Source organism: Manduca sexta, chromosome 7, assembly GCF_014839805.1.
Source record: "Manduca sexta isolate Smith_Timp_Sample1 chromosome 7, JHU_Msex_v1.0, whole genome shotgun sequence".
Classification (NCBI taxonomy): Eukaryota; Metazoa; Arthropoda; class Insecta; order Lepidoptera; family Sphingidae; genus Manduca; species Manduca sexta.
Genome location: NC_051121.1, coordinates 5903907 through 5975995, shown reverse-complemented (window position 1 = coordinate 5975995; position 72089 = coordinate 5903907). Strand labels below are relative to the sequence as shown.

Below are 72089 nucleotides of genomic sequence, written 5' to 3'. Positions count from 1 at the left end.
ATGAAGATGGAAATCTCAGGCAAACACGATTTGTAAACAAAGATTGCAATTAGCGACGAAATTGCCGCGCAACTAGGGCACACATTAATCAACCAATCGTTAAACAATTCAAACTCAATCAAGAGGTTCGTAATGTTCATTAGCTAATCGAATACAGGATTTAATATGGCATTAGGAATGTTGGTGAATACATTTATTTATTTATTGCATAATACATTTGTTTATTGTTAGATGTTTTTCGCAGATTTGTCAAGGTAATAACGAAACGAATTTTTAAAGTAAAATTTTCTTCAGAATAAAAAAATCATAATGATTATGTTAAACCCATATATGGCTTATTTGTGTAAAAACTCCAGCCACGAACATATATTTAACTTAATCCAACTTACTTAAGTTAATAACACAAAGAAATTCGAATTAAGTTTTAAAATGTATCTGTAGTCACTCGTAATTGGCTAATTGGATTTAGTATTTTATTTTTATTAACACCTTAGAGCCAACCAAATAAAATAAAGATGAAAGTTCTGCATTTCTTCTAGCAACGTCATGAGAAGGTTTATTGAGATATTGCTATGGTAATTACATTTATTACAAAATATATACTTACTCAGTTATAATAAAATTTACTGACCAATGTATTATGATTTATGTATAACTAACATTTGCCCGCGGCTCCACCCGCATGTTTTTTTATAAGTATTTTCACAATTAAAAAAAGCTTAGAACACTTAGATTTATGTAGCTTCCTATTAGTAAAAGACTTTTTAAAATGAGTTCAATAGCTCCAAATATTGTCCCCTACAAACTTACAAAATTTATAACATTGGAAGATATGTAAAATACCTAATGCCATGTGACTGCGTTCCATAATTCTGTTCAAACAATTCAAATTCAGCTAAGCACCTCTCGTCCAATAATCTCGGAGGATTAAAATACTACCGGGCTTGGTCCTCTGGTTGTGTTTGCTCAGCTTAATTGGACGGGACGAATCTTTGTTCAAACCGTATCTTGTGGAGAAATAATTCAGCTTTTAGGCCAGGAAATTGGTATGAATGCAGGTCGAGAAATCATTGGTGGGAGATTTTTAATCGAAAACACAGAATTTACTCTACATTCAGTGAAAGACCAGATAGCTAGACAGTTAGATCACAGGAGGTCCCAGGGGAAAGGAAAAGAAAAATGAAGCGAGGCCTCTAGCAGAGCAAAAAACAGTTCCCTGATTTTAACAGTTTTGTCGGTAAGATCGTAAACAAGGTCCTCTAAGACAACACGCGAGGCCCCTGTAAGTGCGAGCCCCGGGCGGTTACTCGATACGCCTCTCCCTAAGGCCTCCTCTTGCTACGATTGTAAGATTTATAATAAAAAGACAAATGTTAAATTAGACTTGGCACAGGAGGTTACTGGCATGTGGGATGTGGACTCTTCAATTATTGTCCCGATTGTCGTTTGTGTCCATGATTGACGATACCAAAGAGTCTCGACCAACATCTCTAGAAGCTCTCGATTGGCCGTTAGGTCAGAGGCCGGATACAGAAGGTAGGGAAGGTAAGTAAGGTAGTGAGGAGATTCCACTTTGAATCCATAACCACCGGTAGCTTGGGTCTTAGTTTTGCCATCAGTGGTGATTCATTTTTGATATTTTTATATGCACTGATATTTTTAAGAAATAAACAAATGCAAACAAGTAACGTTCAAAATAAAGAGTATAGTGCGTTCAATAACAGCAATCTCGATCAATCCGATCGAACAATCAAATCCGACCGAAAAACAATTCGCCTCTATAAACTCACACAAAAAGTTGGATTGACATGTAACGATATACACACGTGTATCACCGGGTTTGATTGCGGTAGTCGCCGGTAAAGCCCGAGCTACGGGAATAAACCTTTACATGCTCAACATACATCGTGATTTTAGTTAAAAAGCGTTGAATATGGTTTGAATTCTTTAAAACAGACAGAAAGTGACCCTACTGCATCTGGTGGTAAGTGGAGTGGAGTCTAATAAAATAATAAAAAAAATGACGATTAACGAAAGATGATTACCCCTTGATAGTTGACACAATTATGCCGGCCTGTTGGAACCGGATATACACAGGCTGATCCCGGATCGCGACACACTTACGTGGACCACTATAGCGGATTTAAAACCTCGTGTACGGTGATCGTTATCCGGGCGGATGTAAAATATATCTTACCACGTAAGGTATAAGGACGTCTTAAAGCGACATCTAACAGCAAGCGGGATGGATGCGAGCAGGTGGGAAAGTAGCGCACGTGTGTGGCCTAAATGGAGAAGAACTATCCAAGTCAGTACAGATGCTTTCGAGTCTGCCCGGTTGGCAGAACTTGACTACAAGCGCGAACATCGCAACCCACCCTAAGTTCTCCTACAACTACACTTATAACCTCTCACGACACTCTCACAACTAGAATATGCTGTACCGATCTGGAATCCTATCTACGACAAGTATAATGATAGATTAGAAATAGTCCAGAAAAAAATTATGCGCGCTATTAATTATAAATGCTATCGATCAAATGTCCCGTATGAGCAGGTATTAATTCAACGCAAGATGCTTACACTACAATCCAGACGTTTGCTTATTACTGCAATGATGCTACATGGTATATGCAATAACAGATTTGACTGTATAGATTTAACAAATAAGTTATGTTATATAGTACCTAGGACTGTTATGCGACGGGAGGTGCGCGTGCCGAGGCTGTTCCACATGGACGCATGCAGGACCAATGCCGGGGTTCGTGCGCCTACTCGTCGAATCGTCGAAATTTATAATACGCATTTCCACAGTGTTGATATTATCTCATTTACAAAGCAAAAATTTAAAACATCTATTTATAACTTACTTTGTACTAATGTATTTTAAACTGAATATCGCAGGCTTGAGATTTTCTCATACTTATGACTTATAGACGTCTGTTGCTTCTTTGTAAAGTTTTCTGTTAAACTGTGAACAGCGTTGTTGGTTACATGTTTATTAATGCAGTACATGTGTAATTTTACCCTTTACTTATTTAATGTGTAACTGTTTTTTGTTCCTTTTGAATAAAATAAAATAAAAAAATAAAAATAATATAAATTCTCCAGCCCTTTCCGATCTCATCTAAGAAGACAGTAAGAGTCGCCGTCGACGGTTACGTCGTGGAGGACATCAACATCATCATCATCATCATAATGTATAATAGAATAGTATTTGAGAATATAGATCTTACCTTCACAATTAAGTTTACTAAGTTTCATCAAGCAAATAGGTTTATATTGAGTAAAGCGTTTAGTGTCAACGTTTGAATTAGTAATTTCAACATTCGCTAGTCGGATTTGTAATTGACAATAAATAATTTATATAGAGATATGTGTAGAAATTAAAGTATCAATATTTTAGTAAGTTAAAATATGGCACACGATTTATTATCTAATTCACAGTCAGTAACAAAAATAGGTGATCAAATCCAAAATTTTAAATAGCCCATGTACTTTTGTACATAAATTCAGAAATTTTATTTCTTTACTAAAAAGGGTTTATTTTATATAAAAATATTATTGTAATTAAATGTGTATGACTATCTTATTACTCTTCTAAAACACTAATTTAAATTTCAAAAAACCAATTAGGGAATTAAATTTGGGTTCAAATGCCTTCCTCAATTTATGTATACTGCGGCTAGATAGCACAGTATAAAAAAGCTTTTTGAACCCTTAAAAATCATACTACACATTTTATGTTTGTAGTTTAGACAATAGGTTATACATCCAGAGACTTAAAAGTAAAAAAAAATATGAAAACCTGTTCAGTTTTATTATTTTTATATTAACACTTATAGATTCAAAATAATTAAACAACTCATTATCCACATTATACACAGATTAATATATATTTTCATAATACAATACCTGTTGGATAGATTTTGATAAATCAAATCAAAAATATAAAAAGTTCAGAAAAAGTACATAATGGGACTTTTATACGGAGAAGGACTATTCGCGGGCAGAATCTTAAGCAAAAATTAGTTCTAAGATATATTTCGCTCTAAGCATCCATATTTACATTTTTGATTAATAACTATAACATTTAATTTGGTTATAAATAGCATCATTTAAAATTTAGATATGGCGCTTGATACAACGTCTTAAGTTTTAAGTTTACCTATTTATTTCTTAATGTTCCCTCTGGATTGTTAATGGCTGGGAAGGTATGTTTCCCTAAGGAAATTTTGGTGCTTTAAGTACCTTAATATTTGGATAATGTCTTAAAAACATTTTAAAATTCTTAAGGAAGGCTGTTTGCACTAATTTATTTAGAATAAGATTATTTCTATTGTTATTGCGTTGTTTTTTGAATATAATTTGAATTCCTAAGTATCTACAGCGTAAAGAAGTCGGTTTTACCGTTTAGCCTTTGAGAAAACCAAAGTAAAGCTTGATCGGCGGTTATGGCGGCTGAGGTTTCCAGCGATCAACATTTTTTTTATTACTGTTTGAATGACGAGACGAACTGATCGTTCGCCTGGTTTTATATGACCGTCCATAAAAAGTAGAAACACCATCCAATACCTTAAATTACAAAGTATTGTTGGTATTCCACTGCGCTCGCCATCCTGTGACATGAGATGTTAAGTCTCATTATGTCCAGTAGTTACACTGGCTACAATTCTTCAAGAAATATGGGTGCTCATGTAGCCGTCATAAAAATAATTTTCCCAGTACAACTAGCATGAGCATTGGCTTTTACATGTTACTACTTACCACCTTCTTCTTTCTTCTACTTGCATACAGCATGTAATTGTAGTCGAGGGACCTATAACACTCGCAATAGTTTCCGCTAGTATGGATCTAATAAAAATATATGCAATAAATAATTATATTAAATGATAGAGTGAAGTTCAAAAAATATTCGGAAAATACTCACAACGTGTCGATACCCTTGTACTTATCTAGTTTGATCTATCTTATCAGTTATTACGTATGAATATGACTTTTAAGTATCCGTTTTCCCTTCATTCTTTAATCTGGCTTAGGAATGCAAAAATACTCAAGTGCTCTAATACCGGTATAAAAATAAGGTTACATATTAGATATATATTAAGGATCAAAATCGAATACTGAATACCCTCATTAAACATCTCCATTGACTAAACTTATATAATAATAATATCAGCCCTGTATTATATACTTGCCCACTGCTGAGCACGGGCCTCCTCTACTACTGAGAGGGATTAGGCCTTAGTCCACCACGCTGGCCTAGTGCGGATTGGTAGACTTCACACACCTTCGAAATTCCTATAGAGAACTCCTCAGATGTACAGGTTTCCTCACGATGTTTTCCTTCACCGTTAAAGCGAACGATAAATTCACAAAGAATACACACATGATTTTAGAAAAGTCAGAGGTGTGTGCCCTTGGGATTTGAACCTGCGGACATTCGTCTCGGCAGTCCGTTCCACACCAAACTAGGCTATCGCCGCTAAACTTATATATACTTACTAGCTTTTGCTCGCGGCTTCGCCCGCGTGAAGGTGTTTTCCAGGATAAAATTCCACTGTTTGATAAAAGTCTTGCTACATATTTTCCCGGTACTTATAGGTTCAAACTAACTTTATCCCCAATCTATAATTTCAGTTCAATCAGTCGAAAATCTAAGAACATTTATACAAACTTTCATCCCCTATTTTATCCCCTTAAGGGTAGAATTTATCAAAATCCTTTCTTAGGGGATGCCTACGTCATAGTAGCTTTATGCATGTAAAGTCTTAGCCCGATCCGTCCAATGGTTTGGGCTGTTCCTTGATATATCACTGTCAGTCACCTTTGAGTTATATATTATATTAACAACTGAAGTTAGCTAAAATTAAGTTTCTCGAAGCCGACCACTATTTATGTACTATGTATTTTGAGACTATGCAATTTTGTCGCGTTCGCGATTCACTTTCACTTTTGTTGAGTTTCAGAACGCGATATTAGATCCTCCAACGCGCACGCGAATTTGAACTTTATGCAGCGGTAATAAATTACAAATTGACTCTCCATTTTATTTAGAAAACGTTTGTATGGGAAATAGAAAAATGCTGTTTCGAGGATTTTCCCGGCAATTATTCGAATTTTTCTCACCTTTTAAACCTTCCCTAGACCTTCACGAATAATTCAAGACCAAGATAAGATAAATCCGTTCAGCCGTTCTCAAGTTTTAGCGAGACTAACGAACAGCAATTCATTTTTATATATATAGATATATGAAACTTATATATTTCATCCTATTTTGTTGTATAATTAGGCATGTTTTCGTATGAAAATATTTCCGCAAATACAATAAATATTAAAACCACTTCGGAACTAATGACAGTCGAACATTAATTACTGTTTCGCTAAATACTAACGAGTGTAACAGGCTGGATTGGGAGGTTTTTGGGGGCATTACCCTTGCACGTTTTCTGTGAACTCTGCTACTTAATACAATGTTTATATTATTTAACGATTTCAAATTTTGTTTTATTTTTTTCTCTAATTTTATTGTAATTTAAGCGTAACATTAAGAAGATCCATATTATTGTAATGAAAGATACCAAAGAAAAATAGATTTGTGGTAAAAAAAAATAGCAATATTATAGCGACCATTTGATTTAGACTTTACTTGAGTTTGTCTGACGTCAACCCCTTAGCTAATTTCTAGCAAATAATGTTAAGAATACCCACAAACAAAAAAATTACACCGTTTGCGAGTGGAACCCAAAAAGCTCAGTCTATGCACGTTACCTCGTTTACCAAGCAATAACTGAGACAGGTTTACAATATTCACGTCTTGTTATACTTTCGTGCCAAAAAGCCGAGTAGCCAGAGCTGAAACAAATTATATCATTTGCAAATATGTATTTTGGGTACGAACATTATATGACTGAAAGTTGTGTGCAGTTTTGACAACAGCAAAAAATACCGTATTTTTTTAAGTTTAGAATTTCTTATTCTATGATGTATTTATTCTTACTTCAACGCATTTTTCTTGTCATAATATAATTGTAATTTAATACCAACCCTCGTGCCTAAATAACAAAGCTTTTGTATTATCTGTTCACATTCTTCTCGTCCCATAATTTCGAATTCGTTTTCGCGGCAACCCAGGGGCCTTATTCTCTATCCTGCTCGTTATTTTAACCGTGCGTAACAAGCACATAACACAACGCATCATGTTTAGTACTATAGAAATTTGGCTTACAGAATACCATTCCACGCACATTTCTCGAAGATAACATGACACGGCCGCGTTACGCGTTTACACTATCATACAGAATAAGGGCCCTGATCTTTGAGAGGATCATTACATGTACCCGTTCAGATGTATGGAAGCAATGAGCATGGATCAACGCTTACGCAATAAGGTTGTTTATTGCCTGCCATTATTTACTAATGTTAGATGTATTGTTCCTTATGTTTTGTAGCAGATTTTTCATTGGACACAAGTTATTCATAAAATATACTAGCTGTGCCTGCGGCTTCGTTCGCGTGGAAATCAGTGGGTCACAAAGGTTTTGCCGCGTAAATCCCAACCCACGAGATTTTTTACAAACACGCGATCTCTTCAATAGTAATCGTTATAATCAATCAATTGAGATAAAACCGTAAGTACTATTAACCTAAACCTTAAGGCAAGAAACGGTTCTAACGAAAATATTAGGAACTGTAAACAAAAACGTTTTAAGTGCGGTCGATTCGACGCCGAGCGCCTTCTTGAAGGTTAAAAATTGCTCTATCTTTTAGTAAAAACCATACAAAATCCCTCCAGTAGCTTTTGATAAAATAGATTACATACAGACACACAACTTTGTTTTATAATATGTATATATTAACCTGCCTGAATATAGAAGTAAAATGATTAACCTGTTTTATTCATATTTATTATTCTGTGGCGTATCTTGGGCAAGGTCTATGTCAAACAGTGGACTGCTACGATCTGATGATAATGATGATGATTTATTGACTTAATTCTTACAATGACAGTTGTAATTTTTGTTGTCTTAACACTATGATCAACTTTTACCAATTGATTAAACATTTCTGAAATTATATGTGAATGAATACTGAATTATTTGTATGTTTCAATTATATATCTATATATATAAAAGAAAGTTGTGTTAGTTACACTATTTATAACTCAAGAACGGCTGAACCGATTTGGCTGAAAATTGGTAGGGAGGTATCTTAAAACCAGGAGACGGACATAGGATACTTTTTATCCCGTTCCCACGGGAATGTGATGTGATATAAAACGTGGTATAAGAAAACGAAATTTGATATGGAGATAGTTTAAGACCCGACAATCCTGGCGACTATCCTGGGAAAATATATAGTTGAAGTATAATCTCGGAAAACTCTATCACGCGGGTGAAGCCGCGAGCAAAAGCTAGTTTAATATAAAGTGTCATTACTTTCATTTCTTTTTTCTTTCATTTCATTTCGTTCATTGTCTCGTCTTTTGTTATTATAATGCAATTTAAAACATCGTTTTATGATTCATTTATTCTTTTTTCATACAATATTACGCTCGTTCATATTCCTTTACAGTAAGCCGAATATCGCGGCTTTATTTGGGAGAAATCATAAAAAATTGCGGTCAGACTCGTAACCTAGTTGATGCGTGGTTGATTCGTGTAGCTTTGTTTTAAGGCTTCTAAGTGTTGTAATATGTTTTGTGTGTCAAGGATATGTTTTATTTTAAAGGTCTTCTGTTTGCGATTCTTTCACTAGATGGTGATCGTTTTGATGTATATTTCTGCCGCTCATCAGTTTTTTTTTAAACAGTATTTGAGAGCCTCGGTGGCGTAGTTTTATTGCGCATGCGAAACGAACATGACTATTACACCGAGGTCTTGGATTTGATTGTCCGGTCGGCCCTAAAAATATTGAGTCTATTATATTCATTCGCAGCTCTGACACACGAAGTTTGCTTCGAAAAGTATGTAGTCGTTAGTCCTGCGCATCTCTCTTCGGATTTGTCGTATTGTCGTCTCACCGTAACATGAGAATGAAGGAATAGAGAGTGCACCCGCCTACTGCACCTACTTACTCCATGAGGAAAATTGACGTTTCCACATACATTTATGTTCGATTTTTTTTACTAATCACGAATATGTATTTAAAACAAATTTGAAATAATATAACAGGTACGTCTTCTTTCCTTATGACGGCAGTATAGCATACATAACTTTTTTGATATTGTAGGCTCTATAAAAGATATTTTCATAGTTTCCTTTACAGATAAGTAAATATTATTCAGATATTCAGCAATGTTTGCGATAGTTGTTAATGTTTTCGGGTCTGTAAGTCCGTCAAAACAACCCAAACAAGAGGATGGCGGAAACTTTTCGTATTGACACCAAACTTGGCACTGTCTTCAAGTTTGGTGACGAAATTAGGGATGAAGTATTATTAGAACATTATTTCGTTTATAGGAGACGGAAATGGAGAGTGTAATGTTATTTATGGAATACTTCATGTGGAAGGTATTTTACCAATAGAAATGCAATAGTTTATTCTTTTTATGTTAGAAATACAAGTGGAAACTCCTGAATGGTTTTGGGTGAAATTTGACGCACATGACAATCATTCTGGTTCATAAAATGGAGTACTATTGACATCAGAAAGGGACATGTGCTATTTTATAATTCAGATCATACATAATGGCATTATAATTATAAAGAGGTATCTACAGAAGATGCGAATATCGAAATATCAAGTCATGCGCTTGCTCATTTGCTGACCTATTGTTATAAAAAATGTTACAGAGAAAAGGATAGTTCTTACGAGAAAACAGTAGGTCAGAAAATGATTTTTTATACAACGCAATGACAAATACATTTGGTTGATGACGGAAACCACAATTGCTTAGTGCTTGTCATTGTTTTATTATTATTTTGTCTTAACAGAAAATAAGTCAAAACAATTGAATTTGATGCATTTAGTTGACGCAAGATAATTTGTACGTGTACCCATAAATTATCTGGTATCGATTACAATGCAGAGGTCTTGAGTTCGATCTCCGGGTTTGGCAAATAAATGGCAAAATTTATAACGAAAAATCGAAAACGCTCGCACTGTTATCATATTCGGCGGAACGTGGGAACAGAGACCCGTTCCATACCATTTAACCCTGATCAGCGGCGGGCGAGCCGTGTCAGCTGAAGGCTAAATGCGACCCGGCGTGGGACAATATTGGCGTCCATTAGGATCAGAATCGCATTTACGGTTATGTGTATAGGATTTGAGAACACGAAATAAAAGGGTTGCAAAAGTGCGAGCGATTTTTGGAGTATTTGCATAATGTTTTCTATATTTTTCGTTCGCTCGCCGATTGTTGCACGTATCGTGTTATTCCGCTTTGGAGTTTAACCCTGATATTTGGTTTTAGGTGGTAATTCGAGTACCCATTGTAAGTTGGAAACTGTGAATTTTTTATTTATATAAATGCGGTTAATTATAGGTATAAGAATTACTAGTTTGTAAGAAAGTTAAATCCACTACAAGTACGCAGACTTTCTACGTACTTGGAGTGCGTACTGCGTGCGTCCACTCAAATATTACAATATCAAATTTTACAATATATTTGCTGGTAGGATATATTTTATATCCGCCGAGATAGCGCCCACCATACAAAACGTTTTAAACTTTACCACAGTGGCCACGTATGTGTGTCGCGTTCCGGGAGTAGCCTGTGTAAATGCGGTTCTAACAAACCGGCATAATTGTGTCAACTGTCGAGGAGTAATCATCGCTCGTCAGTCAACATTCTCTTGAACCTCACTTCACTAACTATCGGGGGCAGTGGGGCCACTTTGCTGTACACGTCTAAAAAATCTAGGGCATATTTTATAAATTAGTTCGTGTGAATATTTTTAACAAAAAGCCATACTGCACCTAATGTAAAGCAGTCTTTTCACCTGACGAGAAAAGACCGCTGCGGAATCATATTTATCAAAACGGAGCCACGAACAAAACCTAGTCATTTATAATCGTGTAAATACAGAAGCGAAGTATCTTAAGCCTTTTAAAAAACATTTTCCACACCCAATTTCAAAAGTGTGAAACCATTAAAAAATAACGACTTGCAGGTCAGTAGCTCTGAGGAGCGGGAAAGTATGTTAAGGGCCATTCCACTGCTGAGTATAATGCTTGTTAAGACTACGGGTCTGGCCCAAAATTTGACTTCGCATTATGGGTGGGTATTTACGTCAATCAGATTCGGTTAAGTGGCTTTGGATGCCTTTGTTAAATATATGGTTATATTTTATTTTAAAAACTGTTGTATTTAAAGATAATAAAGGTTAGGCAGAGGTTAGTGCACCAACTTTTCGCCATGTGTTGCCGTCACATGATATGATAGGATGCGAGCTAGTCGCTGTATCACAAATACCATCGAATACCGTCGTATTTGTCTCTTCTATTTTAATTATTAACTTTTGTTGCAAGCCTAAGTCAAATATAATTTTGAAATAAATAGGCAAAGTTATCGAAGTGTCCAACACTGGTATCATTATCTAACTTCTACGTTTGTTACTTTATAGATTTTTTCCCAAAGATGCAAACAAATTTTAGTAGTCATTAATACCTTGACTGGGTTAGTGTAAATTAGCTTCAATCTTGGGTTCTAAATACCATAAGTACAGAAAATACTATTTTTATAAACTTTTAGACATTCATGATACTGGTTTTGAATGTTGTCAATCATTTATGAAGTCTTATTATGTTGAAACATCTTTATACAATTAGATATTAGAAGCAATTTTTCCTCTAAGCGTTATTAAGCCATTATGACATGCCATTAGTCAATGCAGTTTTTTCTGATTCTAAACGTTATTGAAGTTATAAATATAATATAATAATAATAATACCTAATAATCTTTATTGCCATAATTATATTATGAATGTACATTTTATTTTGAACTAGCTGACCCGACAGACGTCCAGTCTTAACTATGAATTTGCAGCGCGCATTCTGTCAATCGCTGAAAGTTATTTTAAACAATTGACAGTTATACACAATTAATATTTTCGTTAAGTTTTCCAAAATTTTCTAATTTTCCGCGCAATTTTTTTATTTTTTCTTCCATAAGAACCTTCTCTCGAGAGTAATAAATACAACAGAAAAAAAATTAGTGAAATCGGTCCAGCCGTTCACGCGTGATGGCGTGACCAAGGGAACTGGGGATTCATTTTTATATATGTAGATAGATAGATACCATGACTCTCGAACTAGTGTTGACTGTATCTCGGGAGTCAGAGTTTTCTCAAAAACGTTTAAAAAAAATAAAATACTTTATTTATCACGTAGGCGAACAAAGTTGCACTTATGATACGTCAAAACAAAGAATAAGAATAATTATTATTTCTAAACAACTATTAAAATTACTTATATAACTATGGACATTTTAAATTAGGGATAGTAGATCGTTATTCATAGTTAATTGCCACAAAAAGAAGGAATAACCTACATATTCATCATATTAGGTAGACAATGTAAATCACAAACAAGCAAGAATAAATGACCACTTTTATACAAACTAATGCAAGAGAATATATTTCGATTAAACCTTTCATGCCTTCAAAAAAAGGAATCTTAGCATTTAATATCATTTCTATAAGAAAAGAAATTCCCTAATTTGTATTCTTAAGACGTCTCATGAAATACCAGTTCCAACTCCCATTGTTACATAACAAAATGACGATATCCTTTGTAAGTTCCCAACTTCAAAACTCGAAAGTGGTCGCGGACAATATATTTTCTATAATAGAAAACTTCTTAGTGCCATACTTTTCTGTAAATTGTTAATGTTATAAGAAAAGGCGGGCTTTGTAATGAAACTTGGTAAGTTAGAATTTGGCCAATAAAATGGTTTAGGAGTTGTATTAAACAGCCAAAACTGGTCACATTCAAGATGTTTTATTTATAACAACTGTTGAAAGTAAAGTATTTGAATGATTAATCTATGAGAAACATAGATTTGGATATTAAATGTATTGTAATATTTAAAAATAATGCATCAGTTAGGTTTTGTAGAATAAACATTCTACCATACCATAGTGATATCGCTATGGTAAAAGGACAATAAAAGATAATAATTGGTTTGTAAAATTACTCTAGAGAGGTCAGGGAGGGAGGCTATTCCGTCTCTGGGGGCAAATCCGTCTTTTTTCAATTACAGATTTTCTAATAAAATGCCAGCTTTTAAAACCGTACAGGTAAGACGGTCAAAAAATCAACTATTTACCTATACGGCTATCAAAGCTATCTTTCGTATAGAGCGCCCGTAAATGCAAAAACACAGATATGCCGCCGTAGATGGAATAGGCTGCTCTGACCTTATCACTATTCAACACAAACAATTGCAATAGATACTCAGTATTAAAAATGCATAAAGTTAGCGACGCTAATTTTATCTTTTTTCGAAAAATAAAAAATTCCTACACTGAACTTAACAAGAAAAGTTGTGTTTAATTATAATTTCATATTGTAGAAACGAGAAAAGTTCTTCAAAGTGTTGCAGAAACTAATTTCATAGTTCAATTTGAATACATTATCTTATCTGTTTGAAACTAAGGTTTTGCAGTTTTCAGGATTATCAAGAATGAGTCGGGGAATGTTATTGCGTGGGGTTTCATATGAGGACTCATGCAACGTTGCACGGCTTAAGTCTCATTTACATCAACTTTAGTATCTTGAGTCTGCAGTTTTACTGCCGCTACGGATTTTCGACTAGTGTGGTGTAAGTAAAATATTTATTGAAAAGAATATGGCGATAGGTGCAACTGTCACATTATGAGGTGGATCATATTTGGAGAAAATGGGTGCTCTGGTTGCACTGGTTGACACTCTGAAGGGTCGACAGAGTGAGCAGAGTCGGAGGAGAGCCAGGGGTAGATGAGAGACGCTGGCTATGTAATGGGCTCGTTTTGCACTTGAGAAAAATAGATTTATATAGTACTAGCTTTTGCTCGCGGCTCCGTCCTCTTCGTACTTTCTTTCAAAATAAAACGTGTTGTTTGTTGGCTTTGTTTTCCTGATTAATTTTATTCCTAATTTAAAATGTCTGTAGTTATACATACCTATATAAGTGATCTTATGTTATTTAGAAATAATAATTATTCTTATAAATTGTTTTGACGTATCACAAGTGCAATGTTCGCCTACGTGATAAATATTAAATTTTATTAATTTTTAAAATCCTGAGCTAGTCCTCAGTGTCATCCTTAGAGTTTCCAGTACACACTGCCACCAAATCAACTATAAACAGTATTATCATTACATATGTCTATCAAGATATGTAACACGTGTAATTTAGTGCTTCGAACTCATTCATTTCATCCATCAGGGGACGGCACGCCCCTCGCGAGTAACGCTCGCTCTTCAATCTCTGCCATCTCTGTATATCTACAGATCATTATTTACATAATGAAGCATTTCGTTGTGCGATTAATCAATTTAGCCGGGAATCGAATGCTGGAGCCCAGAAGATACTTCCCTTTTTTGTAATAGAAGTGTGAATGAGATGGTTACGTAGTGGGGTAAATGAATAAAAAATGGGTTGTTGATGCAAAGGTTACACCACAGAGGTACATGCGTATATTAAGTTATATACCTTTTGCATAAATAGAACATGATTATTAGTCTTTTTCAGTAAAAAAATCCATGACCCCGAAAGATAAATAAAGGTAGCACCATAAATTACTGTTTTTTCAAATTACCAACACAAAATTTTAAATCTAATTTTTCCAATATCAATAAAAAATAACATAGGGCCTTATTATAGTGAGCCAGCGAACTCATTTCGTTTTTATTATATTCAAACAGCCTTTTTCTTTTTTTAATGAACCAGCCAGTAAATCCTGTTAAAATACATTCAATTAGTTGGTACTAACTAGGAAATAATTATCTGTAGCTGTTTATTCACTGTGTAGATCCTTATAAACCAAAAACAAAGCTTTGTAGCATAAGACACTCTCTGGCTAGATGGCGGGACGACTTATACAAGAGAGTCGGCAGCGACTGGATGCATAAAGCAGCAGACCGGGCTCTGTGGCGTACCTTAGGAGAGGCTTATGTCCAGAAATGGACTGCAATGGGCTGATGATGATTATAATGATGATGATAATGATAATGATGATGATGATGATGAAAGATGTATGTAATCACAGCAAGCCTCCAAATTTATTTATGAAGACTAAGTGATTCATAGCAAAGCTCTTTTCAAAGTTACGAAGCGACAAATAAGTCTTGTTTAACTACAGCTCTGTCCTAAACATGCATGCGACCCATATCTGCAATCTCATAGTAAAGGTTGGACTTGAGTAAGATCTCGAAGTAAAATAGCCGCGGGTGTGGCGAAATTATCTACGCTTTAATTGTTCCTGAGTACATTTCCTGTTTCCATTTTAATGGAGGATCTCATGGTTCGTGGATTGTGGATGTGGATGTGGATGTTATAGTGGAATGATCATTGATGTAGATTGAAATCCTGGTTAGAAATATTCAGACAATAAAACCTGGATTTTTATAGAACTTTAGTTTTCTCTCGAACATTCTGAATGAAATTTGAGAAACGATTATTATTTAATAATACGATAGCTACATCATAATATGGGGTAAATAGAAGTGGAACTAAGAACATCTATTTCGTATTAGCATTCATGGTGTGTTGTCTCAAGATGTTTTAATGCACAGTTCACAATCCCAAAGAATACACACATTTTAGAAAAGTTAGAGGTGCGTGTCCTCGAATTTTGAATCCGCGAACATGCGGCGCGGCAGTCTCTTCCACTTTAAAATATACTATCGCCGCTGTCATACTAGTTTCACGTAAAAATATCCAATAGAAGACACAATAACAGTACGCCATTACTGAAATGAAATATTTTTAACCTTTGTAAGCTTTGATATTCCATCACCTGAACAACGTAAAGGTCATTTTATACTGAACAATGCACAAAGAAAATTCACCCACGGGTTTCTGGTACAATTTCAATCACAAAGGGGTGAAATGTTATTTTCCAATACTTCACATAATATGCGAAAAGGCTTTTAAAAGGATTCTCTTTTACTGCAGTGCTATTGTAATGTAATTGTAATGTTTTTGATTTTGTTTTCAAGAGCTTACTATCTAGTGTTTGCATTATAACGACTAGGTATTGGGAAATGTTTTTATAGGTAATATATACCCACCGGTCTTCCTGCTAATTCAAATATGTTTGTGTTAATTATTTACAATTTAATTCAAGATGATATATTTGCATCTGACTGAGGACTTTCTACTATAGAATCTTAGATAGATTTACTTCAATAATACTCTTTATAGTCAGGAGTTGGGAATCATTTAACAATGGCTTTTAATAATTAGTAAGAAATTAATATGTTCTTAATGAATTATTGCTTGCTTAACGGCGAGGAAAACATCTAGAGGAAACCTGTATACCTTAGAAGTTATCCATAGGAATTATGAAGGTATGTGAAATCTGCCAATACGCACGAGGCCAGTGTGATGAAGTTATGTCTAAACTTTCAATAGTAGAGGAGGCCTCCTTCATAAGATTTTCAAAGTTATGTGAAGTATGCCAACTCGCACTAGGCCAACGTGATGGACTAAGGCCAAACCCTCTCAGTAATAGACGAGGTCCCATTCCAGCAGTGGGATACTATATATTACAGGGCTGACATTATTTATTTTAATAAAATGTAGATTCGAAGTGTAGAAATGAAACAGTTCTGTTTAATGATTTCTTATATTTACGCGAATGTTAGACATTAAAACAAAACTATCTTACCGGATTTTACCGTGGATTTATATTATAATTTTTTCTGACGTTTCAAAAACTTTGTTGCCTTCGTGGTCAGTCCACCCCAAGAGAAAATAATACAGAAACCGCAATATAATCCACAAAATAGTTTTATTTCAAGAACTGTTTTGTTGCCAATCTGTGTCGATCATGTCACGTCAATGATCCGTACAATATATTATGCGCCATGACGTGAAAGAAGCGATTGAACTGTAAAATCGCAAACAAAGCGGCAGGATTCGCAGGAATGAACATAAAATATTGTGACACAAGTTTCATGCTAAAGTTAAGTAAAACTAAAATACATTTTGAGATGGACGCTGCAGTGTATTTCGTAATTTTTAAAATGCTTTTCGAATCGAAGCACAAGCGTTAGTCTGTTTTGAAATGTAGATGGTTTTACTTAAAACATCTGTTATTTTAGAAAATAATTTAAGTTTTCTCAGTAAATAAAATGTATATTTTTTTCTAAAATAATTTTTAACATTTATGTTTTCAGAATTTAGAAATAAAAACTTTTATTATTTCTTATGTTTACGTGAATGTTGGACGATAAAATAAAACCATTTTACGGATTTTATTTTATATTATAATTTTTTCCTGACTTTTCAGTCTCAATGGACAATATCCTCGTGACTGAACAAAACGCGAAACAATCAGTAAAATACTCTTATTTCAATATAAACACTTTACTTACTTAATTCAATAATCATTTTTAATAGTCTTCCGAAATACATTAATACAATTTTATTGTCATTTTGAAAATCCCCAAGAACTATTAATCTTCAATACTATTTTCCTTGTTAAAATATATATTCGCTTCGTCGTCTTGCCAAGGCAAAACCAGCCATGTGTTCATGATACGGGGTGATAACGATTGGGCATTTCCCGACGTGCCTTTTGTACTTGGAAGCCCCAAATGAAAACTGTTTTTCGTCCTTTCAACCTCGTATCGGAATATTTGCTCTTTTATTGTATCTGAAGGTTATTGACCTTTGGGTTTCCTGATAAGAATTCTTCAATGGGAAGGTGAATGAGTAATAAAATATTGGAGTAAAATATAACGTAAAAAAATAATTTGGCTATTTTGTTAATTTACAAAACTGGTAGGCTTGATCGAATTAGATTTGTATATGCTATTATTATTAGGCTGCAAAATTTACTATACAATATATAAGTTTAGAATGTATATGTTTATTTGTGTTACTTTAAAAACAGCCGTGTTCCGAATAAATGGTACCAGCACGATAAAAGAATTTAAAATACCCGCAGTATATTATTGTATTTTCATCCTGGCTCAGTAAAGTGCGCTAACTTGTAAGCATAGTGTTGTCTAAAAATAGTATCCATAAACTAGAGACGTTGCATGATGTATCCCTCGACAATCGCTAGAATTATGCCGGCCCATCTACTGGATATATAGCGGCTGACCCCGAAACGCGACCCGAGGGAACGGGCTGCTGTCATGGCCTGACATAGCGAATATTTTATCATGTAACATTGGGTGTTATTGACTGCTTCGGTGGCGTTGTTGTACTGTATGTGTAGTACGGCAGCGCTCTGAGATATTGGGTTCGAATCCCGGGTCGGACAAAGTGATATTTGCGTTTTTATATGATGGCCGATATGGCGATATCGGCCTATCACATCATGCGACGGAACATATCTGGCGAAAAGTGGGTGCCCTGGTTGCGCCTCTGCATAACCCTTCGGGGATAAATGCGTGATGTGTGCATGTGTATATTCTAACGCTTTACATTAAGTTACTTTTTACTTTAAATCTTATTCGACATTATGAATGCGAAAGTTTCTGAAGATATTTGACTAAAAGCAGAACTTGCTAAACAGTTTTAAATGGAATTTCGCGCAGATATAGACCATATCTTGGTTTAACATATAGACTACTTTTTATCCCGTAAAAGTACAAGGTCTATTTTGATAAAGAAGTGTAATAACGCGCAGGGCCGCAAGCTATCCATCAGCATGTTTAAAATAAAATATTTATTTAAATTTCCGATGCACCTGGAGATAAATGGACAAGCAAAATGTATTTAAACAGCACGTCAAGCCTAATGCAGTTGCCGCACATCAGCTTCAAGTTGGCTTGACGATTCATTATGACAGCTCCCGGTGCCCCGGTGAAGAAATTTTCTTTGCGAATTAATTGTATGTTTGTATATAAAGTGCGTAAAATAAATAACTTTCATAAATTATACTGGAAAATATTTTAATTCACAGAAGTATTAGATACAATTTAAGGAATGTCTACATATTTAATGTCACGAATATTGTATTAAGGTTTCCTAATTAAGTCAGCAAAGTTAGTAAAAGTTCATATTAGGCGCTAACTAACTAAGGAAACAAGTTTTACGGCTCCCGAAAGGTGTCAACCTTTTAGTCAAGTTTTTATACTAAAACAGTTTGTCACAATTGCTTTAATGGCTTAGAAAAATACCTAGAAATAAATATTTAAAGACATCCGCTATTATATTCATCATCATCATCTCAGCCACAGGAAGTCCACTTCTGAACATAGGCCTCCCCCAAGGATCTCCACGTCGAATTATATTCATAGCATTATTATTTTTTCTTTCCAGTTTTTAGTTTTCTGCCATTTTTAACGGATAAATTTATTGGCTTTTTGTCATGTAATATTATATAATTCAATATATTATTAGCTTTAGTTCCCTACTCCGCTCGCATGAAAAAGTTTTTCCGTGATAAAAGTTCCACTTTTTATTTCCCCGGGATGTAAAGTAGCCTATAGTACTCATGAGTAATGAAGCTTCCTATTAATGAAAACATAATCAAAATCGGTTTAGTAGTTTCTGAGATTAGCACGTTCAAATTAAAATTTAAAGTTTATTGCACTCCACAAACATCTTATTCAAAAGGTGTAACATTTTAATACGTGACATAATCGTGGACTCTCTAAGGCAAAATATCGATAGAGGAAGAAAATATAAATTTAACAACTTATATTAAGTATGTTGTTCAAATTCTTCCGCTTTGTATATTAGTATCTATGGATATAAATTCTGCTCAACAGTTTGGTTATGTAATTCATTTAAGTAAGAAATTATACTCATATTATATTGATCTTAACAGAAAATAGCAAATTCGTGCTGTTTTATTTTATTAGTTAATTATTTATAGAGATTTCTGCTGTTATCGTTATTATTTGTAACATTGAGACTTCGAACTAGTCTGACAAATTTAATTAATGTAACAGTTCTAAACTTAGTACGCTTCCTAACTCATTTGTAATAACCTATTTTATGTAAGAGCTATGATTTGTAAATAAATAAGTAAAAAATAAATAAATAAAATTGACATCTTCACAATGGCACAGCAATACATATACCATTCCTTTACTGCATACGTTTTACCCACGCGGTACAAGTATTTTCAAAACACAACCTTTTTGAATATGTTTTCAAAGAGACGACGACAAAGGAACGTAGTCGGGTTGTATGAATGATATGTTTTGATCTGCTTTGTAGGTGAGCAGTACGTCATATGGTATTTTTAGTACACCCACCAAGTGTTTGACAGAACTGCATGGGTGTTTCATGATGAAAGGCGTACGCTCTTTTAGCGGTTTTGCCTTTTCAAATTCCAAGCGCAAAATCATAAAAATAAATAAAATGTAAGTTGAGGAATAGAATGTGCCCGCGAATCCGAGAACTTAATAATATATCAGCCATGTATTATATACTGTCGAACTACTGGGCAAAGGCCTTCTTTACTATTGACAGGGATTAAGCTTTAGTCCATTACGCTGGCCTGGTGCGGATTGGTAGACTTCACACAACCTCGAAATTCTTATAGACAACTTCTCAGATATGCAGGTTTTCTCACAATGTTTACCTTCACCGTTAAAGCAAGCGATAACTCACAATGAACATACATAATTTTATAATAGTCAGAGGTGTGTGCCCTTGAGATTTAAATCTGCAGACATTCGTCTCAGCAGTCTGTTTATTGAACAGCAAAGCCATAGACGTCTTTACACTCAAGTGCCCTATTTCCGCATACATCCTTATTTGTTAAAAAGGTGAAGAAAAACAAGAGTAATAAAAAACAAATAGTACATAATCTAAAAAGCAATAGTACAAAAAAAAACGAAACAAAACAATTTTATTAATTTCATCGCGATTTTTATAATATTATTTTGACACGACGTTTCGAATACTGCAGCCTTCTTAGTCACGGGGCGCACTGAGGCGTTAGTCATCCGAAAAGTCAATTACAATATCTACCCACATTCTATAGTTACACAATTTTCTTTTGAAGACTGCAGTCTTCAAAACGTCGGGAGTAAATTGTAATATGAAAACCGCCTCAAAATCCGTAAAATAGATCTTTTTTAATGTCTGAAATTTTTATGAATATACATAATTCATAAAAAGAGATCATCAAACAAAAACAATGTTCAATCTAAACTATTCCTATATAAGCAAACGTTAGTAAGTGGATTAAGACAAGCCGGGAAGCTGCAAAAACTCAAACATTGAACAGTTGGCGTGAGCGAAATTATTCCCACACGAACAGCCAATGGGTAATTCATAAGGCGAGATGCAGTGCTTTTTAAGACTTACGAACTATGTGGACCGCTTTTGTAGTCAATCGATAGATTATGTAGATATTTTTATATAATATTTGTAAAGGTTGTGCTGAAGAGTTTTATGCGTTTGACATATTATTTTATTGCTATGTTTCCAGTTATATCAAAGACATTTACGGTAAAAAAATATTTAAACGTATTAAGATACTTATAATATACAAGGTACTTATAGTATATATTTAATTCAAAAGTCATTAAAAATACAATGTAATCAAAACAAATACAAATTTCGGAATTTAATTCCAAAGGAATTTAGTAACAAGAGGGAACTAAATTATATTTATGACGCACGACAGTATTTTATTTCTGTTAGGTTCGTCATACATTATTTAATTACGAAGAACTTTTTGCGTTATGAAGTTAAGAGAGAAATATAGATATTCCGAACTGCACTCTTCAAATATAGATTTTTTTTATTTTTATTGCTTTGAATGACGAGACGAGCTTGCCGTTGATGTTAAGCGATACGACTGCCAATAAACAGTAGAAACATTATCCAACACCTTGAATCACAAAGTGTTGTTTAGTATTCCACTGCGCTCGCCATCCTGAGACATGAGATGTTAAGTCTTATTATGTCCAGTAGTTACACTGGCTACAATGTCCTTCAAACCGGAACACAACAGTGACTACACACTGCCATGTTTTAAAGCCTTATGTCGTATATGTAAGTATTAATAATAGAGATCAATGTAAAATGAACCTATATTCTTTCACATAGAATTTATTCTTTACTGGATGTGATAATCATTAATAGTGCTACAAAGTTACATATCCCGTAGTTTTGTTCGTTGCTTAGGGTACTGTCCGGACTTTCCATATTTTACGCATTAATTCGACAAGATTTAGTGCTGGTATATTTTACTATGTCCTATTTCTTGATGCATAAGGTACTTATATTGTACAGGAATACAGCACGTGTTTGGTAAGATGGTTGTTAATGGAATGGAAATTATCTTCGCAGGTTTTACAAAATTTTTAGTAAGTTTTGCTGGTGATGGGATATATTTTATATCCGCACGAATAGCGTCCGTCGTACACAAGGAGTTAAGACCCGTCATAGTAGCCGACATGTAAGTATATCCGGGCCTAACAGGCCGGCATAATAGGGGACCGGCCTATGCTTGATTTTGTACATTATTCTATATGTAATGGTTAATAATACGAAAAAGAAGCACTCCTGCGAAAACTGCATAAAAATTTGTCAAAAAATGAGCGAGTAATTCATATTTAAAATATTGTAACATGCAGAAGTGGGCGCGATGTGGGGATATCGCTTCATCTCTTTCTTTCGCACGCGTCGTAATTCCCGATGACGTCACATGTAGGTTTTTCGTCTCTTTTCTGTTTCTTGCTAATTACCCCTTCCAACGAAATTCAAAGACTTATAACTTGTTGATTTTTTACCGGATTTTAATAATTCCTTCTGTGTTATAATTTGTATTATATAAATATTTGATAATAGTAAAGAACAAAAATGAGTCCGGTACCCTATTGTATCGACAGCCGAAGGGTAATCATCTCTCACTTCGCCATGCACGTATAAAATAACCATATCTGTAATTTATAGGATGAAATAACTATTTTTGGCATTTAAAAAATACACACCAATTACAAACCCCGTTTTGTTGAAGTCGGTTAAGAAGAAATTGTCACGAGATTACCTACCATGCTCACATGCATGCTTGCCAATCTGGGTAATGTTGACACCATTAATGCATGCTATAATACTATCAGACCACATATGTACCTGCCTATGTCATCATTCAGTTGTTTAAAAAACCCAGAAAGAATTTCGAATATGAACCTTATTAACCTAATATAAGGCACCACAAACCAGCCTAAATTTACAAGACAAGCCAACTACATCAAGACATAAAATAAAATTTTGACGCTATTTATTCAGTATTACGTGCAAGCAAATATTTCAGATATTCTTTTCAGAAACTCTTCGGTGTAATAGCCCACTAGAATATCTTTAAAATTGGAACTCTTGTGCCGCGTTACTGAAATTTCAATGCACGGTGTGAGGTGAAAGTAACAAAGGCAACGTGGGTATATTTTGATAGGGCTGCCACTTGCTTGATTAGCGTAGATTTATTATTATTTATTTTTATTATTATTATACGGTTTCATTGTAAAAAGTACAGATGACAATCACCTTCACGGATAAATATTATTGCTATGCGTTAACTATACGAATGATAATTAAGAAGTGTATTTATTTTGCATTCAAAAATCTCACTGACTCTTTAAAATGCAACAGCAAAAAATAGGTCTTCTCGAAGATACTTAAATTAACGCTGTAAAGATGTATCTATTATAAAAAAAAGTATTGAAATTCAACTTCAACAATTAAGTAAGTATTATTTGTAAAACCCATACTGAAACCGTATCGGATGTGTGTTTAACTGTCATGAGCGGGATTTATCCACGAAAAACCCAGAAGATAAATAGCATCTGAAAGTAAATGAAAAATATCTAGATTCAAAAATATTCTTAAGTGAAAAAATAAACACATGCCAACCCTACCGTATATTATAGAATACAAAAGTGTGACAATATTTTGATAATGACATAACGCTGTCAAATGCCACCCCTGCGTTCGTCGATTTTATCAAGAGCCCCGCGTACAATGCGCCATTATGTCACAGCGGACTTTCATGTCAGCTTCTGGTTTTAAAATGTCACCGCCAGTGTATGCCGTTATCGTAAATATTTTTCGTGAAGATTTAAGATATAGCTTAATGAGTAGGTTAAAAATATTGGTAACCTCTGTATCCGACTAATATTATAAATGCGAAAGTTTGTGAAAATGGACATATGTTGGTTCCGCTTTTACGAAAATACTACTAAACGGATTTGAATGAAATTTTTCAGTAATAAAACATCAGAATAACACATTGGCTACAATTTATAATGATTTTGTGTAATTTTGTCGTAATATAACGGAAAATAATATTATCCCAGAAAACTCTTTCACGCGGGCGAAGCCGCGAGCAAAAGCAAGTATATTATAAGCGTATAAGTTATTTATTAATGTATTGGATTTTAGGCGACTCCGTCTATGTAAAAATATTTCTCGGAATAAAAGGCCTTCTAAAGAATAAAATTATAAACAAACAAATAAAAAAACACGGTAACGCTTTGTTCTCTGAAGGGGTAGGCAAAAATGCAACCAGGACATTCACTTTTCATAACGTGAGTTCCGATCCATGTTGTCATAGGAGAGCCCATCTCCATATTTGTCACAAATTCCAGATTTCGGGTAAATACTAAGAAGAAAAACCTAATATAAATTTTCCCGGGATTCAAACCCGAGAATCCAGGTGTCATACAACGCACGCAATACGACATCGCCATACATGTCAGTGTAATAGTATAGATTTAAATTAGGGCAGTTGTTAAAAAGGCAATTAATAAATTGGCTCCCTATTTTCCAATAAAAAGATATTACACGGATATATTATAACTATTTCAACACAGTTCAATTACGAAGATTGCGTTGACCTACTTACATAGCACTGATAATTTAATTGAACAAAGAACGAAAATTTAAGGCACCTACTTACTAAATTTAAATTTCATCTAATGTATATAAAGCTGAAGAGTTTGTTTGAATGCCCTAATCTCAGGAAGTACTAAACCGATTTTTAAAAATGTAGTAACTTATAGGAAGTTACATTACTCTTGAGTATAGCCTTTTTATCCGGGAAAATTCTTTTATGTCCACAAAACTGCAGGAAAAAGCTAGATACTTTATAATTTTTAGGCTTGTATAAATTTGGATTTGTTGTTTTAAAATTTTTCGCCAATGAAGAAACGAACGTACAATTCACAAATTTTATCACTGGAGATTTTTTTACAATCTGATTTAGAAAAATGTACTAAGGTTAGGGGCCCTATTCCGTCTTTAAGGGCGAATCCGTCTTTTTACAATTACGGACGTTCTATTCGAAGGACAGCTTAGCCGTATAGTAAAAAAATCAACTTTTTACCGATAAGGCCATTAAGGCTGTCTTTTGATTATCGCCCGCAATTGCTAAAAGACGGATTTGCCCCTACAGATGGCATAGGGGTCCCTAACCTTACCTATAATGTCGGATTACAGCAGTATATTATAAGAATAATAATAAATAACTTATGTTTTCATCTCAACTATAAATGTACACTTCAGAAAACAAAGAATGTAATTTTCATTACAAACAACACTGGTAAATAATTATTCGAACAATATTCAGTAGGTGAGTTGTCTGTAGATTTGAATTTCTTTTTGTTCGAACAAATGAAAGCTTTCGACCTTGGCTCTGTTGTTTGAGCCCAATTGTTTGAGCCTGTCTGTCCTCTGAACGATTTAATTTCAACACAAATAAGGCGGCCCTTACGTATATAAATATTTGAATGACTGGCCAACAAGAGAGAATTTATGTTTTTAATTTTGAAGTTGAAAATAAACTTAGATTTTAGGTCCCCTAGTATATGAATACTGTTTTGAATTCTTAATTTGACTAGAATTAGATTTGTGTCCGATGTAGCAAAATATTGTTTTCACACACATACACACAGTATACATACACACACAGACACACTCAACACCTTTATCCCCAAAGCGGTAGGCAGAGGCGCAACTGGTGCACTTACTTTTCGCTGTATGTATTCCGCCCCATGACGTTACAGGGAGCCTATCACCATGTGAAGAAAAAAATCCAGAGTTCCACCTGATACTGAGTAGAAAAATCCAATATCACTAAGTTCGACCCGGGGATTGACACCGAGATCTCACCATTGCAGTTGTACCGTTGTAAAATATGCCACCGAGGCAGGCAAATTGAGGTAAATATGTAAACTTGAAATTTTACTCAACGTTCGATGAATTTCTGTCTACCCATCCACTGATTAAGCTTTACTAATTCAAATAGTCTAAGGTATTGTACAGACTGTCAACTGTTACCAAGAAACATTATCTTACTATTAAACTGACAGTTTCTTCAAAATCATTAGCAAATATAAGTTTCATAGTGGCATAGTATTTCACAAAAACAGTTGACAGCGTCTGTTCGGAGCCTAGGAAGTTTTGAACAATGAAATATTTCAAAAATAATTGTCTGAAAAGATGGCTGGTCTATAATTCACTTGGGTGAAATTAAAGCGACGTTTTCGCTGCACTTACAACCCTCTAAGAGCCTCTTAACATATTTCCGCTAAGTAACGTCTCCACAACTTGTCCCAACATTAGTCTCTTGATAGTTCGACTTAAGGTCCATTTTACTCCAAAATAAACTAGATTTATGCCTATGGATTTTTATATAAGTTTATTGACCTCTTTTCCCCCTAAGAGGAGCGTGAGGGACGCATTTATAGGCTGATAGTAATAATCATAAAATAAATAAAACCTTTTTATTTTTTTTGGAGCTTTATATTGCAAAACATCAATTCGTTGAATGACTATTGGGAGAAAGGCATGAGATGTCTGTATTGATCGGGATTTTGTAGTCTTACTTCTATATTTTAGGCTAAATGTCGTCGTGCAGCTATTATTAAGGCGCGGAAGATATTATATATTTCGAAAATATTGGAGATTTAATGCCCCACATTATTTATCAAGGCTTGAATTATGAAATTTGGTCATTATGAAGACTATCTTATAAATTTTAATAACAGTGCTTGTCTAATAGCCTTAAAGTTATTTCAAAAATCTTAAATCATAGAAAGCTCAAACAGATCAATAGTGTCTCGCTCTGTCTTCTTCGGACTTCTACCCGAAAACGAGAAGAACTTCACAGAATGTAAATTCTAAATTTTATGGATACAAGAAGAATACTTTCATTTTCTTAAAAATAAAAGAAATTCCACAAAAGACATGACCTCTTAAACGATAAGCGTACTGGCAAAGTCAAGAGAAGTTATTTTGCAACAGAACTGGTGCAGTGGAGATAAGATGTTGTGTACGCAAGCCGTGTTACATAATGCAACGAGTATAAATTCAGAGTGTTACGCGAAAACTGAATATCAGAAGTGTTTGGGCGAGTCCAAACAAAACTATTTGCTGTCTTCGAATGAATTATTTTGTTTTGCTAGTTTTTATAAACTATCTTTTGTTTGTAGCTTTGCTCGCGTTAAAAAGGTTTCCGGGTATACTTTTCTGGTAGTATAAATGAATTTTATCCCGGAAAAACTTTTTAATGTGAGCATTCCTGAGATAAAAGTAGACTATAATACTTCTGAGTATTATAGGCTACTCTTCTGGGATAAAAATAAGTATTATAGACTTTTATTCCAGGAATGCTCACGTTAAAAGTTTTTCTGGGATAAACATTTATTTATACTACTAAAGCCGTACTAGAAAACCATTTTACTTGTTATTTTTCTTATATTCAGCATGTCATATGGAACATTTCGCTGGATTAGGTACTATTACAAGGTTATATGCATATTTTTATTTATGTTACATAAATTAGATTTAAAGTTGTCATGTTGGTAAAAATTAGAAAAGACAATTTATGGTTCACTCTTTATTTAACTATGGGATTGTTTGAAATTTTTAACATAGAACCTTGTAATAGTGAGCAAGCGATGTATCTTTTCCATTATACAAAAAATAGTATTAGTAATTGTATGTACTAATTTATTCTTTCCATATCCCATTGGTGGTTATTTTTTATTATATGTTATGTCGTATGCAGATAATATCGAATATTAACCAAAAATATATTTAATTCAATAAAAATTATAACTTCAACGCATTCAAGCCGAAACTTTCCGAAGTAGGTACATTGTTAAGGCAATTTAACAAAATTCGAACAGATCTGGGAAAACAAAAAACTCTTGACTTTTGATTCTTCCAAGTATTTTACATTATTAACCTTCGCAAAGTTGTACTGCGGGTCGGAATACACAAGTTAATTTGGCAGACGGCGCCGCACGTAGGAAACTGTTGCTAACTTAGCGAATTTAGTTTCACTTCGCCTGGCAAACTGATTGAGGAAAACGAGCACTTTGCGTGGAATAATTGTTTGAATAGAAAATTTATGATTTTAGAAACATTTACAGTTGTCTATGACCAAATTGTTATAATAGTATAAGGATACTAATGGTGGTTCTCTCATATGTGACAGTCCGCCTCGGTAGTAAAAAGTGAGTAGAAATTGTGTCCGATATTGCAATAGACAGAACCCCTAAATCATGGACGGAATACACACGGTGACAATTAGATGTTCTTGTGGCATTGCATATGTAAAATAATCTCACGCTATATTATTTCCGATTTAGAACCTTAGACTTCAGAGTTTACGGATCATGTCTACATTAACCTAAAAAAACAAATCTTTAAAACTGTTGACAAAAAGGGTTTCATACTTTATCTGTTCGAGCCAAGGATTTTTTGTTTATTTTTCTTCTAAAACAAGTCTTGGAAGTTTATGTAAAACAGACTTTAATAATCCTTTAATTTTATTCCGAACCAACTTTATCCATATTAATAGACTAAATCTGGCATGTTTATTATGGTCACGCCGTTATAATTTTTAGTTGTAATCAGACATTAAACAGTATAGTAAATTTTTGTGCTCCAAAATTTTTCCAATTGGTAATAAGTCTTTGTCTTATTAGAAATGCCTGTGTGACAAGATGTCACAGCGTCCTTAGATATTTTAATAAAAAATAACATATCTGATTACAGAAAATATGCTAATATGCGCATTAAAAAACTTGTAAATCACGATATTGAGAAAAAATATAAAGTATTTTATTGGTGTTTTGTTATTTCACAGTAGATTGAGTAACCATCGCATGAGCGCAAAATGTTTGTATGACAATCTTCCCAATGTCCGCTCTAAATAATATTACAACTCTGGTTGTAACACAAATGTTTAATCCTATTGTTATTGAAAGGAAAAATACATAGCCACAACAAAACATTATGATAAGCTAAGATGTTTTTAGCTTATCATAATGTTTACGTTGTCCGAGCTTAATATTGGCAAGCGGAAAGCAAGGTAATTGCCCGACATTCACTTAGTCAATCTCCAACCACTGTCGCGGCTAGCCGGGTTACTAACTTTTTGTATTTTTATAAATAAAATGCCTTCCTGTGTTTTAAGACGATGTACAAATTTTGCTCCAACTGTGAATGAAAAAAAAATTTCATTTCATACGTTAGTAATAAGTATACACTATTTAACTTATTTTTAACTAATAAATGCATAATGATTTCTTATGTTTACGCGAATGTTAGACATTGAAATTAAACAAATTTTTCAGAATTCTATCGCGTTTTTTGTTTTTTATTTTTCTCCCGACGTTTCGAAGACTTTGCAGCCTTCATGGTCCCCCCCGTGAATTAGTTTAATTTCAATAATAAATGCATTTTATTTGACTGTCATGGCGACCAGAGACCAATAAACTAGATGGCCACGGCGGTCAACGCTCGGGCCGCATCATTGCGAGCTGCTAGGACAGTATAAATATGTGACTATAGTAACAAGTGCGCTGTTTTCACGTGCAATTTTGTTAGTCTATGACGCGTTTATTTGTAATCGGTGATAGTACAGTTTGACTTTGTTGATGCGTTGTCATGACGACAGACATATTAATTCACAGTAAATTCACACACGCACAATTTGAATGTGTGGCACGAGCTACCTTTATATAATCAACACTATAGAATTTGGTACGGCTTGGTACTGGTTTGTACTTATTTTGACATTGGACTCGTGAAATAAATGAATAAATTTCAGAAAGTATGCCAAACAGAATGTTGTTAATTCTTAAAATAACCTTCTTACAATCGAGAAAACATATTCGTGACAATGTTTGTGGAAAAACGGGAAGGGAACGATCGACCAATCACGATCAAGAATATGCTGCACTTCAGCACTTGTTCATTTTCTAATGACAAATGTCGCCTATGGTTTTAATAAATCTTAAATAAGTAATTTAAATTTAAATCCTAATTATAGTATAATATTTTGAGTAATCTTATCCATGAGGTAGGTGTTATAATGCCTAGCTTCAATAGTTTCGCAGTATAATGTAAGATAGCTTATCCCTATTTATTTGCAACAATAAAATGAATTTGTTAATTAATCGTCTTCATTGTAATATCTTGCATAATCCCATCTATTACACACGGCCAGGTATTACGAACAATTGATTTTGTTTGAGTCTTCAATAGTTTTTGAATAAAGGTCATTACAGAATACATTTATCTTAATCTATATCTACACTATTATATAAAGCTGAATAGTTTGTTTAAACGCGCTAATCTCAGTAACTACCGGCTCGAATCGAATAATTATTTTGGTGTTGAATAGCCCATTTATCGAGCAAGGCTATAGGCTATATATCATCACGCTATGACCAATGGGAGCGGAGCAGTAATGAAAAATGTTGCAAAAACGGGGAAAATGTATTACTTTTGAAAGCTTCCGTTGCGCGCGCTAAGTAAACGGTTATAGTTACGAAAGAAATATGTATTAGGGTTCCTCTTAAAAAGTTCTAAAAAAATATATTATAAAACAAAGTCCGCCGCCGCATCTGTCTGCCTGTCTGATTCGTTAAACTACTGCTTTTCTCCAAAAAATGCATACTGATTCCGAAAAATGACAGAACCGCTAACAATAAGTTATAAAACTTGTTTACGGAGATAATATTCATGTTCTTTTATTTGCCATACATTAAGATTTACGCAAACTCTGATTCTTTCACTACAAGTAACGCTTTAGTGGCATACAAGGCTTTTTATGTATTTTTTATGTTCCTAGGTGCTGACAAAAGTAGGCTTTTAGTTTTACGATAGAATTCATGTTCTAACGTTAATAATTTATTTAGTGTCTTGAATTTTTTTTGTGAGTGTCTGAGATTTATATGCGATGTGATTTATTACGATAAAAGAAAAATCTTTGTAACATATGATGGTTCTGGTTTGTTTCGGCGGTTTCTTACCGATTTTTGGTACTAAAATTCAGATATTTACAGACAATAATTCTATGTTACTCTTCGATTTGCTGGTGGTATATATTTTCCCGCCATAGTGGCCCACATAAGTGTGTCGCGTTCCGGGATCAGCCTGTGGGTATCCGGTTCCAACAGGCCGGCATAATTGCGTCGACTGCCGAGGGATAATCATCTTTCATCAGTCGACACTCTGTTGGACCTCCACTTACCATCAGGTGTAATGGGCTCACTTCCCGTATAAAAAAATCTATATCTCAATATTTTAATTACTTTTACACATAGAATGACAAACAAACACGCGATTGCACAACTCGTTATCGCCTTTTGTAAAAATTGTGTTAGGTTTTTTAAGCAACTGCTGGTCACACTTTAGTGAATTAATGTGTGTCAGACTACTACGTGAGGCACTTAACTTGATTTATATCGTTAAGACTATTAAAAAATATATATTACGCTTTGTCTTTTGGTAGGTAAGGCTATAGACCTTCCGATGGTCCTAACGACCGTGATGTATCGTGATGATACATAGGGACATTGACGTATATTCGCGTGACGATGAAAATGCATGCAAGTACTCACATCTGCCACTGCCACACGACGTCAGGAACCCGCCTTGGTTATGTTGCTGCACTCCGTCACGTTTGTCAGGACACCACACACAGTTAGTACACACAATGTAAGGATTATGGGTCCTGGGACATCTATACTTTCACAGTTATAGCATTAATTATTAAGCGCGCCGGGGAACGTGCCGCCATCGATGCACCAAACTTTCGTTACTGGCGTCATCCGCTGGATGGCGCGGGCGTGTGGCCTCCCGTTGGCCAGCGGTATTGGTCGATTTAGTTGGCGGCAAATGCGTGCGAATTTGAATATCTTTCGCTCTCACACACATACCACCATCACGCGAATTATTATAGAATTCGTTTATTATTATAAACAACGGTTACGAAACATTCCGCCCACCAAAATACATTAATGTATTTTCCAAAATTTAAGAAAAAATTAACCTAACTTAAAAGGCATATGATCTTAAAATTATGATTACGAACTTAAATTTATGAACTATAGGTTTAAGTTAAGTCATGTTATTCGTTTTGATTCGGCAACGGACAGAGTTTGACTAAAGGCCTCGTGAAACGAGAGCCTTCAGCAGTACGTATCGTGGCAATGCGGACTACGCCATCAGAACTCGGATGTAACTCTTCAACCCGAGCTAACGGCCAATGTAACGGAAGCGAATTATCGGCTTTAACAATAACTACTGATCCTACGCTCAACGGTTTTGAATGCTTAGTCCACTTCGCCCGCTGAGTCAGAGAATGAAGATATTCATGTTTCCAACGGTTCCAGAAATCCTGCTGAAAACGTTGAATCAGTTGCCATCGGCCCAAACGATTTATGTTCAAAGAAGTTACATCTTCATCAGGGACAGATGTTAACGGCTCAAGAGTAAGAAAATGCCCTGGTGTTAGAACAGCAAAATCATTAGGATCTGAACTCAGAGGACAAAGAGGTCGCGAATTTAACATCGATTCGATTTGTACAAAGAGTGTTGTTAACTCTTCAAATGTTAAACATTGATCGCCAACGATACGATACAAATGCGATTTTACGGATTTTATCTGTATTTCCCACACTCCACCAAAGTGGGGACTTGAGGGCGGATTGAAACGAAATTCGATTTGATTAGCATGAGCAGCACTTCGCATATATTCAGTTAATTGTGCATTAGCACCAACGTAATTTGTCCCACAATCAGAATGAATTATGCTGACCCGTCCGCGTCGCCCGGAAAACCGACGCAGAGCACCGAGGAAAGCATCCGAAGAAAGATCTGAGACTGCCTCAAGATGAACTGCGCGAGTTGCGAGACAAACAAATAAACATAAGTAAGCTTTAGTGATTTTCGCACCTCGATGTTTACCGGTTTTAATACGAAAAGGGCCACCGTAGTCGGTCCCTACAACAGAAAACGGTTTTACCTGATTTACACGAACTGCAGGCAAGTCACTCATGAAAGGTGCCAGTGGGGATGGATGCGTTTTATAACACGACACACATTTGGATAGGCAATGCCGAATGGCACGTTTAGGAGACAATACCCAAAACTGTTGCGAAAGAAGATACTGCGTGGTATTCACGCCCGCGTGACAATTTTCACGATGAACGGCTTCTATAACAAGGTAAGTTAACCTGGATTTACGAGGGAGTAAAGCGGGGTGTTTATGCTCGAATTCGAGGCCGGATCTTGCAAGGCGACCGCCCACCCTGAGAATTCCCTGCGCATCGAGAAAGGGGTTCAACTTACGCATCTGTTTCGTTAATAATTGTCCTTCCCGCAACTGGCGTATTTCGTTTTCGAAAAAGGATTGTTGATTGTGCTTTACGACGATCAACAAAGCGGCATGAAGCTCAACACGATCGAGAAAAGGATTTGAGCAACGAATATTTTTATCTCGTAAAAATCTAATGAATCTTAACCACCAACAAATGATACGCTGTATTTTCCGAATCGAAGAATAACGAATGAGAAGAGTGTCGATAAAGGAATTCTTCGCATCGTCGGAGGTAAAGAACGTTTTTAAAGCTTTTTCCTCAAAATGAAGGAGGTCCTCGTTAGGATTAATTTCAAGTTGTGGCCATTGCTGAGAAGGGGGAGCGAAGCCAGGCGGGACCCGCCCACCATAAGCTATTGTTGACGAGATCGGATGGCAGCTGACCACGAGAAGCTACATCTGCCGGATTATCTTCGGAATCCACATGGCGCCAGTGAACGTCTGGAATGACTTCGTGAATGTGACTAACGCGATTCGCAACGAAAGTTTTCCAGCGCGAGGAGTGAGAGCGAAGCCACGCTAGTACAACGGTAGAATCAGACCAGGCGAAAACACCAGTAAATGTTAACCGGGACGAGAAAACATCCATGGCAAATTTCAGCAGGTCGGCAAGAAGAACTGCAGCGCAAAGCTCCAACCTAGGAAGGGAAGTGGATTTTGTAGGTGCGACTCGCGCTTTTGAACAAACAAAGAAGGTCTGAATATTACCCTCAGCGTTCACGGTTCGTAAATAAATCACACCACCATAACCTGTTTCCGAACTGTCTGAAAAGCCGTGTAACTCCCAAGAGATACAGTCCTGTCCAGCAAACAAACGGGGAATCTGTAAAGATTCTAACAATGGTAATTGTTCAAGATATCGAGACCAAAACTGGACTATATCATTAGGAGGGTCTTCATCCCAACCTATCTCAAGGATCCAGAGGCGCTGAACCAACACCTTTGCCACCAAAATTAATGGCGACAGGAAGCCAAGTGGATCGTATATACGTGCAAGCTCGCTAAGAATGTTACGCTTCGAACATTTCTTATGCTGAGGAGTTACTGAAAAAAGGAACGAATCATTACAAGGATCCCACTTAAGACCTAATACCTTGAGAGTAGGGTTGTCGTCAACATCCATAGATACAGGATCGGTTAAGCAATATTCTCGTGGTAAATCAGAGAGTAACTGAGGAACATTACTAGCCCATTTTCTGAGTTCGAAATGCCCCTTTTCAAAAGTTCGATTATTTGAGTTTTCGCATTTTGAGCCATACGAACGTTACTAAAACCAGTTATTATGTCATCGACATAAACATCGGATCCCAAAACTTGACTCGCAAGTGGAAATTCACCACCCTCATCATGAATCAGCTGTTTGACAGTACGGCATGCGAGAAAAGGTGCGGAAGACACGCCGTAGGTCACGGTATTAAGACGATATTCCTGCACGGGTTGGTCCACATTAGATCGCCAGAAGATGCGCTGATAATCACGATCAGACGCTCGAATGAGAATTTGTCGGTACATTTGTTTCATGTCTGCGGTGAAAACAACAGCATGAACGCGGAATTTTAGAAGAATTTCAACAATATTCGTTTGCAATTTAGGACCTACGAGCAACACATCATTCAAAGATAGTCCTCTCGCATCTTTAGCGGAGGCGTTGAATACAACACGAAGAGGAGTAGTGCTGCTCTCCGTACGGAGTACAAAACGATGAGGAATGAAGTATTTTCCAATACTCAATTCTTCAGTCGGTACAAGGCTCATGTGACCCTGATCGAGATATTCCTTCATGAAGTCACAGTATTTTTCATACAACTCCATGTTCTTGAGGAGGCGTTTCTCAATTGAATGAAAGCACCTCAAAGCTGTATCACGAGATCCGGGAAAGGTAGTCTCGTGCTCTTCGTTTCTGAAAGGCAAAGATACAATGTATCGACCAGCGGGATCCCTTACCTGAAGGTCTTTGAAGATTTGCTCGCATCTCTCGTCTTCGACGGTGAGAGGTTTCGAAGGAAAAACGCTCAATTCCTCCAGCTGCCATAATTTCTTCAACTCATCATGAAGTTGTGGCTCCTCATGAACGAAGAACGAGTGTGCTTCAGGCTCTACGTATCCGACATTCCCGACCAGCAGCCAACCGAATACGGAATTAAGAGCTGACGGTTGATTGGAATCACCTTTAATTGATCCCGGCAACAGAAGCGAAGCAAAGCACTCCGCACCTATAAGAAGATCGACTGGACCAGGTTTGTGACAATTTGGGTCTGCTAACTGCAACGCTTTAATATGATGCCACGAAGATTTATCAAGTCGAATTGATGGCATCTTACCACAGATACTTGGCAAAGTCAAGGCTTTGATGGTAAAGAGAGCTTTATCGCTTCGCCCAATATCAAGATGTACTATACCTGACACTGGAGCTGATGAATGACCCAATCCACTAACCTTATTCGACGTCGAATTACTGATGAGACCTAATCGATGAACGACATCTTCGGTGATAAAGTGACTTTGACTACCAGAATCAATCAAGGCTCGAAACGATTGAAAATGTCCCGATGAATCGCGAATTTGGACAATAGCTGTGGATAATAAAACAAAAGAATGTTCACGCATGCTAGTCAACACGCGAACCTGATTATTCGGTGATTCGCCATCTGAAACCACATTTGAAGGAGTGGACGCTCCTTCCTCGTGTAGAAGTGAATGATGCCGTTTATGACATTTATAACACCTGAACAAAGATTTACAATCCTTGACGCTGTGAGACGGTTTTAAACAATTGAAGCACCAACGATGAATGCGCGCATGGTTACTGCGTTCCGCGACTGAAAGTTGTACGAATTTATTACATTTGTTTATCGAATGATCACCCGAACAAAATGAACACTTTACGGATATCGCTACAGGTGAATGAGAAGAAGATGAACTGAGTTTCTTGTTGGATACGGAATTATCTGTGTTATTTGCAAGAAATACTGTGGTTTTCTTCTGAAACTTCGAATTACTCGACGATACGCTTTTAAGTGGCTTAGCTTTGTCTGAAGGTTTCCCTACATCAGGACTAACCTGGCTACTCGAAGAAAAATGGTTATCGCGAATTAAAGCATCAGCTCGATTAAACAAAAAGGTTTTCAGCGCTTGATACTGCGGCAATTCAGTAGCCTCTTGCTTTTGTTCAAAAGAACGTCGAGTCTGGGTATCTAATTTCGATAATACTAAATAACACAGAACGAAGTCCCACTCATGAGTAGGAAGGTCAAGACCGGATAATACGTTTAAATTTTCATTTATTAAATCCAAATTACGCCGAAATTCGACAGGTGACAGAGATTTCAAATTAATATTTAATATCTCTTTCCAACACGTAAAAGCTAATTCTCGCTTATCTCGAAACCTGGCGACCAGCGCCTCATATGCACTGCGATAGTATTTACCTTGAATGGGATAAGATCGAATAACACCTAATGCATCCCCACTGAGACATGTTTCGAGATATTGCATACGTTTCGTGTCTGATAGCGATTCATTGTTATGAATCAACGAGTTAAACAAATCAAAGAATTTTGGCCACTCTTTTATTTCCCCGGAAAACGATGGTAAGTTAATTTTAGGTAACTTAACGTCTGCTGTGGACGAACAATTCGCCTTCTTATCGCACGGTTTACAATTAGATTCGGGAAATAATTTTCGATGGATTGCCAAAATCTCAAAATGAATATTATCGAACTCGTCACGTACTTCATCCTCGTGTTCGGAATCATCATCATTGATAACACATAAAATGTCCGAATGAGCACTTTCAAAACTTTCAATTAATTTCGGTAACGCGGAAAATTGAATACTAAACAAATCTAAAGATGACTCATCATCCTTTGCTAATTTAGCAACTTCGAGAAGTTTCTTTAAACGATTTAAGGGCAGAGTGCGCTTGCGGCGAAGCACAGGCAACTCCTGAATATGTGGGCGAACTAAACTTGCCGACTTAGTAACACGCCCTTTAGGTTTACAAACGCGTACCGGACGATACGACATCTTAAACGATTTTTAAATCGACTAAACGAAATGTTAAACTTAAAAAAGTTTATACTCACAGCCTACCCCGTTACGGATGGAAGCGTTATACGCGATAAATATGCCTAAACAACACCGGATAATACAACGCACGAGTCTGAATAGTAGGCACAGCGAATGAGTGAACGAATGAACGTATAAGTAGGTATGTAATACCTAATGATTACGCAATGAAATGAAAATTAAATATATAATACAATAATTATATATCTACGAAAAGTTGTCACAACTCAACTTGTTTGTCGCGAGAAATAGTACTATACGAATTAGTTAAAACGATTGAAGTAAATAGCACTAACGTATTTATTACGACAACAGTAGGAGTGACCGAATGGCTTACGTATATATGTATACACGACAGTAACGAAAGTATATAAATGTACTTTGCCGCTTATTTTTACTTAGGTAGATACCTAACTGTGTATGTTTTAATAAATAGACGTCGCTAGAATTAATACGGATGAACGACACCTTTTGTATTAAAACCGATACCGAATTGAATCTGCGTACAAGCCGGTCTGTATGTGCTAATAATTATTATGAATAGGTGAAAATGTGAGAGGATCGAAACGCGACGAAACACTAACGAATTTAAATGAATAGATGTATCGACGGTAACGAGACGAGAAAATCACAATTAACACTAACGTATATAATTATAACACATCGGCTTATAGTACGAGAACGCTTTTGAATATTATGTATTTACTATTTAAATACATAAGCGGCAAATATACGTCGGCGCAACTTAAACTGCAAAATGGCGGATTTTATTCGAAATACGATTTAATTGTTTGCATCGGGAAAAGTAATATACAATGATTAACTGTAACAACGAAATAGCCACTCACACAAATAATAATTATTATTATTAGAATAAACTACGTGTATCGTTGGCGATTTACAACAAATAACGAAGTATGCGCGCCGCTATAAGTACCTAATGTTAGCGCGTAACAAATAATAATTTGTTACCTAAACCGCATGGAAATGAATGTTATTACAGAAATCAATTGTAAACACAACGAAATTTAAGGTTTTAAGTATGCAAACAATCATATGCCTTTACTGGAAAGTTAGATTAAACTATGTATTGAAGCGAGTAATGGCGGGTTATCGTAATGTTTCGGCTATTGAGACAAATTTATCGAAATAACTCAAACTAAATGATTGAAATAGCTGACCAATTATGATCGCTATTCCCGGGTTTCGGCACCAAAATATGTATCGTGATGATACATAGGGACATTGACGTATATTCGCGTGACGATGAAAATGCATGCAAGTACTCACATCTGCCACTGCCACACGACGTCAGGAACCCGCCTTGGTTATACTGCTGCACTCCGTCACGTTTGTCAGGACACCACACACAGTTAGTACACACAATGTAAGGATTATGGGTCCTGGGAAATCTATACTTTCACAGTTATTGTATTAATTATGAAGCGCGCCGGGGAACGTGCCGCCATCGATGCACCAAACTTTCGTTACTGGCGTCATCCGCTGGATGGCGCGGGCGTGTGGCCTCTCGTTGGCCAGCGGTATTGGTCGATTTAGTTGGCGGCAAATGCGTGCGAATTTGAATACCTTTCGCTCTCACACACATACCACCATCACGCGAATTATTATAGAATCAGTTTATTATTATAAATAACGGTTACGAAACACGTGACCTACTACTATTTTGTTTTCCTCTTATGCTATTAGATGCTGATGCTTCTTGTTTTTTTTAATATTCTCATTTTACTTCTTTACTAATATTATAATACTCTTTAGCATATTTCTTACTAATATTTTAAATGCGAAAGTTTGTAAAAATGTTTGGATGTTTGTTAGAAAAAAAATATGGAAACAACCGAACGGATTTAGATGAAATTTGACACACGGACAGATCATGTCCTGGATTAACACATGGTCTACTTTTTATCTTGGTATTTTGCTCCCATGGGAAATAATGGATTGCTTTAAATAGTTTGTGCTGTCATCGTGCTGGTGGCGCTGTGGACTGCTATAGTGGTTTGAGGACTTTTGTAATGTTAGAGGATTTTCACGAGGATGAAACAGCGAAACAACCCTTAGTAAATAATTATTTGAAAAATGTAAGTAAATTACTGTTATTATTTAAATTTGAAAATCAGATTTATAGTTTCTTGTTTTGCAAACTGTAGCGCAGAACATCCTTTTAAACCTTTCTTTAAGTTGGCAGCACAGCTGCGACATAGGTATTATGGTAACTAGCCATAAATTGCCGAAAAATCTTTAACTAATATGTTTTATATTCTCAGGTTGGATTCCTACAAAGTTATATTAGGTTTACTACTCTATGAGCCTGAAGTCTGGAATTCGTGCCTGATATGGCGATAGGTCCTGTCGCATTATGGGACGAAATATGCACGCCGAAGACTGGATGCACCATTTTTTTTTAAAGGTTCAGGGAAAAGTGACCTCTCTGCACCTGGGTAAATGGAACCGAGTCTTAAAATGTCGACTAACAAGAGATGATTACCTCTCGGCAGTCGACACAATCATGCCTGTTAGAATCGGATATACACAGGCTGATCCCGGAACGCTACACACTTTCTTTAGCCTCTATAACAGGGGCCTTGTTCTCTATCCCGCACGTTATTTTGACAGTGTGTAACAAGCATATAACACAACCCATCATGTTTAGTACTATAGAAATTTGGCTTACAGAATACCATTCCACACACATTTCTCGAAGATAACGTGACACGGCCGCGTTACGCGATTTCACTATCATACAGAATAAGGGCCCAGGTTTTAACATCTCGTGTAAGTGGTCGCTATGCATGCGGATGTAAAATATTTCCTACCACCATAAGTTTGTGTATTGTTATTATATTGTTCATTGTCCATTGTTCCATATCGGCTTAGGTAACATATGAGGTGTTATCTACACTCCTTAGTATTCAGCTGCCGATTGTCAACGCCTCTGCATTATTCCACGTCACAAATCGTATCATCATTCACTACAGAAGGTTATTTCACTAAGCAAACAGGATTGGGATTACATTCACCGTGTCTACATCCCGTGCTGGTCTAAATTGAATCATATTGTAAGAGCATAAGGTTGATGTAATCCAACCGCTGTATGGCCATTGTACCCCCGTTTGTGATGTCAAACTAAAACACACTTTATGGCAATGGGATAAAGTTGATATACGGTGGGTGTAATTCCCGGATGTTTGTTTGGGCGTTTGAGCAGGGTTGACAAATTGAGAAAATAATTCGTAATGCAAAATTTATATTTAAATATTGACGTGATGTCAAATTGATTGCTCTGATTTGAATGATAAGGGTTCATTTGAGACGTCTAGTTAGCGTTAAGTTACCAACTGTCGCTTTCTCGATTATTTTTGCGATATTCCTTTTTGACGTACATTATAAAAATAACAATCCGGTATTGTACAAGGTAATATCGACATTGCGTTACTAAATTAAATCACATACTCGTCTTTACCTTTGCTAACATTGTGTCAAAAATAATTCTTAAATAATAGATATTTTTACAAAAAGTCCCGGTTTTAGTTATTAGATTTTTATAAGTTTGTTGTTTACTGCGAATATCATGCGTACGTGGGTTATTTCTGAGTGAAAGTGTGATGTTGCCGCTACAAATGGCTCTCTTCGAGTAGTCGTTTTGGCATTAGAGCGTGTAAAATTAAAAATATTTTTTATTGATATTTAGATCGAAATTTATATATATAACTGTACGGGTAACGAGTCTATTTCTGTCGTCAAGCAGCAGTGTGTAGTCACTGTTGTGTTCCGGTTTGAAGAACATTGTAGCCAGTGTAACTACTGGACATAATAAGACTTAAAATCTCATGTCCTCTAAAGATATTGTTCAAAAGATGATGATAAATGTTTATTTAAAACAAATAAATGTTTCAGATTGACAAGCGCAGTGGAATCACAAACATTACTTTGTAATTCAAGGTGTTGGATGGTGTTTCTACTGTTTAGGGGCGGTCGTATGGCTTACCATCAGGCGAACGACAAGTTCGTCTCGCCATTCAAAGCAATAAAGAAAAACGCAAAATTCCCATCGACTTCTTTAACAAGACATTATAAAAGGGGACAATTATGAGCCAACCCTATTGATGCGGCGTTTCCTCCCAATTCAATATAGAAGCACGTAAGAAAAGATTATAATGTATATACGCATTATTAGGAAATAAGAGGGAAAATGTGACATACCACCGGTTAAGCAAAGTGTACACGATAAATGATGGATCAATACCTTTTGTTTTTAGTAAGAATAGGTAATACAATATTGTGTGTTCAAGGGCTTACAAGGCAGTTTTCTTTCAAACTAATCGAATATAGAGGTTATCATTGTCTTTTTCATTAGTTCTATAAAAAAACTGCCTCGGGGATTAGTTGTATTGAATGCACGGTACGACCACTGCTCTGGGGTCCTGGGTTCGAATCCTGAGTCGGACAGAGATGTTTGAGATTTTTGTTCAATATCAACCCGGAGACTAGAATTTTTTCCGGGTATGACATTCACCCCCTATCACATCATGGGACGAATCACTTGGTAGGAAGAGAGTTACCTGGTTACCACTACCTATCCCTTCGGGCTATACTTGATGAGTGTTTGTTTGTTCTATGTTACAGCATAGGGGTACAGGTTGCTGCAGGCCGTTTCTAACAAGTTGGTCTGGGAATCTTTCGGGAAGTCTCGCCGTGGCTTGCTATAGCTCTCTATTGATAAAGGTAATGTTGATTTAATTTCACAGGCAATTCTTTATCAGCATTATATAACTTTTGCCAGATACTGGATCACCCGAAAACATAAAGATCGAAAAGTCTTAAAAATTTTTACTAATTATAACAAACTTGACATTAATTAACCCATTAACCCCTTATTATATATTACATAATAAGATTATATTCCCGTGTCACGCGTAATGTCATGTAGCTGTCATGTTTGCGGGCAAACATTCCGCTGGTAAATAGGTTAAAGTAAATTGCCTTACAATTAAATATTTAGTATCCGTACATCCCGTAAAAACTATCATTTACAGTAACAAATCTAGTAGTCTAATTTTTGGTGTATATTGGGTTAGATAATTAAACTGAAATTGTTTTTTTGAAATTGTCTGAAATTGTTATAATTCTTGATAACGAAGAGGTAAATTTGTAAACAAGTACGTAGGTTTACAACAAAATGTTAAATAACTTACCTAGTATATTAAGATAATAATAATATCCACCCGTTATTATATACTGTCCCACTGTTGGGCACGGGCCTCCTCAACTACTGAGAGGGAGAAGGCCTTAGTCCACCACGCTGGCCTAGTGCGGATTGATAGACTTCACACACCCTCGAAAATTCCTATAGAGAATTTCTCAGGTATGCAGGTTTCCTCGCGATGTTTTCCTTCACCGTTAAAGCAATTCACAAAGAATATATACATGATTCATTTGAGCCTGCGGAAATTCGCCTCAGCAGTCCGTTCCACACCCAACTATGCTATCGCCGCTTAATCCTAGTTTGCTACTTAGTAAATTACTGGATATATAATAATGTTTAATATATTTATTATTAATATGGAAATCTTTGGGGGAGGCTTATGTTCACCAATCGACATCCTGCGGTTGATAATATCAACAATTGATTAAATTATATTATTTTTAATGGCCCCGTTGTTATTTTCTCTTTTTTACATTTTCTTTTAAACTACTATTAATATAAAACCAAAAGAGGCTTAAATGGAAAACATTTTTAAAACCCCTCGTTCGTAAAAAAAATAAGCTTTTATTTTTAAAACCTTCTTGTTAAGTTTCCATTAATACTACCGACTCTCAAAACCTGCAAAGATGATGTCGGGTCGACATCATCTTTGCAGGTTTTGAGAGTCGTTGACTTGAGGACTTTGAAAATAAATTTTCAAGTACAAAATGGGCGTTCGGGCACTTTTTTCATTCGCCTTTTGACCTCGGGCGGAATTTTAAAAGTGGGTATGAGATGTTTAATTATCAGTACTTGGATTCTGTAACGCATAAAATAAAAGTAAGAGAATAATTAAATGAAATGCGAAGGAAATTCCAGTACGATAAGAGGTTCTTTGAAGTTTTTCATATAGGGGTAGTTAATCAGGGCTACGGATTTTAGGGCGGTGTAAGAAATAAAATGAATCTTGCAAAATGTTTTCTTTTATATTGTCACTACGTTTTGCTCGCGGCTTCGCCTGCGGGTAAAAGTTTTCTATTATAGTTTTTTTTCCAAGATAAAATGTAGTCTATGTCCTTCATAGGGTCTTAATTACCTCTCTGCTAAATTTCATTGAAATCCGTTTTTGAGTTTATCGCGTTAAAATAGGCAGACAGATGCGGCGGGGGACATTGCTTTAAAATATTTTTTTTTAACTTCTTAAGAGGAACAATTCCGTCAGACATGTTTGTTGCATTACTTTAACATTTTTTCCGTTTTTGCAACACTATGCATTGATGCTTTGCCCCCATTGGTCATAGCGTAATGTTATATAGCCTATAGCCTTTCTTGATAAATGTGCTATCCAACACTTTCAATTCAAACCAGTAGTGCCTGCAATAAGCGGTTCAGTCAAACAAAAGAGCTCTTAAGCTTTATATAATAGTATAGAAGTATAAATACAAAATAAAAAATCCTATTGTACAGTAATAGGACTGCTCTAAATGTATCCATCCTTCCGTATTTAATAAAATTCTCTTTGTTCATATTTAATTGCTCCACATAGCTGGACAGGCATTCTAAAAATGCAATAGACTGCCAGTTATTTCCATCATTCGAAGTTTAAAAATTGAAAATTCAAAAATTCAATTTTAGAACATTCTTATAAATTGAAACGCATTTCAGTGATACCGCCATGATGGAGGCTTTAAGTGGCCCCGTTCTTAGTTTGCTCAAGCGAAATCCCCGAGGACACTCGATAGATGAATGATTCACGATAAAATTGCAGCTATGTAACGTCTAGTCCAGTTTGAGGACACTAGTTCATCCAGTTTATGTATCCGGTGTGCAGTTCTTAAAGGAAACTACATAAAAGGTTTTTATATTTAAAAAAAAATAAGGTTTATTTACGGATGTAGAAACAAGATATTGAGCTTGTATAACTGGCTGTTTTGTCTTTAAACAGTAAAAAAAAAGTTGTAAGTATGTAATATTTATTTTTATTCTAGTGTGCAGAGGACTATAGGTATTCGTCTTATAAATAAAGTAAAAAAACCGCACAGTTCCACAGTAAAATGACCTGTATTTTAATTTGATTAGAATATTTTCAAAGTATTATGGCACTGCGAGCTAATTATAACGTAAACGTAAAATACCTTGGTAAAACATTAAAATGAGCACCGAAATACTTGTCAAAGTGCGGTTGCTCAAAATACTTGGTTATTTTTATCGCGTTTCGTTTCATTAACAAACGGCAAGTATAAAATATTTTAGGGCAGTGAATTTTTAAAGCATAAATTTTAAAAAAGAACACTTCAATGAACACACATTGAAGTGTTCTTTTTTTTAATTTGTGTTTTATGCAAAGAGTTTTAAGATTATATAGAGAGGACATTGGGGAGATTGTCATACAAAAATTTTACGCTTATATGATGGTTACTCGATCTACCGTGAAATAGCAAAACATTAATGTAAAATACTTCTTTTTTTTTTCATTTCATGATTTGCACATTTTTAATTCGAATTTTAAAATATTTTCTGTTAGTATTTTTGTATAAATATCTAAGGACGCTCTTATCCGGGAATTTCAAATAAGAGCGACTTATTATCAATTGGTAATAACTTTTGGAGTAAAAATTTGGCTCTGACGTCCAGTCTATACTAACTATAAAGTTTAATGTCTTTGGGTTTATGTAACCAAGAAGTGTATTTGAGAATAGGTGTTGCTCGTGGCTTTGCTCGGGTGAACTTAACAGGAAGTGAATTTTCTATGTTATTCTAGAACATTATCGGATCTGTTTTAAAAAAATACTAGGTTTAATGTAATTAGATAGGCCGGCATAATTCTGACAGTCGAGCAACATAAGTTTCTTCTTTTGATATTTCGCTGGTTCATGCAAGAACCTGTGTTAATTATTAAATATGTCAGAAAAAAATTATTGCAAATTTTCGTGTAGATACAAATTTGAAAAGACAATAAATCATGGTTCTCTTCTATTTATGTTTCGAGATTTCTGCAAAGTTATACTAAAAAATCATAGAATAATGTTATATATATATAATTAAATTTATGCAAAAAATAATATAGAACCTTGTAATCGTAAGTCAACGAAATGTACTTCCCATCTTTTGCTGTGCTACGAAATAATGCTTCTTTCAGTCCAAACAAAGGTATACAAACATAAACAAGATTCCAGCACATATAGTAATCAGCGCCACATAGCGTCATATGGCATCCCTCGCGTAATGTATTCGGTAACGCCTCCGATAAACAGGCGTAATATATACTTATATATATAGTATATTCTGTAAATTAGCGGCATAGACTCCGGTTACATCTGCACCATTGATTTATGGTCTCCAGAGAGGTTTCTGGCTCACTCTGTCGCGTGTGTGTCAAGTTAGAAGCGGTGGAAAGTAAAATTGACTATTTATTCTTTGTTTCCGTTTATCGAGCTCCATTTAAAGATTGATTGGTAGGTAATACCTACGGCATAACTGCACGTGTACCTCGTGGTTATGTAATATAAGTGGAATAAATAAAGCAATATAATGCGTCCCGCAAATGTCAACTTCCTATCACTAAACTACTATGAAAGTGAGTTTCTGAAATAGAAGAAGTGAGAAGTTTGAAACGTAATTTGGAGTTCCGAATTATTTACTAACCCTGCGGTACTGGCGTCGACTGTCAACCATTTGTCATCAGTCGACAATTTAAATTTTCAAGTGCCTCTACAAAAAAAATGTCTGATTTGTAATTTCACAATGTTTTTCTTTGAGCTATGGCTTTAGCATTTTAAACCTTAAGAACACAAGGCCCAAAGATATTTTTGATTCTTGTTTTAAAGCTATGTCGTATGTTACGATTATATCGAGGCATCGATCAAGATAAACTTATATATACAACTTATATATTATTGTATACAAACTTAATAAGAAAAAATATTATTTCATATTACACTCTTGAGTGTATAACTTAGACCCGCACACTTATTTTTAGTTGAGAAGCTCATAAAAAACAACTCGCCAGCCTTTTTGCAAGTAACTTAGTTTATTGAGGTCGCCTTTAAATAGATTTGCCTTTAACTGTTTTATAGAGAAGTGACTTATAATTCTGAGTTAAGACATTACAATTTGATGTTTTGATATCAAACTGGAATAAATACAGGTTTTTTACACTCAAAATTGCGATATTTATTTCTTAATAGTGCATTTTTAGACTACAACTCACTTTTCGTCTCCAATGCTAAAATAGACCTAACTTATCGTAAGCAAACCGAACATCACGTTTGTTTTCATAATACTCACTTTGACATTAACATCAAATTAGGTTCTTTTTACATTTAAGATCAAAATCGAATTCCAAATATGACTTTAAATTCTAGGATTTAATTTTGAAATATCAATTTTGTTGTATTACTACCTAATATTAAGAAATCATGACAACACGTTCTTCACGTTGTTTTAAGTAAAGTATATTTTTTCCCTTTACCTACCAGCCCGAGCTGCATTTGTGTTACACTTTGTTTGCTTTTTTACACATTGTTTCCTTTTTTATCTTACTTCTAATACCAAATTGCTGGCTCACTATTACAAGGTTCTATGTTAATTTTTACTTATATCGGAAAAAAAATTATTAAACATTTTCATGTTGGTGAAAATTTGAAAAGACTACGTAATGGTTCCCCTTTATTTGTTTTTTGCAATAATTGAAAATGTTCACTGCAAAAGACTTCGCCGTATACACAAAATACAATAAAACATTAATTCCCACTTACCACGGCATTATTGGATTTTTTAAATATTTATTATTACATAGAACCTTGTCATAATGAGCCAGCGAAATGTTAGTAAATGAGTATAGTTTTATAAGTAACATTTAATTGTAATAATAATTGTTATGATGTGTCTTGACCTTGTGTATGTCTTGTAAGTGCAACTATATTCATTTATATAATAATATATTATACATTTTTGCCTGCGGTTCTGCCCGCGCGATATCTTTTTCGAGGGAAAATATTTCCCCGGGATAAAAATTAGCTTCCTATTAGTGTTATTTTTAAATCAATTTCAATTCTAATAAGCAATTTCTTCAGTTTTGAATCATCATCATCATCATCATTTCAGCCGGGAATCGTCCACTGCCACACACCTCTGACTTTTCTAAGAAGATGTCTATAGGAATTTCGAGGATATGTGAAGTCTACCAATTCGCACTAGGCCAGCGTGGTGGACTAAGGCCTAATCCCTCTCAGTAGTAGAGGAGGCCCGAGTCCAGCCGTGGGACAGTATATATTACAGGGCTGATATTATTATTATTTATTATATACTGCCAACTTGTGAACACTTGCCTTGTCTACTACTCTGAATGTTTTAGGGTTTAGTCCATCACGATGGCCTAGTGCGGGTGGGCAGACTTCACACACTCTTAAAATCTATTGTAGAATTCTCACGTATGTTGCCTTACAATGTTATTCTTTATCATTAAAGCGGACGATACACACTTCGAACAGTCGGAGGTATGGGCCTTGGGCTTTGACCAACAGAAATAGTCTCGGCTGACCGTTCCACCGCCAACAAGGTTATCATGTACTTTAATCGTCTACGTAAGTAATAAATTGAAATATATAATTAGTAATAAATTATTTTATTTTAATTGGACATCTGCATACAATGGATGTAATGCTCGCGAGACTCGGGTTATTGATGGAAAAATATGCAATATTTACAAAACAATATAGACTTATCCGCTGGCATACAATTACAACATCCTTTTGGAATTTTAACTTATGTTTAAAAAATGAGATAAAAAAAATGATGTTGGTAAAATTTTAGAAAACATCTGATATAGCATGGCCCAAATGCTTTTGACACTAGAAGGCCCTATTGCATAATAGGGGACGGGACTCATTTTTGTTCTTTATTAGTATCAAATATTTACGTTATATAAATTATAACACAGAAAGAATTATTTAAATCCGGTAAAAAATCAACAAGTTATAAGTGTTTTAATTTCGGTAGAAGGGGTAAGTAACAAGAAACAGAAAAGAGGCGCAATACCCACGTGTGACGTCATCGGGCATTACGACGCGTGCGAAAGAAAGAGATGAAGCGATATCCCCACTTCGCCCCCACTTCGCCCCCACTTCGGCACATAGTAATATTTGAAATATGAATTACTGGCCCATTTTTTAACCAATTTTAATGCAGTTTTCGCAGGAGGGTTTCTTTTTCGTATTATCAACCATTTCATATAGAATAATGTACAAAATCGAACACAGGCCGGTCCCCTATTGCGGCAGTTATATGCGTTAAGTATACGATCTTATCACATTCAGCAAGTCTACCACAGTATCTTCATTTTTTTATACAAGCACTACAAAGTGCCCCACTGATGGTAAATGAAGTGGGGTCCAATAGAACGTCGACTGACGAGAGATGAATACCCCTTAGCAGTTGACACAATTATGCCGGCCAGTTGGAAACGGATATACAATATACATAGGGTGATCTCGGACGCGGCACAGCGCGTGGAACACTGTGGCGGGTTTTAACACCTTGTGTACAGCGGTCGCTATCTGGGACGATATAAAATATATCCTATCACCAGCAAATTATTTAAAACGGGCCGTATAGGATTCTTGTTCATTATTATATCTTTAAGAAAAAGCGGCGATAGCCTAGTTGGTTGTGGATCGAACTGCCGAGATGAATGTCCGGAGGTTCAAATCCCAAGGGCACACACCTCTGGTTTTTATAAAAAAAATATGCGTGTATTCTTTGTGAATTATAACTTTCTTTAACGGTGAAGGAAAACATCGTGAGGAAACCTTGCATACCTGAGAAATTCTCTATTAGGAATTTTCGAGGGTGTGTGAAGTCGCACTAGGTCAGCGTGGTGGATTAAGACCTATTCCCTCTCAGTAGTAGAGGAGACCCGTGCCCAACAGTGGGACAGTATATAATACAGGACTGATATTATTATATCTTTAAACTCTGCTATCCTTTAATTATTATTTTTTTAACATGAAAAAAAATGTTTATATATGCGGTTATGTTAATGAATGACGTAGAACGATACGGTCATTAACCGTCAGTAGTTACATAACGGATAGCAACTAGTATTACTTTACCGTTTTGAGTGGAACAGTCGTGTGTGCAAAATGAAAAGAAATACTAAAGTGAATAAAAGTCGGTGTATGGTAAGTTTTTTTTATTGTCTTAGTAGGTAAATAGGCAAGTGATCCGCCTGTTGGTAAGCAGCATCCGGCGCCCATGGACCTTGCAATGCCAGACGCACAACCAAGTTGCCTACCGGATACCAATGTATCTATGTCGGAGAACATCATAAATACCAATGAGTTTATGCCATTTGCTTACCATGTCGGCTTTCCGTGGATAATGCGAGAAAAGTATTCACTGAATACAATGACGTTTTACAAATAGACGCGTCATAGACTAACAAAATTGCACATAAAAGCGGCGCACTATTCACTATATAGTCACATACCTATACATATAATTACAAATTGGCTCGAAGAAGGAATACAAAGATTAGGCATACGTTCGTTAGAAAAGGATATATATACATCGACAGTTACAGCTCGCATTGATATGTCCCGAGCGTCGACCGCCGTCACCACGACAGTCGAATAAAATGCATTTATTAGTTAAAAAATAAGGTAATAGTGTACTTATAACTAACGTATGAAATGAAACGTTTTTTTCATTCACAGTTAGAGTATATTTTGTACATCGTCTAAAAACACAGGATGGCATTTTATTTATAAAAATACTAAAAGTTAGTAAGCCGACTAGCCGCGACAGTGGTTGGAGGTTGACTAAGTGAATGACGGGCAATTACCTTACTTTCTTCTTGCCAATTTTGAGCTCGGCCAACGTATCTATGTAATAAAAACATCTTAGACTGAATGTACAATTTAATGACATTCATGTTTCTATTTGTATAAAACTATATTAGAATTGCTGGTTTAGAACCATGTACTACCGTATTATTATTACAATCAATTGTAATGTGCATTTTAAATAGGTTTATCGCACCGCGTTCTTTATTGCTAGAGTTGCCTCGTGTAAGGGCTCCATTATTATAAGTCTGGCTAGCAGGCTGATGTCTAACTAGAGGGGACCTCACAAGTTTTTTGTATTAAGTATTTTTTAAACATCATGGGTTTGCAATAAAGTATTATTATTATTATTAAAAATAATGACTTCATTGTCGTTCTAATACTCACCATATCATTTTACAAGGAGATTCCATATTCAAACTGCTTTTAAGCAAACACCACGATGTACTGAGGTTGCCACACAATATATCAATACTCTTTGCACGACGTTATATAAACCTCTCTCAATAAATTTGTTACTGTTACCTTTCCCAATGCATGTTGTAGCAACATTCGAAAGCAGTGCACTTTACCTTTTTTATTTCATCTTGTGTACTAACCTTAATATAAGTAATACTGTAACTCTTACTGTCTGTTCATAAATAAATAAAGAGGCATAATAATATCCTTGATTTCTACCAGGGATTTAACGCTACGGTCTCTAGACCATGCTCGAGGCTTTGGCATTGTTACATAATAAACAATATCTCGCATTATTATGGCAATAATTAGCTTCAACACGTAAATAATAAAACCAACCTTGTATTATACACCAATAGGTTTGAATTACAAAAACAGAAATGGGTTATGTAGAAGAGGTAATAAATAATTATAAATGATCAGACAGAATTCTCGTTGATTTAAATGACAAAGCTGTGACAAGGAAAGATAGGACACACGTAGTAAGCAAAAAATACTATGTAGATCACACAGAGTTCGACTTTCGTCAATTGACAATAAAATTGACTACTGGATACTGGAAAACAAGAATTATAAATCCATATAAAAAAACTTATAAAATGTACCTAAATTGTTGGTTAATTTATTTACCTTTTGATTGTTTGGTTTTATAATATCTGTCAATCATTCCTTTAGGGCTTCTGTCAACCATTGGCATTCATGTCCAGGAGGGTAAAAGATAGGCTGAGGTTAAAATCTACACAGACAATGGTGTGAGTAATTAGTGTAACTTGACCAAAAATCCTTTTTTTTAAGGATAATTTTATGACATATTTTTTTGTCAAATATGTGTTTAGTAACAACTGATAATGCTTGTTTTGTAATTAAAATCTAGTTGTGTATACTATACCAAATGATGAATACGAGCCACTTCTTATACTGAGCGGGTTAAAGTCTTACTAGTACCCACACTAGACCAGTGTAGTGGACTAAGCCCTTAACCCTCACAGTAGAGGAGAAAGCACGTGCACAGTGAGCTGTACATATTAAATTGAGTTATCTAATATATAAACTCGAGAATGCGTCTTTCGCGTAGTTGTATTTGGTACCACTGCCAAGCTGCAATCTCGGATTGGATCCCGTTTCGAGCAGTGATATTAGGTTATTCAATATCAGCCCGGAGTCAGGAAATGTGGTCGATAAATGCAAAGGCTCGACCCTTATTACACTGGAACTAACATAGCTGGGAAAATTATTATAATACCGCCAAACCTTGAAAGTGGAAATGTGAATATGATGTATTAATACAGTACTGGTGATATTAGATAGAAACATTCGGATGCAGTGGTGCACGTATATCCACGGGTAGATTACCGCCACTGTAGAAGAACAGATGGTTGCGTTCCTTTATGGAAGGGAAGATGTCCAGCCAGGCGGATGTTACGCCTGACCGACCGCAGCTTCTCCGATGGTTCCTATTTAGAGGTGGTATATATAATATATATATACTACTGCGCGTCGTGCAAATTCTGCTACCGCAATTCAGGAATGTTTATCACCATCTAGTCCGATAATTGCGCACTATTTCTTAGTTATCGATATTCATCTCGCAGTTCCAGTGATGTTGACGAGAAGCCGAAGTATATTAATTGTACCTCTACACACGTAATCTCGTCTTTTTTACAATCGTCAGACGAAGGTATCCGGTATCCACGAACAATTATTCCCAGACAACCTTGTGTTCAATCGATCAAACGTAATCCAGAACGAAACCTGAATTGCCAACTTCAATAAAGGGATAATCATTGGAAAAATAAATATTAAAACCTAATACAAATAGTAATATTTCAGTGCGAAATGATAAACATTTCTTGTAGAATTAAATATTTAATCAACGATTGGAATTGGAAAAAACAGTCCACAATCAAATCAACAGATCAAAATGGAATAACAAATTTACCTTCGAAGTTGGTTCGTGATGCAGAAAGTGCAAGGGAAATGCAATTTAGAATCCCAGCTGGTATAAATACGATAAACTTTGTCGGTTTCCTATTTGCTTACTTACAAGTAATGCTTTACGATTCCCTTTGGGAGAGATACTTTAAAGTACCTACTGGACGAAATGCGATCAATTAACTGGAATTTCGAATAGTTATAAACGTTTTTACTTTTGAGACACATCCAATTAAAAAATACTTCCAGGGTATCTAAAAATTTGCTAAGCATGATCCAAATAAAAATGTGTTCAATTATCATAAGAATACAGAATGATGTTTATGTATGTATGATAAACAATTTCCTCGCCTGATTCTAATAGCGACATTTGGTAATATAATAAGATTACCTAGGCCCAAGAATAGGCATTAAGAAGTATTCACTGCGCGTGTGACACACCACTGCGCCCATCGCCTTCAGACATTATAAAAAAATATTTTCTAGTTGAATTTTGGCCAGCAGCGAGTCTCAACGAAGATCAGCTCGGTACACAGGTGCACTCTTTATTCCTTTACTCTCAAAGTATGGTGAAATGCCAATCTGACATGGCCAGAGAACGAACAGGTGCAGGACCTACGACTTTACTTGCTTGCCGAGGAACGAGGTTATCACACCTCCAACTTCCTGACTCCGAGCTGGGACTAATTTATTATTCAGACAGAAAAACCTAGACAATGATTTTGGCTCCTCCCGAGGTTCAAACTCGGGACCTAAGCGCAGTAGTCGTACCACGTACGCAATAAAACCACGCTACCACGGCAGACATTATATGAAACAACGGTAAAAGAAAATCTATTGTTTAAGAATCAAATACAAATCACAGTACATAGGGTTCCTCTAAAGATACGTTTGTTCTTACGGTAATGATAACATCAAATGACTTCCATGTAGTTCGTTTTCTCACAAATCAATTGTAACTTAAATCTTCAATTCATAAAGTTTACTTTGCTTCACAGGTACTAAAGGTTGGTGGAACAGTGATCACAGTAGTAACTGCATTATTGGCATACTTAGTTGTAACAAAGGAGTATCCACCAGTGCAAACTGACCTGGACGCTTGGTGGGGTCCCTCAAATCTGAGAGGTCACAATGATACCAGCATACGGCCTTTCAAATTGGAGTTTAGTGATGAGGTAAAGAATATAGAATTTTGATAAGGAATTAAACTGGTTAATAATTGATTTTCGTATTATGGAACGGAATAAATACAGGAAATAGGTTCACCAGTTGCGTGTCTGCCTTCCCTGTCGGGAATAAATGTGTGCGTGTGTACGTGCGTGTGCGTGTGTGTGTATTTTATTTACACTCATACATCGGTCTGCGTGAGAAGCAACTTTGTAACAATAAGCATCGCCAGGGCCATGAGTTTAGTATCCAAGTATGCCTTTATGAGGGTATTGCAGGTCGTGTTTTCATATGTATTAGTCATATCATAATATGGAATATATCCAAAAACAATCGATTTAAATGGTTGTTTGGCTTTACGAATGAATCATATCATCTTACGAAAAATGTAATAGTTAATCTTTGTTAGCGTTTGGAAGTATGAAGTGGGATTTTTAACCGACTTCAAAAAAAGGAGGAGGTTATCAATTCGACGTGAATTTTTTTTTTTGTATGTTTGTTACCTCAGAACTCGCTCATTTATGAACCGATTTGGAAAATTCTTTTTTTATTCGAAAGAATTTCTCTCCAGATTGGTCCCATAAAATTTTTTTCAAGATCGCTTCGGTAGTTTGGTTTTAAAATTAAAAAAACTAGAATAATTATGTCGTCCAAGAAAACGAAATCGCGAATTTAGCTTTCCTGTGACGTATTTAGTTATGTTTTTGCATTGAGTTTGGTTGCCTGTACTTCTCACATACTTATACATATAGCATAACATCTTTTCCCCGTGTCAGGGGTAGGCAGAGGCGTAACATTTCATCGCGATAGTCGTACTACGAGCGAAACACATTAGTTGTGTTTTTGCGTTGGGTTTAGTTGACTCTACTTCTTACATACATACATATATATAGCATCACACCTTTTCCCCTTTTCAGGGGTAGGCAGAGGTGTAACACCATAGCGCGATAGTTGTACTGTGAGCTAAATAATATCAGTTGTGTTTTTGCGTTAGGTTTGCTTGAATCTACTTCTTACATACATATATATAGCATCACACCTTTTCCCCTTTTCAGTGGTACTCAGATGTGTAACTCCTCAGCGCGATAGTCGTATCGTGAGCGAAACACAACTATGCCATTGAGACGATCTATTTTTTACTAACACAAAAAAGCAAAAAATAAAAATAATTTTAACAAAAAATTAAACCGCCTTCACAAACCACTCAAAACCAATAAATAATTTCACATAACAAGTATATATTGGATACCAATTTTGGAGTCGGTGCCTAATTAAAATTGCTAGTTAAGCTAGATAAATACATTAACGAATATACGAAAACAATGTGCTGCCAGCGTACAAAGTCAGCAAGTCAGATCGTCACCGGAGATAAACACATCGCCGCAGCACAGCAAATGGAAGTTATTAAGGAAATTTTTAAATTTGTGAACTGTAACACTACCCATATTCTTCCCCTATTACATATCGCTGGTCAAATGTGGGTGTATTACACTCCCTGCCTCGAAAAAAGAGGAAATAAAAAGATGAAACACCATACATGTGCTTGGTATTACACCTTTCACTGCGTATGTTGTAGTACACGCAAACCTACTCTTTTTAATTGATTTGAAACAACGCAATAAATTTTATATCTACCAGTCTTGTTTACAGAGTCGATGTAACAACCGAATAAATTGATTTTAATTATTCTTATACAGGTGAATTCAACTTTGCGTTGAGTTTGATTATTTATATACAGGGTAAATTCAACTTAGCGTTACTAATTGAAACCATAATATGAATGGACTAGTTTCTATCTCTGCTAACATTATGCCAAAAATCGTCTATAAATAACGAATTATTTCACGAAAAATGTCAATTTTACTCTTTTGATCATTTTATAGTTTAGTGCGAATATGGCGTATATGTGTGTATATTACTGAGTGAAAGTGTGACGTTAATGCTGCGACGAAGTCTCTTAGACTAGTAATAGTGAGATTAGTGTGCGTAAAACTAAAATTACTTTTTATTGATATTTATTTTGTTCGGTTTTACACTTTTTTATTTTACATCAACGGTCCGAGTAACTTATTGTAGTGTTTCAATGAGATAAGTATGTTTTTCATTTAGTAACACAATATCAAAATTACCATGTATTAATTTATTCCCGAGCCATTTCAAAATGCATTGTAATGATTAAACGAGTTAGAGAACATTAAAACTAGCCATCCCACGGGAATGAGAACGGGAAGTGAACTACAATTTGTTCATTTTCGACTAACCCGTATGTAAAGCAAGTTGTCCACTGCAAATCGACGGCTCCACGCAGCTATCTTAATTCTTAATGTAACAGGATATACAGGGACTGTCTCGTATACGTTGAAGACAGCCACCGTTTTAGTCCGTATGCCCGTGTGTGTATGTAGTGTTAGGGACTCGGGCTAATGCTCGCTCGGATGATACTGCCGAGCGTTTACATCGAGCCGTAAGGGGCCGTTCAAGTATTACGTAACGCAATTTTTGACCCCCCCCCCTCCACCATGTTACGTGCCGTAACATTTTCCTGTACGCCCCGTCCTCCAAAAGTTATGTAACTCTAAAGGTTTTTTTTTCTAATATTCACAATTATTTTACACAAAATACCAGAAAATCTTTAAAATACCTTAGTTATTGTTTTAAAATAGCAAAACCATAAAGTACTTTGTACGAAAGCCCCCTCCCGCCCCTATAACGCATCGTAACGTTTTACAAGACCCCCCAAATTGCGTTACGTACTTGAACGGCCCCTAAGACCGGAGAAACCAACATAACCAGAAGAGTAAGTATACTCACGCACCAGTGGTGGTAGGAAAAACGCGTTTTTTCCTTAAAAAGTGTTTAACTGATGGAAGCAATGCTTTCTCACTACACGACTGTTGAAATAGACTATGCAGAGATACCAGCTCGATTCAGAATATGAAATTTCTTTCATATTTTATTGAATTATATTCATCTTTAGTTTTTGGAAGTCCACTGCTGGACATAGGCCTGCCCTAAAGATATCCAGACCAGATACTAGTGCCCTTATTTGTACCAGAAATTATAGTGCTACGTTGTATTCTCTACGTAGGCGACTGGCCTAACGGATAAACTAGTTGTTCAGAAACTTTTTACCACGTACAGTCAACCTCAAATAAATGTCTAAACGGATAAAACCGGAACATTTTATAATTAATATATACTACGGTTTACTCAAAATAAATGTACTCACACGGTAATAAGAAAATGTTTCATATTGATTACCTCGTAATTGATTAAGGTTTACCCGCGTATATATTAATTTGAGGCTGACTTTATGTTAAACTAATTAAGATTGACTTTTTGCTTTACAATATAAGATTGAATTTTGTTGTATAATAATATTTTTTTAATAATTAACATTGATGTAGTTTCGTTTAATAAATTTTTCCATTAATTATTTACTATTTACATTAATTTGAATAACCAAATATAATTTCAAAACAAAAGTACTTATAAGTTTACTTGTTATTTGTACTACATCGCATTTTGTTATTTAAAAGCAGAAGTTAAATGCTAAGTTTGGACTAGCAAGTTCTTACAGCAATATATTGCGTAAGAACTTCCAATAATATTTAAATAGTTCTATACACATGCAAATTGGTGCAAGTCTTGCAAGCTTCTGCAGAAGTTAACATGCGGTGATTTTGTTCATGGTAATAATTGCTTATAGAAGTCAACTTACGCATGATTCCTTGCAGTATTGTTTTAATTTAAACTTCATTTCAATAATTTTAAATGCGTACTGCATTGCAAAAACACGTAGATTTTTTAATATTTGTTCACGCAGTTTTCAAGTCATTGCATTTTTCAGATGATCCAAGACTTAAGGTACCGCCTCCTGCATTACCGTAAAGTTTCCCCATCGCTAGATGGCGTTGCTTTCGAATATGGTTTTAATAGCAACGAATTGCAATCCTGGGTAAAATATTGGGCTGATGAATACCCTTACGAAGAACGGGAGAAATTCCTCAACCGGTACCCTCAATATAAAACGAATATACAAGGATTGGACGTGCATTTCATAAGAGTTACACCGCAGGTATGTGAATTTATGTCCGGCGCTGGTAAGCGCAGCGTCAGACTTCCACCCACGAGGTGGACAGATGACCTAACAAAATTCTCAGGAGGTCGCTGGAGGCTGGCCGCTTCCAATAGGGCGATCTGGAAATCTTTGGGCAAGGCCCGTGTTCAGCAGTGGAGGTCCTGCGGCTGATGATGATGATGTGAATTTTATTATATTTGGTGTATTGGAAGAATATATTTGGATAGTTCCATTAGCTTGCTAGCTTACGCCGCGCGTCAGTTAGATTTAAAACAGAATTCTTTCGGCTAAAATGGCTGATACGCGAATAAAAATTAACATAATAATAATAGCAGCTCTGTTTTTAGTATTGTATAATGAACAATTGTTTGCTCTATTTCTGAGAGGGCTTAGGCCCTTATCCACCACGTTGGTTTAGTTCATATACCTACTAAATTCTTTTGTATAATTATTAGGTACAAAAAGTTGATCATACAACAAAACGTATAAATAGTATACAGATGAACTTACAAATTTAAGAGTCCAAAAACACGAATCGGCAAGCATAGTGTAGGATGCCTTGCAGCTAGATGCGACGATTTGCGTAAAGTCGCAGCAGAAACTGGGACTTTATTTTCTTTGCCACAAGTTATTTTGATAGATCGTAACAAGCACGTTACGCATCGCGTCACGTTTAAGACAATATAAATTGGGACATACACGGCCACGTTACGAGTTTACATTGTCGTAGAGAATAAGAGATCTGGATACAAGCCGAAAATACGAAAAAATGACGAGTATAGCAGAAGGCCTTTGACTAACCACTGTTAGTCATCTTTATTTTTATCTTTGGCCTATAGCAGTCCACTACTTACAACATATATGATATGTTGATACAAATGTATGCATTTCAGGTTAAAGATAAAGAAGTAGTGCCTTTACTCATTCTTCACGGATGGCCAGGGTCGGTCAGGGAGTTTTATGAAACCATTCCTCATCTCACTTCAGTTCACAAACAAAGGGACTTCGCAGTCGAGGTTGTCGCTCCTAGCTTGCCTGGTTTTGGATTTTCTGACGTAAGTAAATGGAATTAAAGAGTACAACAGCTTGTGACAATATAGTGTAGTTAATGTCTTAAGTTACATTTTTCTCTTTATGTTCTAACACCCTTCGCTTGGTAATAAATGATACGCTACTAGGGACTTACTTCTGGTTAATTATAAATGTTAAATTTTAATATGTTTTTGGCTTGTAAATTAAGTTGAAATTACAAGAAACTTATTTTGTACTGAATGATTTGTAATTTCTTGCTGAACATAGCAGCCAGCAGGTATATCGACATAATTTGTATTATTGTTTAATTTATATTTTTGTATCACAACAAGTAATAGATCGTATTTCTTACTAGCAGCTATTCCTGCGGTTCAGCTCGCGTGAAAAGGGTTTTCCGGGATAAATATTATCCCGGGATAAAAGTAGCCTATTGTATTCCTTAGTAATTTAGCTTCCCAGAAATGAAAAAAAAATTCTGTTCGTTTATTTCTGAGATTAGTGTTTTCAAACACGAAGAAATTCTTTAGCTTTATATATTAGTATAGATATAGATTATAATAAGTATATTTATCTTTCCTTAACACTTTTCAAGTCACGAGAATAATATTAGAAATTCTTTTAATAAATCTATTGGCTACATATTCAGTAAAATGCAACAAAATAATCAGCATTGCAGAATCGATCCTTTGTCAACGTGTCAGACAAAAACGCCCGGCATTTTAATTGCACATTTTATTGCGAAATAAGCCAGCCTCTGTCGAGTTTTTGTTAATTAAGTCCAGAATATTCTTTGCAAGTTTGTAAAGCTGGGTTATAAAATATAATGTATGTACTCGCTATTTCACATCGAAATCATTATGAATCGGTTTATTATCACGTTTACATTGTAATGGCATGTAATTAACTGTTTTTGTGATATACATTTTGATAATATAGCATATTCGTGGAGTTCGAACTAAATATAAATAAATAGTATCATCTTTTAAATAATGCCTTTGTAATTTCTTTCAATGATACTAATCAAAAGATTGATAGATAAAAAGTTATATATCTCTTCGTTTAATTTTCGAATTGTTTGTCCTATTGTTTTCTGATAGATCGCGTTGTTAAAAGTGTTTCGTGCGACGTTTTTCACAGTAAGAAAACAGTCTAAAGTAGTGGTAGATAGGATTTGAAAAACATTTGGAAATCTTAAATTTAACTTTAATTTTTTTACAACAATTATATTTTTAATTTGTATTCGAACTTTGCGGCAAATTTTCATAAAGTAACTTTTTATATAATTTTTATTCATCCAAAAGGCAGCAGTTCGACCAGGATTGGGTGCTGTAGAAATGGCAGTTGTGCTCAGGAATCTTATGCACAGGCTAGGTCACAACCGTTACTACATCCAGGGGGGAGACTGGGGTGCATACGTCGGACAGAGCATTGCAACGATATTTCCCAAGGTATGCGAACTAAACATAATTCGAACTGTACATTTACAGACCTTTATCTCCGAAGGGGTGGAAAATGAGTACCTGGTTTTCGCTACGATTTTTTTATACGTGCAGGGCAGTGACCCCACTGTCTGATGGTAAGTGCAATAGAATGTCGACTAACGAGAGATGATTACCCCTCGGCAGATCCACTGCACCTGATGGTTAGTGGAGTGGGGTCCAATAGAATGTCGACTAACGAGAGATGATTACCCCTCGGCAGATCCACTGCACCTGATGGTTAGTGGAGTGGGGTCCAATAGAATGTCGACTAACGAGAGATGATTACCCCTCGGCAGATCCACTGCACCTGATGGTTAGTGGAGTGGGGTCCAATAGAATGTCGACTAACGAGAGATGATTACCCCTCGGCAGATCCACTGCACCTGATGGTTAGTGGAGTGGGGTCCAATAGAATGTCGACTAACGAGAGATGATTACCCCTCGGCAGATCCACTGCACCTGATGGTTAGTGGAGTGGGGTCCAATAGAATGTCGACTAACGAGAGATGATTACCCCTCGGCAGATCCACTGCACCTGATGGTTAGTGGAGTGGGGTCCAATAGAATGTCGACTAACGAGAGATGATTACCCATCGGCAGTTGACATAATTATGCCCGCCTATTGGAACCGGATATACCTATAACAATTTTATAAAATTTGCCCTATTTTTTTTATATGGGCCACCCCACTGCCCCTGATAGAAAGTGTAGTGAGGTCTAATAGAATGTCGAATAACGAGAGATGATTAGCCCTCAGCAGTTGACACAATTATGTCGGCCTGTTGGAACCGGATACACACAGGCTAATTCCGGAACGTGACACACTCGTGGGCCATTATGGCGGGTTTTAACACCTTGTGTACTGTGGTCGCTACCTGGGCACATATAAAATATATCCTACCACCAGCATAATTAGTCTCACTATGTACTTAACAGGGGATCAGCAGTAAAGCGTCCATACAACCAGATTCCTACCGGCTTCCCTTCCAGGTTTACGTTTGTTTTAGTTTATGTTTTCTGTTAAATTAGCCGCTATAAATGTTAGGTAAGGCTATTTCTTTTTCTCGGGTTACTTTTAGAAAAATGTCACCCCTCGCCACTGCAGAGAATATCATATGCTAGTATCTGTGATCGAACCTAAGAACTTAGCCGCCAGTTGTGTCAAAATGCAACTACGGCACCGAGGACAACATCGTTTAGACGATTAATGACGTCATTTAGTTCGATATATATTACCTCCATGTACACTCAACCACGTTGTTCAGTAAACTTAGCTTGATTAATATTTATTTGCTTGGTTAAAATACTGCATTATGTGGACAGTATTGATGTTTAAATAGAAAATAAAATATAGATATAAATGAAATAAACGTCGATAATTTAACATGCATTAGGTATACATTTCTAGTAGTTATCATTTAATCATAAAAATAATCTTGTCTTACTAGAATTATAAAGCCGAATGTTTCCAAAAATGTTTGGATATTTATTAGCAGTGAACGCAAATACCTCTGAATAAATTTTTTCGCGGTAGTTTTAAATATTTTAATTTTATAATCTGATGGTTTAAATAAATACCGTTGACGTTATGTAGATGGCGTTATGCATTGCTACAGTGACGACTTTTGTAGCGGGAAAAGAGTTTTACGCCAGCGAAGCCGCGAGCAACACCTAGTCATTAAATAAAAGAAATAGAAAGAAACAATCGAACTCACTAAATAATATACTCACACTTACACCTTTTATCCCCGAAGCGGTAACTCAGTAATATAACCATAATTATTTTTCAGGAAGTTCTTGGTTTCCACACTAACTTAGGACTTGCTATAACACCTAAAGCTCTCGGTATAACATTCATTAGTGCAATTTATCCCAGTGCTATCGTGGAGTCGATGCTAGCCGACCGCATGTACCCGCTCAAAGACTATTTAGCGTGGCTACTTTCTGAAACAGGCTATTTACATTTACAAGCCACCAAACCCGACACCCTTGGTGAGTTTCATAAACCATTCTATTTTAGGAAAGATTTTGAAGATGAAAAATTGTTTCAAAAGTTGTAGTCCAAGAGGTGAGTGACAAAGAATTTTAGTGTTTTCTAAAAGCTGTTTTTTTACGTCACTTAATTTGTGGTGTAGACAATAACATGCAATTATTACCAATTATTACCCCGTACAAACAAACTTACCTTTATAAAAAAATATTATTATCAGCCTCGTATAAGTATAATATATACTGGCCCATTGCGAGGTATATAATGAGAGATATAGATAGAGACATCGAGAGGAATTAGGCCTTAGTCCACCACGCTGGCCTAGAGCGGATTGGTAGACTTCACATACCTTCAAAATTCTTGAAGAATTCCTCAGGTATGCAGGTTTTCTCACGATGTTTTCATTCACCGTTAAAGCAAACGATAATTTACAAAGGATACCCACATAACTTTAGAAAAGTCAGAGGTGGGTGCCCTTAGGTTTGGAACCTGCGGACATTCGTCTGGGCAGTCAAACTTACCTTTACTTCTTTCTTATTATAAGTGTGAATAACGTTATTTTAGGTATAGCAATGACTGATTCTCCAAGCGGTCTTCTAGCGTACATATTGCAAATCTTCTCAACGGGAACCAACAGTAAATACATCAGCAGACACGACGGAGGTCTAAATCACTACCCTCGGACCCATTTGATAGACAATTTAATGTTCTACTGGATTCCTAATAGTATCACGACATCCTTCAGAATCTACGCCGAGACGCTGAACAAAAGGAATATTGCTTCCCGTCTTGCTGAGTAAGTACATTTGCAATGTCTACAAGAGATATTCAGAAAAATATATGAGCGTTCTTTGTGATATATAAAGCTGAAAATTTTCTTTGTTTGAACGCGCCAATCGCAGAAATTAATGGTTCGAATTTAGTGTTGAATAGCCCATTTATCGCCCCTATTGGTCATAGCGTGATGTTACATAGGCTATAGACTATATAACATCACGCTATCACAAATTAAATAGGAGTAAAGTATCAATGAAAAATATTGCAGAAACGAGGAAAAAATATTTACTTTAAGAGCTTCCGTAGCGTGCTCTGCGTAAACGGTTTGTTACGCAATTATAAATAAAAACACTGTATCAATATAAAATACTTTGAAACATATATATGTCCTAAATTATAAATAAAAACAATATATCAATAAAACACTTTAAAAGATAAATACGTCCTATTTCTATAAAAGTAAATACTGTAACAGTTATTCAAACTTGCAGGACTCCAACTCCAGTGCCGACTTGGACAATCCACGCTAAAAACGAAATTATGTATCAGCCGCCAACATTACTGAAGACGAAATTCCCGAACCTATTAAACTCTACAGTTCTGTTGAACGGTGGACATTTTCTAGCCCTAGAAAAGCCTGAGATCTTCGCTGAAGACGTTTTGAAAGCAGTAGCATCGTTTAGGCAATGGCATTTGAACAATAAGAAACAGACGCCGTATTAGCGTTTAGAAATAAAGTATGTAGAAGAAATTAGTGTCTATTCAGTGTTTTTTTTCACCTGACCATCAGCCCTGTATTATATCCGTATACTGCCCATAGCTGAGCACGAGCCTCCTCTACTACTGAGAGGGTTAAGGACTTAGTCCACCACGCTATCTAAATATCTATAACTCAAAGGTGACTGACTGACATAGTGATCTATCAACGCACAGCCCAAACAGTGGTTTGGGCTGTGCGTTGATAGATCACTATGATAGTTATGATATCATAGTGATCATGATAGTTAATTTCAGCCCGATCCGTCCCACTGGACGGATCGGGCTGAAATTTGGCATGCAGGTAGATGTTATGACGTAGGCATCCGCTAAGAAAGGATTTTGATTAATTCCACCCCTAAGGGGATAAAATAGGGGATGAAAGTTTGTATATATCTTCTTAGATATTCGATTGATTGAAATGAAATTAAAAATTGGAGCTACTATGACGAAGACGTTCGCTTAAATAGGATTTTGATAAATTCAACCCCCATGGGGATAAAATTATTTTGAACCTATCAGTACCGGGAAAATATGTAGCAAGACTTTTATCACACAGTGGACTTTTATCCCGGAAAACTCCTTCACGCGGGCGAAGCCGCGAGCAAAAGCTAGTATACATATAAATTGGTTTGGCAGACTTAACATACCTTAAAAAAATCCAGTGTGTTGATTTCCTCGCGATGTTTTCCAACGTTAAAGCGAACGATAATTGATAAACAATTATCCTATATCTTGCCCTTATAATATCTCAGTATAGAGTCGGCACAATATACTTTTTGCAGCATTTTGCATAAACAGTTCAATTTTCAATTCAGATTAGATTGTAATTGGCTATCTAAAAAATTACTCTAAAAGATCGTCTCGATAAAAAACCCACGTAGCAACTATCACTTGATTTGAACCCAGTATAATAAATGTCCAGAATACACTTATCAGACCTAATATTTTATAAAATGCCTTGAAGTATTCATCGCAAGAGCAATATACACTTTATAAGGTTGGTGCTACTTTACAAATGCAATGTTTAGTGGCGTATCTATAAGATGGCATGATGGGCAAAATGACACGGTCCCCCCTACTATAGTGTAGCTACACTTGTCTTTCATATATTATTCTATCTACTCTGATCTATTGGTTTAATATGTCACTCTGTGTATGTCTAGATTCTAAACGTATTCACATATGTTATGATCATATTTGAGACTTTTTATATTACATTGTAGCCAGTGTAACTACTGGACATAATGAGACTTACATCTCATGTCTCGGGATGGCGAGCGCAATAGAATACCAATTAATAATACTTTGTAATTCATGATAGATGGTGTTTCTACTGTTTATGAGCGTTCGTATCGCTTACCATCAGGCGAACGGCAAGCTCGTCTCGATATACAAAGCAATAAAAAAAATATATAATATATATATAATTGTGCTCAAGAAATGCATTATGATAACCTTAAAAACCACTTATTCTGTTCACCGTCCTCAGTCTTAACCCTGCAGATAATACCGTAAACAAACAAGGCTATTAAGTCAACCCTCGCAGAAGTAAACTTGAAAATGTTTAGTTTAAAACGAGGGTACGAGAGATCAGTCGACTTCATTTCACGGCCCGATGGGTTTCTGTGTGAAGTGTGGCGCTCTCGGCCGTTGACACCTCTAATATTAACTGCTAAACAATTTTTATTGAAAATGTCTGATGTTTTAAAAGAAAATAATTATTATTTAAATGGATTGAAGAATCGGTGCTCCTTTACGCCTTCCTTGTTGGCATAGTTGTTTTCCACGAGTGAAACGAATTCCGCTCTGAGGTCTCAGGTTTGAATCCATTGTGGGGGAGTAATTGTTTCTATTTTCAGTATTGTCTTGGTATCTGAAATTTGTGATTTGCGATAGGCCTATCTGAGTGTTTATCTAAATTAAAGTTTAATGCGAAGTACTGAGAGTCTAATTCATCAAATATTATCTTGAAGTCCTACAAAATCATAGTACAACCCAATCAACTCCGAGAACACAAACGTAATTTGAAATTTGTTCTATCAATTAGATTTGTCTTCTAACTCACGAAGTCCTGATAACTACGAAGCCTCCTAAATACATCTAGTTTAACTGATCCAAAGGTTCCCGAATAACATCTTCAACTTAAAAGTTATCAAAGTGTTCCAAAGCAATTGAGCTTTACAAAGATTACTTTTCCTTTCGACAAATTTGTTTACCTTTAATTTTCCGAACGACAAATATGATTTATTTTCAGAGTTCGTGTGATATTTTTTACGTTTGATGTGTTACGGTGGGCAAACATGAGTTTTCAGTGATGAATTTTAAGGATTACATTTTTAATTCCGTAGTTAATATTGATCTACCATTTAATATTACTAATCAATGTTTTAAGTGATCATTGTTAGGTTACATACTTATTTAAGTCATAAACACATTGATTACGGTTATTTTTTATGTTTACGTGAGTGTTAGACTTTTAAATAAAACTATTTTGCCGATTTTATCATTGTTTTTATATTTGTATTTTCTCCCGACATTTCGAAGACTTTGCAGCTGTCGTGGTCGTGGAGACCGCCCCATATTAAAACCGCTGTTTTATTACTCACTAAAGATTATGATTTAAACGTTTTTGGTAAAACTATAATTGTAAAAAAAATTCTATGTAAAATAACTTTAAAATATATTTTTACTACGTAATCACTTGGTAATTGTAACTAAGATTTTACTTTCTCAATAATCTGTAGCTATTTCTCCTAAAAGACTTTTCATCTTTTCTTGCTTAGACGTAAAAAAAATTGGCACACTTGAAAGATCTCAGAAAATTATCCAATCCGAAACCGGTCAGTTTATCTGAGGTCACAGGCTTTCCAGCTAGATTAACGCGAAACCAATTTCACCTTCGACCCCAACATAGTTGACCTCGATAAGTAATAAAAATTGCGAGTCCGTTGAGGGGTTAACAGATAAATAGATAACAGTAAATCGTTCCGCTAAGGGACCTTTGGAGATTAAAGTTTCGGCACGCGTACTTCCAATAAAATCATTGGTAGGTAAGGAAATGTAGATTCTATTGCCTGTCGGATTTGTTAAGTATGCCATTTTGTCCGTCAGTCAGGGTATTGTGAACCTTTTAGCAAGAGTAAGATTTTTGATTATTATAATTTGTATTGTTCTGTAAAAATATATATCTACAACTATAGTGTAGTGCCACAAAATATCCCGAGGCTATCCCATATGTGTTAGAGAAGGCCCCCGCGGTTTTTGGTTGTTATGTCAGTGTTGGGAGTACATATTATGGTTAGGGACTCAACCCAATGTTCACTCGGATGATGCTATGCTTCCGGGTGACGACATTGGGTCGTAAGACTGGTAAAATCAACATAACCGTTCCAAACACCCCCCAAGTTTCTTGTGCGCTCGGTCTCCACACCGAATGCACGCCCATGCACGGGGGGACATTATGTCGCGGACTTAGGCACACAAATTGTGATGCCTACACCCCCATGGTAGCAAGTGCACATGGGGGGTCTGACAGGGACTCGTAGAACAGTTCACCTCCCTTTCCTCTCCGCCCATCCTATTACTTCCTCTTCCTTCCCCCACACTCCTCTCCCATTCTTCCTCCCGGTGTTGACTGCGCTTAAAAATAAAAAAGAAAAAAAAAAAACACCCCTCAAGTGATTTTAGCGATAATGCGTTTTTACATGCCAAAAAAAAGGCATACAGTACAGTGTAACATATATAATGTTATATATATATAATTTATGTCCAATCGGATAACATGCCTTTTACGCGTATTTTTTTCTACCGTTTCTACCTAGCTAGCCTTCCCCGAGGAAATTCTTGTGCGCCTCGACTTCACCGAATGCACGCCCATACACAGGGGGACATTTGACGCGCCCCTAGGTACACAGTTCAGTGTGTAAACCTTATGGTTGTAACTACACATTGAAGCTTATGAACTTTCTCGAACTTTTCTTCTCCTTTTCCCCTCCGCTCATTCTAGGAATGGTTCCTTTTCTACACCCACACTTCCCTCCCGTAGATGTCATCTCCCAACTTTCCTGCAGATCCCTGCAGTCGCCAAGCCGGGGTATTCCACTAACCCATTCGTAGGTTAAACTGGTGTAGACTGCAGGGTCCGATAAAAAAAAATTATACCTAGCTGGCCTGACGTGATCTCAGGTCAGACACCTCAATATTAAGAATATCAAATAAGTACTTGCTATGCACGACTATTAATCTACGAATGGTTTATATTAAGGTTTTATGCTTTTGAAGCGACTTAGTTTGCATATTCCTTGTTAGGAATGACTAGTGCAGTCATTTCGGTATATTCTTTCCATGTCCACACACATTTCAATGTCTGAAAATGCTTTTACGTATTCTAATTAATTCCCCAAAGTATTTTCGACCGTGCAATACAAAAACATGAAAGTTATTCGTATGTAAATTGTAGAAAAGCGACTAAAAATGAGAATTTTAATTGCGAGCTCTGGACAGTCAAAGGAAGGTAATTGGTAACGTAAACAAAAATTAATAGGGGCTTAATTAAGGCACGTTTTTATGAGACATCAATTGCATATTTCCTTCGTCTATTTGGAGGCAATAAGGGTGATTTCGTAATCAACTCGAGGAATATTATCTGTTTTATTACTGCAGTATTTATTAGTAAATGAACACATGCAAACTTCATGTTTATGACATCAACTTCATTGTTTATGGCAGGCTATTTTGTACGACAAAGTAATGTTACCGTTCTTTGTTTTATTAAAATTAGTATCACATTTGTGAACTATATTTATATACCCTGTACCACATCTAAAGTTGCTAATTTGAATTAAGAACTTTATCAGTGTCTAGGTGACCCGATAGACGTTGTCCCGTCTTAACTATGAATTTGGAGCGCGCATTCTGTCAATCGCTGACAGTTATTTCAAACAATTGACAGATATAAAATTAATATTTTCGTTAAGTTTTCTTAAATTTTCTAATTTTCCGCGCAATTTTCAAATTTTTTTCTTTCATAAGAACCTTCTCCTGACAATAACAAACACAACAACAAAAAAATAGTGAAATCGGTCCAGCCGTTCACGCGTGATGGTGTGACCAAGGGAAATAGGGATTCATTTTTATATATATAGATGGTAACCAGTAAACTCTTTCAAATCTTATGTTTAATAGAAAGTAAAGATAGCGAGTGCAGTGTTTGACGTGGAGACGACTTGATAAAGGTCGAAGGAACACGTTGGATGCAGGCCGCTTTCGACTGGTCCGTCTGGAAATCTTTAGGGAAGGCCTACGTTCAGCAGTGGACTTTATGTGGCTGATGATGATGATGAAAGATAGATGATGGGAAATGCCAGTATACATTTATGTAATAGTAAATGGTAAAGCCACATCATAGCCAGTCTTATCCACTCTTATATTTTTACTAACGTTGAACACATAACTAACTAGCTGATCTTTCCAAACAAAAACGTAAATTCTGTCACAACAATGCTGAACATTGCAAAAATGTACCAAAATTAATTACAAGTGGAAGCAGACGTAATCCCTTACCGTGTCACTCGTTAATTACAAGGCCTGGCTTAGGAGAAGCTGGCTTTCTTCCAAATCTTGGACTGTTTCCTTTATTACAAGACTTAGGATATTAAGGAGCCAGGTGCAAGAATATACATCAGCGGATAGTATGCCAACTGAATTAAATTATATAACTTTTTTAATAATTGAAACCAGCTTCAAAAACGGTCATGGGACGGACTTCGGACCATAAAGGTTTCAATGTCTTCGAAACGTCGTGAGAAATTAATATAAATAACCGCGATAATATTCGTAAATAGCTTTATTTTAAAGTCTAAAATTCGCGTAAACAAAAGAATTTCCCAAAAATTGTCGCTCAAGTCAACCAGCTTGTCAAACATTTATATGTAATTAAAATTAATTGGTGGTCGCTGGCGTAAGGGTAGCTTGCATGATTTTGGCAACCACGATAACGGCTTTCTATGATCTTGTAATATAACCCTATTATGTGGTAACTATTAATTTAAAAATGTAGGAAACAACAAAGTTATTTTATGCATTCCGTCCCAAGCTGGCGAGCCTGTCGCAAAATCGAGCACACATTCCACATTTCAGGCTGATATTGAGTAAAAAATTTCGCCCGACCCGGGGATCGAACCCGACGCCTCAACACTGCCATAGTTTCGCAATACAACCACTTACTACGCCATCGAGGCATTATGTTTTAGAGTTGAAAATTAAATTGTTTTCTCCGTATTCCAATTTCAATTTCAATTATTCTTTTTTAAATTTTAAACTCTCTTAACAATTATTTGCCTTTATCATCTATAAAGAATTCATATTTTTAATTTGAATAAAGTGATATTCGTTCCGTAACGTTGAATTGAAATTCCATCCGCTTACATAAGGACCGCCCGATGATTTTCCATACGCGAAATATTTATGTCGTCCATTTGACTTTCACTAACTTCATGGAAATCGTATCCTCGTTCCTTAATCGTATTCCTATCTGTTTATATAAGAATTCTTCGCGACTACCTAAAAACTGAATAAATATCAGCTACGTGTCGTGGACAGTCGGCCGTGGATTAATACGAATGAGAAAACAGATTTACGAATAGAACGGATATTTCGATTTTATCAATTCCGCTCGGTGTCCGCTATGTTGACATTGAAATGAGTATTCAAATATTTTTTTACTTTTCGACGATGTTTGATTGATTTCTAATGTTTGTCAAGATTATTATGCCGTATATTATATTTAGGTCCGTCTGGGTAGCTTTAGGAGAAGCTTATGTTCAACAGTGGATTTCATGTGTCTGATAATGATAGAACCTATTGTTTTACGGACAAATAGTAGTTATGTTTGTAATTGTTAAAAAAATATATAACACTATGCTTTAAATCAAAGGAATTAGAAACTGTGGACTGCTTCGGTGGCGTAGTTGTACTGCATGCGCGGTACGACAGCGCTCTGTGGTCCTAGGTTCAAATCCCGTCGGGCATAGAGTTTTGGGTGTTTCTGCTCACTATCAGCCCGGAGTCTGGAATTTGTGCCTGATATGGCGATAGACTCGCACCCTATCACATCACGGGACGGAGCACACTTGGCGAAAAGTGGGTGCTCTGGTTGCGCCTCTGCATACCACTTCAGGGATAAATAAGTACGTAATGTATGTGTATGTGTAAATTAGAATCAGAAATGGTGAACTAAATTATTCTTTTTTATATTTTTTTATATACTGATCCCTCATAAGGATTATTTGCCTTTATAACGAGTTCATATTTTGAATTTAAATATAGAAATATTCGTTCATAATTCGCAGTCTACAACTTTTATTTTATTCGCAGAAGCAAATGATTTGATTAAGGGGCGACGCGACAGATCTGGAATATGAACGGACTCGAGCTCGTTCGAGTACTGTAAAATAAAAATCATATTTACTGTAAGTTATTAAATAAAATACAATAAATTTCTCAGCGACGTTACGGGTTAAGTATTCAATGTGACTGAATTTCT

General features: G+C 35.7%; 2 protein-coding genes across 2 annotated transcripts; one reads left to right on the top strand and one right to left on the bottom strand.

Annotated features, from left to right (window-relative positions):
• Positions 1-34890: 34890 nt before the first annotated feature.
• LOC119188593 lies at positions 34891-36069 on the bottom strand. Its single transcript, XM_037436313.1, has one exon. It carries the CDS (start codon positions 36067-36069, stop codon positions 34891-34893), a length of 1179 nt encoding a protein of 392 aa, XP_037292210.1.
• A 14061-nt stretch (positions 36070-50130) lies between these two features.
• On the top strand, positions 50131-64548 carry LOC115441414 (juvenile hormone epoxide hydrolase). The gene is made up of 8 exons (XM_030166197.2): positions 50131-50205; positions 54258-54434; positions 58277-58504; positions 59401-59562; positions 60841-60987; positions 62811-63012; positions 63575-63806; positions 64279-64548. Exons 1-8 carry the CDS (start codon positions 50167-50169, stop codon positions 64508-64510), a joined length of 1419 nt encoding a protein of 472 aa, XP_030022057.2. The 5' UTR covers positions 50131-50166; the 3' UTR covers positions 64511-64548.
• The last annotated feature ends 7541 nt before the right edge of the window (positions 64549-72089 follow it).

Bases quoted from the DNA above. Each gene is read 5' to 3' on its own strand.
- LOC119188593 (XM_037436313.1), bottom strand. From the start codon at position 36,069: ATGCCATCAATTCGACTTGATAAATCTTCGTGGCATCATATTAAAGCG.
- LOC115441414 (XM_030166197.2), top strand. From the start codon at position 50,167: ATGAAAAGAAATACTAAAGTGAATAAAAGTCGGTGTATG. The intron at 58,505-59,400 runs GTATGTGAATTT...TATGCATTTCAG, and splicing joins TCATAAGAGTTACACCGCAG to GTTAAAGATAAAGAAGTAGT. The intron at 63,013-63,574 runs GTGAGTTTCATA...ACGTTATTTTAG, and splicing joins CACCAAACCCGACACCCTTG to GTATAGCAATGACTGATTCT.